The sequence below is a fragment of the Amblyomma maculatum genome, chromosome 1 (assembly GCF_055883805.1).
Source record: "Amblyomma maculatum isolate TAMU_Amacu chromosome 1, ASM5588380v1, whole genome shotgun sequence".
Taxonomy (NCBI): domain Eukaryota; kingdom Metazoa; phylum Arthropoda; class Arachnida; order Ixodida; family Ixodidae; genus Amblyomma; species Amblyomma maculatum.
This window is the reverse complement of record NC_139344.1, coordinates 42,881,264-42,953,352: the sequence shown is the minus strand read 5'-3', so window position 1 is coordinate 42,953,352 and position 72,089 is coordinate 42,881,264. Positions and strand designations below refer to the sequence as shown.

Below are 72,089 nucleotides of genomic sequence, written 5' to 3'. Positions count from 1 at the left end.
ATGAACCAAGAATGGCATTCGCCATATATTACCCGCATGGTAAAAATAATTATCAAGCAATTCAAGAACATATTGAGGAGTTATACTTCATGTTACACTTGAGCAGCAGGTTCTGGTATCGCCAGCTTTACTATCGAATCTGGCAGAGAAAGCGCTGCTCAGAGAGGTTATTCCAGATTACTGACATCACCTCGTTCTAATCACACGATTTAGGTTGCGACCACTTCCTACTTTCCAACGGCAATCACGGCAGGCTTCTGCATTTGTGCCCTTTGTGTTGCCGGCCTCCATAAGTGACATTCACATTTCCACATACCACACTGAGCTAGAGCGCGCAGTCTGAACGCGACTTCGCCTCCTACATCAGATTACACAGTAACTGATCGGCAAAGCGACTAAAGTGCTTGAACATACAACTTATGCCGCAATGAATGTGCGAAGCATAACTGCAGCGCTAAGGGCAGCTGAGAAGCGAGAATACGTGACGGCATTCAGGGAAGCGGGTTAATGAATTATTTCGTTTGAGAGGATCACATAGCATACTGTGCAATCATTGCTCCGCTCACTAGACGTGATAAACTGCACTGACCGGGTGATCATGGGCCGTGCTCAGTCAGGACTGCCCAAAAAGTCCAAGCGAGACAATGGTTGCCTTTCGTAAGTCACTTCGCTCGCTCCTTACGACTACCAGCAAGCTTAAAAAACTTCGTAATTTCCCCGAATTCCCTCCGGTTACGTCAATAAAACATACGATATCCAGGATTATATTCCGTGTACATGCGAGCTATACAGTGGCAGTAGATAGAAAAGGAACGTAAATAGAGCAAGGAGCGGCAGAGCGGAACGTGGACAGATGTAGTTTGCTCGTTTGTAGTTATAGGCAGGCCGATGCTCGAATCAAGGTACCAATCGCACCTCCAAATTATTCATACTGGCTCTGTTGCGGAGGTATTTGACGGAGTGGCTCCCAGATGGCGCCAATGTACAGCTGATGTTGCAGGTCACCAGGCTCATGGACACAGAACGTTTATATCAGGTAAGTATCGTATCGATTTTGAAACAGTTGCGATTGTGTGTCACAATGTACTAGTTCTTGCACTCTACAGGCCTCCCCATGGCATTCTTAAAAACTTTCTTAGCTTTGTTGAGAGAATGTTGGTTTTAGTAAACGCCAAAAAATGGAACGTTGTTGTCATTGGTGATTTCAATGTTGACCTTTTTTCAGCTGAGCAACCAAGATAACTTCTAGAAGTCATGCTTGCAAATGGTTGTGAAAATTTAATCACCGAAGCCACTAAGAAGCCACGTCGAAATCTTATCCCTGTCAGGCTCAAAAAGCAGCTCTATTTCTCACTAATACACTCTCTCTTTAATTACTGTTGTTTAGTATGGGGTACCGGAATTAAGACTGATAATGACAGACTATTTGCACTGCAGCGGAGGGCCATTAGAGCATTATATAAGGAAAGTTTAGACACCGTAACGTTCATGGCAACACATAATAACCTACCTTTCCACGATATATATAAGCAGAAATTATCTGTGTACTTATTTTCTGAAGTGTCGAGCAATTATAATAGATTTTCTAGTCGTTATCTAAATAGGGTTACTGGTCACAATCTGCGGAGGACCTTCATTGTTGTAGATAAACCTCGGACTAATTATGCTAAACAGACAATTGATCATCAAATCATGAAACTATGTAATAATTACCCAGACATACTTTATATCGCAAGAACAAGTAGAAGTCTGCCAACTTTCAAACGGAGAATAAAACCTCTTTTCACTTCAATAGAAAACCAAATACATGACTAAAGTAGATGCGGAATCGAAATGTATTGTGTTATTCCTTTACATTGTTCCAGAGTTTCATAACTGTTGTTACATTTCCTTATGTTTTGTTATTGGCACGTGTCTGAATGCGTATTTTGTACTGCGGTGATAGTTTTTAACTCAGTGTTTTTGTTTCATGTGTAGTTATATACGGGGAAGATTGTTGTATGTAGTTGCATGTGCATTGCCTGTACTTTGTACCCGCTGCTGTTGCGCCCAGTGGGGCCAGGACCTCGTCAGGAGACTAATTACCTCCTTTTGTCCTGCCCCACGGGCAGTACCATGTATTGCCCACACAATCACTGAATAAAATAAATAAATAAAAACAGCAATTACATTGAGAATTAAAACAACATAAAAGCTTTTGCTTTCGAACTATAGTCGGTTTAACTAAGGTAACCCCTACCAATGTTTATATCGCGTATAGCCGTGTCTCGTTGTTACAAAAGGACGTGATGACAGTGTTTTCCTTGTATTTCTGCTGAGGACTGACGACGGAATTTTAAAAAATCTCCAAGCGCTGTTATTCGAGTGAACTGGTCATCATACCTAAAATATGATCACTGTTTATCTCGCCTCTCCTTCGCAGACACAGGAAGCGCTTAGAGCCACTGAGCAGTGCTTCGTGCAGCACATCACAGAGAACATGATAAGGTTTTAGAGAACATGTTAACATGGTTTTAGGGCCAATCTTGTTTTTCTGACAAGCTTACAATAACACTAGCTGTTTTGGCCAGAGTCATTTCACTTGGTTCATTCGTTCAAGCTTCTTATAGTACTCTAGCATCTCCTCCACGAAACTCCAATTACTACTTTATTTCCCTCCTCGCCACTGAATTTCGTATCTTTACCTTCACAACATCATGTTTTAATACCTTACACCATGACAGTCAGCTCATGCAATCACTGCATCGAACACAACAAGCACATCTCGTCCTTGTAGCATGGTCTCCTACGTACCCACACAGCCGAGTTTCACGAGACTTCTTTCGTCCTTAATGCTCAGGACTGTTATGGCCCTCCCGGATGCCTGGAACCCACCCACCCTCCTGCTTGTTCTAATACTGCCTATAAACAAAATGTTTTGTCATTGCCACGGCTGCCGCAATGTAGTCACTAATAATTTCTTTACACACGCACACATCTTATGCGAGTCCAATACGAAGATCCTGAAGATATAACTAAATAATGATAACCTCGTCCCGGTGGCGCGATTCCGTGTTCTCAACGGTAGGGTCTTCTGAGCAGCGTCACCTGGCCACAAATGGCAGAAATACTCTTAAAACGAAGAGCGCAATTAAACCCTGTAATTCTCATCGCTTCTGTGGCGCAGTGGATTAGGGCTGCGTTTTCGAACACGAAACAGAGCTTAAAATCCACTTGATACTTTTTTCTGCACTCGTGTTTACCATTGACAACAATAAAATAAATCACCAACATATTTCAGTGGGGTGTGTTCTCGTTTAGGCTCAGTTATGTGAGGGTTTTACTTGTAAGTTGCTGTGAAAGTAAAAGCAGTCGTCTACGAGATGGGAGGCAACATGGTATGGCACCGCTCACACTACGTAATTCTGTAATTATTTCGGTACTTGTTTCTTACCTTCAGTGGGTGTATTACATTTAGGTGGTGTTTAGACACATTTCTGCACCGCAATCATCGTTTAACTAGCTTACATATACAACCTGAGAGGAGGAAGAAGTTCCGGGACCCTACCATTGAGAGATCGAAATTACGCGTCCCTGTGCGATGCTAACGGTCAGCCGAAAAGCAGTGAACCAGGCTCCCTAGCTGTTGCAATAAAACTAGTGGATGCGCCGTAGAGAGCAATTTGGCATTTCTAGTATGCAGATTGCACAAGAAGTCTCATTAACTAGACGGCTAGTGAACTAAAGTTACTTCTGTAGTTACCCTTCTAACTATTCATGATATGCTCTTAACCTATTTATTGTTTTGTGCCTACCTAAATAATATCCATATCAGTCGTTACAATTTAGAAAATGACGTCCTTGTCATTGCTGCAGCACAAGGAAGTACTGCGGCGGAAGAGAAACTGAGCTGTGCGGAATTCGCATCGCATAACTATGCACTTGTATAGAACTATGCACTTGTATAGCATGCTTGGCTACCCACCGCTCCCAATCGAGCGCTACTAGAGAGGCAATCTAAAGCCAAATAGTTAAAGAAGTACAGCAGTGCGGGCCTTTATTTTATTGTTTACTTCGAGCCTTTGGCTCTTCTTACGCAATTTGATTTGCCTAGTTCTTGGGAGTATTGTGATTACTGTATTGCCGTGGCAAATCCAATCTGGCGACCTGCACGAGGTCCCCCCCGCCGGCTGGATGGGCCGGAGCGGTTAAGGCTGCTAGGCTTTGTCCAGTTGCAGCGGCCAGCGGTCAGTATGGGTGCAGCCGGAACCCATACTGAGGGGTTGCGAATCCCCGAGGAGGTTGTCAGCTTACTCCCTGCGGCATTGTGAGGGTGCCGCGCCCACGTAGCCCGTTGCCTAACACGGTGGCAAGTCTGAAGGGGTTCGGACTTGGCACGTGGAATCCGATTAAAAGCAAACAAAATTCCCAATCTACGGGGTGGTCGGTAGGCCGAGGGAAATCCCTGCCCGCCGCCTAGGGAACGGTGGCGTAGCTGCACAGTACTAAAGGAAATGCAGTTAGCTGACTCCGTATGTTGGATCAAAAGTACCCCTCGGTGCGAGAAAGTGAATCTCCCAGCCGCAGACGCGTTGGTTTTCGCTGCCAGGGAGAGCGGGTCCTCGCGGGGCCGCGGCTGGGGCGAACCAAGTCCATGTTCTGGGGAACTTGAATTTAGGCTCGAAAAGGCGAAAAAGACGGTGTCAAAGTAGCCTACATGATCTCTAGTAAGCCAGAAACTTGGGAAAAGAACAGTGGTCGCACGAAGTGCTAAAGCATTTTGGGTTGGTGCTAAAGCACACCGTGTCCTTCACTGTCAGTATCTTCAACGAAAACGCAGAACTACTCAGGGGAGTCAGACCCCGCAATGATATGAGTCAGTTGGCTGGCCGAGGGAAAGCCCAGCCGGCTGTCAAGGGCAAATGGCTCAGCCGCGCAGTACGCGAGGAACCGCGGCTGGCTGGTTCATATGCTTACACGCAGGGGGAAGTGAAGACCCCTTACGAGGAACCGAGTCGGTACGGCTGGCCGAGGGAAAGCTTAGCCGGCCATCAAGGGAACGATGGCGCTGCTCGCGTAGTACGAGAGGAACCGCGGCTCGCTGACTTGGATTTCCTCCAGGGGCCACCCCTCGCAGAACCGAGGTTGGTTGAGCTGGCCTAGGGAAAGCCCAGTCGGCCACCTAAAGGTGGCTTTGCACGCGCAGTACGCAAGGAACCGCGGCTTGCTAACTAAGGCTCAGGCGAGGGGTTCGAGACCCCTTGTTCTTGGGCGGTAGTGCTGGCCGAGGGAAAGCCCAGCCCGCTGCCATGGGCCCGGTGGCGCTGCTCGCGAAGTACTAAGGGAACCGCGGCTCGCTGACTCAGGGCCAAAAAAGGGGAGTGGAGACCCTTTAGTGTCGTACCTCTGTAGGTGCGCGCACGAGTATCTTTGCGGACATAATCAGACCGGTCAAACCGGATGGGGCCAGGTATCCCAACTTGGCGAAGTAGCCGTCAAACATACTATGTTGGAGAGAAAACGGTGAATGGAAACCACTGAGGGTCTATAACAGGGTGAACTCTGGGCACCGCTTCGGAGTACCTGGAGTAGGGCTGAAAGAATCATAGTACGGCGAAATGCGCCTCTCCAGTAGCCCTGGTACAGTCGGGGCGAGGGAGCCTGACTTGGGGGACGGGGAACCCCAAAGTGACCCAGCAGCCTGTCTCATGTGCCGGAGACCCGGCGAACGTGATGTGGATGTGAATGCGCTTGAAGGCCGAGGGCCGTGCATTGGCTAAAACGAGTGCTCGCCCTCAAGTGAGGCCAAGGAATTGGAGCTCGAATCGAATCAGGATCATTTGAGGAAATCCCGAAGGTGCTCCGATCCCTCCCACAATCCCGTAACCCTTTCCCGATATCCCATTTCCCTTTCCCTTTTCCCATCCCTTCCCTCTACTTCCCAGGGGAGATCACGGGGGATCTCCCCGGGCCCGCTCTCCGGCTGTGGGTCGCTGCGTAGAGATTCCCGCATTTTTTTGGAACCTTCGGGTTCTTTCGCCTACAGGTGCAAACACAGACCAAGCTTGTCCTTCGGGACCAATTATTTTATATTCGATTGGATTGAGCCTGTTATACCTAGTGACACGGGCAGAGGCATATTATTTTATTCTCTTTCATGGCTGCCTCACCATATTATATGTATTGCCGTGGTTAAGCCCGTTATACTTAGTGGCACGGGCAGAGGCACTTTATTTTTCTTTACTTTTTGCCTGCCTCGCCATAGTATATGTATTGCCGTGGTGTTCTTGCACTTTATCACTTCGGCATGCACGTACTGTGAATTGGTCTCGCTGTCTTTATCCGCAGCCCCAACGGGTACGAAGTAAAACTTTCGATAACGACGCAGTTACTGCTCTGCTAATAGTAAGTGTGCACACCTTGCTACTCTTTGCTCCTAAGAGTAGGCAATAATTTCAGATGTAAGAGACACTGTTTCGCACGTCTGATTGCTTTGAAGCTGCCTGCTTTGGTGAGGTAGTACAATATAGCACAATAGCGTTGTTCTAAAAAAAAAAAGGAAAATGTTTGCGTGGTTTTCTATAGCAAACAGTTTATGGTAGAAAACAGTTGAACAATACGCGAGCGTGTGCTTATCATGCAAGGTACATCGACTGAATTGCAGCTTAATATACGGCACCGTAATTGTTCTTAGCGTTGGTGTGCGTATATGGAAAAGAGAATAGCAACATCAGGCACATATAAAGGCTGCGGATGTTATATGCGTACCATGATAGGATTTAGTAGTCACTCACAAAATGATGTTGCGTAAAACAGAGATCACTAATGGCTGCATGTAGTCGACTTCGTCATACGGAAAGAGAAATCAGTCATAATCACCTTCTGCAACAGCCGGTAAACAAAGGTGTCTTGCCTTAGCGTGCCCCAGAATTTAATATGAAATAGAGGAAATTAATAAGTGGGTCAGAAGTAGAGCAAGAAGGAATGTAGATATCTTAGCTTTGTCGTTTTTTTTTTCAAGTATTCAAATGTGCCGCATAGCGATAGTAAGTGATAGTTCACCTGGACGTACCCCTGGAGACGCAAAGATGATGAACGCTGTGTTACACTGGCTGTACGAGGCCTCTTATGCTAAGATGTCCTGAAAGAACGAAGACAGGTATGGCTCGCCAACTGCGCCATGGCGCCAGTGTCCTTTGGCGCAGACACGATAGTGATGACTCGAGGGAATGGAATTACGAATTCTGAGAATAAACATTGAACAGTTATTTCTATACTGTTCCTTACCTTCGTAGCAAACGTAGCCTGTGAGTAACGCACGAGCGACCTGTAGACAAGTGGCGCATAACGGCACAGGTGCCATAATATTGGTGCTTTCAGCTTGCACTGCCTACGACGGAGAATGTCGTGAGAATGTCGGAGAATGTCGCATGTGTTTTGAATAAACTGTACCCTTTGTCTGTGCTCCTCAGAATTCTCCAGTATTCTCAGCGCAGATTACCTACAGGCCATCTGCTCTGACTGCTTCATTGTTTGCACACATTCCATGTGACATTAAGTCATGAGCATGTTGAATTTAACCATCAAGTTTAACCTAGAACATTATTTGATTTTATAATCAGTGTATCCCCGATCCAAAGTGCTATAGAACAGCTCATTGACGTTGAAAGGGCTTTTGAGATAATACGTAAAAAACAGTGAGTGCAAAGTTATCAAGAAAAGGATGGCCATATTAAGCACTTTTTGTTTCATTTTAGGGTCATTATTAAGTAGTTCACATAAGAAATATAGCAAGTGATCTTCAGACCTAAAAGTACGGAGTGCCACTGGTGTCGGTGTTTTGTTTTCAGGGCCGTTATCAAGTAGCTAGGTTAAGCAATATAACCAGCGACTTATACAACCTTTAAGATATGAAGTGACACAGGGGTGTTTCCTAACCGCTGCTCTTCAATTTTGACATGAACGATCTGCGTCAACTGTCCCTAACTACAGCTATAACTAGATGGTATACCAAAACGCAGATAACAGAGCGCAGACACTGGGACATGCAAATTACAACAGAGGCATATATTCAGTTCCAAGGGTATTTGTAGATTGTTAGTATCAATCTAAGGGAGCCCTTCTACAGGGTAAGACCAGAACTCATTTGTTTCGAGGAGCCACTTCAGAAAATCCATAATACAGCAAACTTTATTGGCACTGTGACAAATGTTAAAGATTTTCATCAGTAACTGTCAACCCCAGTTCTCAAGTGATAGCTCAGGACACATTGTGATAAAACGTAGTCGTGAAAGTCCCACTTTAAAAATTCTTGGAAGACGCTTAGACTCCGCTTAACATGCACTTGACGCGATAGCGTTCGTGTTTTTCCGACACGTTTGGCGACGTGGGTTTCTCGTGAGAAATCAATATTTACTAACACCGTTTTCGGGTTCTATCACTTTTAGCTAATTGTGCGATTAAGCCTAAAGGGATCTTTATCTTCGAGAATTGCAGCACGTTCACTGGGACCCAACTCTCCAAATGGGCTTTTTGAAACGATTGGAAGAAAATAATGCGTCAAGAAGCCGTTGCAGAGGAAAACCGTTGACCACCGTATTGCAAATGCAAGAACGGAGTCGTGACTGGTGCGAATGAGCTGTGGGTGTTGTTTCATAAGATGTTGAGCTACTTAGCCCCAATGACACTAATAAAATAATGAACAGCATTGGATGTCCACCATGTGAAACCGCAGTGCAAGTCGCTGATTGAATGTTCTCTCCGTAGTATATCTCTTTGCCAACACCGGCATTACGGTCTTGTGTTGGAAAATTGAGAGGCAAAATGAGAAATATGTCAAAAAAATAAAGAACAACAAAAAACTGGAGCTGCATTCTTGATCTATAAAACACGTAATCTTGTGTTGATATTTTACAATACCATCTTTACTTCTGTACAATACATTACTATCGGTGAGGAGCCATCCGTGCCAAGTGTCGACCTTCCAAAGGGCTCTCCGGCATTTCTCAGAAAAGCAAGCCAATGCTCGTAAGCGTGGCTGTGTTTGCGCACTCTTTGTGTTTAGGCGCTTTTTGCGTTCGCGGTTGCTTGAGTGCACGAGTGGCACGAAACAGTGTGAAGCGTCTACGTGGACTGAGACAGAGAACAAAAATCCGTTTTGCGCGGTTGTATTCGTGAGCGAAAACGAAAGGCGCGCACGACACAAGCACGCGACGCGCTTCACTCGTCAGTCAGAGAGACGGATCAAATATGTCGTCCTGTCAGACATGTCATATCTATGGCTCCACTGACCAGCGTATGAAGAGGAGATTGGCATTTCGAAAAGGAATGTGAGAGAGCTTTGCTTTGTATTTTCTGCTGCTTTTAGGCGCCTGCATATCTGCGGTATTTCGCTGACTATATCTGCGATATATACCTGACCGAAGCATTAGGTCAGTCGCCCTTCAAAGTTCGCTTCCTGCCGTGTGTATCCCGATATTCGTCGCACTGCTATGGCGAAGGAAATATTCTAGAAAGCCTACAAATGGGCATAGATAACAGTTACGATGCCCTCAGGCTTGTCAGAAGATAAAGAGATTAACAGGAATAGTCAAAAAAGTAACTGCATATACATCCGCCGTGCTATCAATCATTTAGTACAACATAATATGCTGATTACCCCAGATAAAAAATTTAATTACCATACTCAAAAACATCCAACGCAAGACCATCAGATTTGTCTACAACAGGTATCGCCGACTTGACTCCCCCTCCGAACTTTATATCAAAGAGACTGGCAGTCTTAGCACTATTAATACCCGAGCGAAGAACACACAACTCAGGTTTATTTGCCTTCTTACTGGAGCCACTAAAATTGATCGCAACTGATACACTTCAATTTCAACCCATAGAAACGAAAGAACGCAGCATTCTAAGAATTTAGACGAGTATCGATCGCTCCGCTATACGTTCCTGTATTTTTTCCCTAGCGGTCCGCGAATGGAATGCTTTAGCTGTTGAAGTGGTTAATTGCTCATTACCAGATAGTTTCATTCCACAGTTGCCAACTGTTCCTTGAATAGTTAGGCTTACCCATGTTAGGCTTACCCATGCACAAATATAGTGAAACATGTCTTCAGCTGGATTGTATTGTCATATTTTTCTTTTGTTTTCCATTTATAATTCCATGTGCCATTTAAAAGTACAGAAATACTAGACAAGTATGGATTGTCAATATTGTTAAATGTGTAGAGAAGGCACAAACGAGATATCATGCGGCGTGATGCGTGGGACGGCAAGTCGAGGTCTCTTTTCATTGAGGTGGCGCTTAAATGTCTTGCATAGGTCGAGGTGTAAATCGTGCAGTGCGGTTTTGAGTGACTTCAAGGTTTGCGGTGAGATATAATTGTGACGGGTGCCAGATAGCTGACGCGATCTCAAGCTTAGGTCTGATGAACGTGAGATATGCTAGCTTTTTATGTCTGGGGACGAGTAGCCGAGATTACGTCTCATGTAGCCCAGGGCGGGTGAGGCTTCAGATCACGTGTTATCCATGATAGCGATGGTGTCCTGTGCAGGCCTAGATATTTGTATGACAATAAGTAGGCATCGCGGGTGGAGTTGAGGTAGTAGGTAGTCTCAATCTAATTGTGAAGGCGGGAAAATGCCATGACATTACATTTGGTTGCGTTTAAAGGCATGCGCCATGCTTCACACCAAAGTGAATAGCGTTTTGGGTCTTGTTGGAGGGTGCACGTGTCGTCTTGATTAGTTATTGAATGAATGAACGTAAAGGGGGAGCCGTAGTGGAGGGCTACGGAGTAATTTCGACCACCTGGGGATCTTTAACGTGCGCTGACATCGCACAGCACACGGACGCCACTTCGTTTCGCCTTCATCTAAACGCAGCCGCCGTGGTCGGGTTCGAACCCGGCCACGGCGGCTGCGTTTCGATGAAGGCGGAACGAAGTGGCGTCCGTGTGCTGTGCGATGTCAGCGCACGTTAAAGATCCCCAGGTGGTCGAAATTACTCCGTAGCCCTCCACTACGGCTCCCCCTTTACATTCATCCATTCTCTCTTTCCACCTTCACTCCCACCTTACTCCCTTCCCTTACGGCGCGGTTCAGGTGTCTACAATGCAAGTGTGACAGATACTGCGCATTTCCCTTCCTGTGAACCAATTATTATTATTATGAATGAATGAATGAATGAATGAATGAATGAATGAATGTTTATTCCGCTTTTGTCGTGACGAAAAAAAAGCAGTTCGTAATGACCGCTTGACGGACTTCGCCACCCGTAAAGTCGACGATAAGCAGCAGCGGCAGTTTGTTCGAAATAAAACGAACAATTCACGCTTTACAAAATGAGACAGTGCTTTGAAACAGAACAAAAAATTTACAATGACAAGAAAAAATAAAAAATATGAATCGTTGACAGACGCATTTCTTATCAATACAACCTAATAATGATATATTATTGTCTTTGTTTTTTCTTTGTTTATCGTCAAAGAACTTAAGAACGACCATTCCTTCAGAGAAGTGGGTACTTTATTCGCAGAATCCGTTAGTTGATTAATATCAGTAGAGGAGCAGAATAAGCTAGTGTCGTCAGCGTAAATAATAAATTTTATCTGATTGCACATAATAACAATATTATTAATGTATACGTTAAAGAGTATAGGAACCAGAAGACTGCTCTGTGGCACGCCATTCGATATTTGTAGCACATCGGAACGACAATTATTGATAACAACATATTGGGGTCGCGAGCACATATATGACTTGAGAAGCATGAGAGCATGGCCACGTATACTACAAAGTTTGAGTTTTGCAAAGAGGGTATTATGATTTAGTGTATCAAGCGCCTTACTGAAATCTATATCTCACATGGCGCGGTATGCGACGCAATCATCGGCGAACAATCTCAATTTAGATTTCATGTTAGAAGGCAGATCATTGATGTAAATTAGGAATAGTAATGGTTTGGTTTGGTTAAACCCCACAAACCAAACCAAACCAAACCAAACAGTAATGACACATATAAGCTTTTCTGGAAGCTAATAACGTAATTGACAACCGGCAACAAGGTTTTCTCAAGGACTTATCTACAGTGACCCAACTTCTGGAGGCGATTCAGTACTTTGCCGCTGCCATTGATAACCAGTGTCAAATAGATGTTATGTTTTTTAGATTTTGAAAGAGCACTTGACCGTATCTCACACACAATGTTGTTGTTCAAACTGAAGAATATCTGTAAATACAATTTACTGTTGGGGGCGGGGGACTACAGGCGTACTTATCGTTTCGATCTCAATCCATAACAATCGACAATGTGTGTTCGAGCCCAGCTTTGGCAAGCTCCGGTATCTCGCAAGAATTAGTGCTTGGGCCACTGTGCTTTTAGTATTTATAAATTACATTGTTAAATAGATTCCTGCTAAAATCAAGCTGTTTGCCGTCGACTGTGTACACATCATGAAATATGAACTCCTTGTGGCCAGCGTTTTTTTTTTTTTTTTTTTAAATATGCCTTAGCTAAAACTCAAGATTGCTGTTCAACGTGGCAGATGAGTATTAATACCGAAGAAACTCTTTAAATGGCTATAACCCGGAAGCATTAAGTTTTTCCTCTTAATGCTTAAGAAGTTCGCCCTCTGTTCGTCGTGAACAGCTACAAGTGCTTGGAATTCACAATAACCTCTGATCTACAGTGGAACAAACAATTCTAATGTTCAAAAAAAGGCTTTGAAAAAAGTTAGCTATTAAGATGGCCTCGCCGCTATTCCCCGCAGGAAATTAAGCAAGCACGCAAAACCTTTATTCGATTTGCATTATAATACGCCTCAGATGTGTGCGATCGCTTTACTAAAGAAAAAAAATCTCGAAAATTTTCAAAGAACGTCAGTACGATTTATTTATAATTTTTACTGTCGGCGGACATCCCCTACCATGTTACTTAATAAGGCAAATTTGAAGTCTTTGTAGCTCAGGAGATACCGGGAGTGAATTACGTACACGTATATGATCGTTCACAATAACTTAGGAATTCACAGGAGAAGTACGTTGAGCTCGTCGCTGGTTGTTCAACATCATCTTACTACTCCTTAACACTGAAGGAGTTCTCATGCCGCACTGAGACATATAAAACTTTTTTTTTTCCCGCGGACCATACGGGAATGAAATATTCTCAACGGAAATTATTTTATAATACACCGATTTCTTGTAAACGTAATAACGGCCGCTATTCTAGCGCAGTCATTGAAATCGTATTGGACGCCCTAGATTTTGAGGAAAAGCTAAAGGGGAAAGTAAGAATTAGATAAACTTATCTAAAGTACTTTTCGGGAAAACGACGAGCTGCCACACAGTTCTATCTTAATAAAGATAGCTTGATTAATGTCTTTAAACTGGATTATGGACAGTCAGGTAATATAGTAAGCGCCAATGCATATGACGATAAAGTCTCATGAGATCACCACCGTGATGGCTACGATCAAAATAGATATACTGATGAACAAAGAAAACAATGAGAAATGAAAAACACAGCAATGAACAGAGCTCTAGGTCTGCAGCAGCTACACGAGGAGCATTGTGTTGGCTGCAATCACGGAGCAGACGAAGGTAGCGACCTTGATCAGGATTCCAATCATGAGCTGTGCAAAAAAACAAAATGAAAATAACAGACAGGAATTAAGAACCAAGCGAATAGCCATAGCTTTTGACGCCAATATACGTGGCGTCGGGCAAGGAGGTTTTGGCGCACAAGAAGAACCGCAGAAATTGAATATGTCATTCACCTGATGGAAACATACGGACACACGGACTCCATCACTTTTTTACTGCGGTGCTCTTAATAATCGACGCATTCTCTTATATCTAGGCTTGCTACGCACTGACCTTCTTCATAAGAGAAGATGAGCCAAAAGCTACCGAGGCTAGCTGTCACATCATGGTTCCAATTGCAGTTATCCAAGAATCTTTGCTGTCAACAGGATATGCGCGGTTCTGTTTTCATTTCCCTGCGACACCTTCGGCTCCCGCTCGTAGTGTGTTATCTTTCCCAACGGCTTCAAGTTCTACCTGCCTCGGATCGTCGAGTATACACATCCCTGCACTCTCTCTAAGGATGATAGAGAAAAATGAGCCTTTATGGCAACTCCAGATGTGTTTTTAATTACAGGTATGTGTAGGGCCACCAGGTGTTGCATTAAACAAACCGAACGATGGATGAAGGATGTTATGAAGACTCATACATATTTTCGAGCTTGTGATGGCCTCTCCGTTCCCTCATTGCCTTCTTTCTTTGGGGCGGAGGGGGGGGGGGGGGTACCGGCTAATATTTCGTGCTCAATCTTTTATTTATCATCGCGCTCTTAAAAGCGGGGCCGGAAAGCAGCGCTAATTTTAATCCAGTTTTAACGCAACAACTTTAAAGGCCCCATTATGCACAAGAGCCGGCATTGTTAGACGTTATGAGCGAATTATTACGGGTCATGACCTTGGCAGGTGGCTGTTGGCTGACGACATGGCCGGGTACCGATTCGTGAAAGCACACTCCACATTGACACAATATTGGCATCATGCCGGCGGTGCACTGGTCCTATGGTCTGGGATCCAGCGGTCAAGTGTGAAACTTACATCTCGCCTTCCCGTCTCAAAGAAGCGGCAGCAGTTAGCAGCTTCCGCCAACTCAGAAAGGTCCCGTGTTCTCGTGACGTACAAATCTCACTGACCAGTCAGTGGCCTGTCATGCCAAACGGCATGTATACCGTCTGTATGCCAGAGCAATGCTCGTGGCGCTTCGCTCACGTCGCCAATGCCAACGGCTAATTTTCCTCAAAAAGATACCTTTCCCGCTATTGCGTTAAAGCCCCACAAGGTGACCCTACGAGTGCTTATCATTAAGAAAAGCGAGAAACGGATGCAAACTCACGAGTTGCGCGCTGCGTACGTTGCCGTGTAGGCGCAGGAAGATGAGCGATGGCCGCGTGTAAGGCATGAGCAGCACGTAGCGGGACTGCATCACGACGGGCAGCGCGAAATACAGAGGGTGGCGTTCGAACTTCTCCGCCTGCGAATACGCGCAAGAAACGTGAGCGCTGACAAAAGGTGAGCCTCACCGCTATAATAATCCCGGTTCCTTTTGCAAAACCTACAGCATTTTCCAAGACTTCTTTTCAGCACCCCGTCGTATAGCTTGTTATGCTCCTGCAGCGTTCTGAACGTAGCTTTTAAAGGGTAACAAGAACTGTTCCTTCCTCGTCAGAATGATAGCATTTCCATAGATGTTACGAAGATCGCTTCTCAGCCTTTCGCCTAAGATCAAAGTGTAGATGTTACAGGAAGTTAACTACAGGGTTCAAACTTTAAACGTTTCTCAAAGGCTGTGTGTGCCACAATTTTCCCGAGTGATGGCACTGTGCTTGTGAGATGCTGGGGCGTTTGCGACCACGAACAAACGCAGTCTTTTTGCGGCAATCGATCTCTTAGGCCTGAGCCGTTGGAGACGCGCTTGGCAAAATTGCGGTTTCATTATTTCAACCGATGTAAGGATACAGACAACGGTGAAAAAGAGGTGATCTAACCGACCTACGAGGAGCCGCCAAACTGTTATGTACCGTGCGGCCGCCAGAGGTAGTACCGGCGTAAGGGTACTGCCTGTTTCTCGTCGGTCGTTCTTCTCGCTCTACTATGAGCACACATATCAAAGACCTTTGATTTAGATGCATATACATGACGTCTGCTTGCTTGAAACGTCTTCTATTTGTTCATGAGGGCGTCTCTATAGCACGACCTACACTGCGAGCAATACTTTAACTCGAGATCACATGTAACTTCAAAACACTACGCATAGAAGACGAGAACAAGATGAATTACCGCGATTTAATTCTTTTCTATGTGATGTTTTGAACCTGCATTACTCGTTACAAAAATGAAACCCAGCTGCAGAGACTTACGTCTCAGGCGTACTGTCTGGATTGTCGATCCATTCAAGACAGCAAAACAAAGCACGAGCTGGCCCACTCACGTGGTCTGCGCTCCGCTTAGAAATAATAAACAAAAGCTCCCCGCTGAAACACATTACGCTATTACATGCACACCGATGGTGATTATTCCCCGTCATCTTTAGTGCATGTAGCTGTTTCAGAGTTGTAAGATATTTCCTCATTTACCATCACACAGTCAGCAAACATTCAACTGCGCCGTGACGGAGATGGGTGAAATTCGCCCGTGGTAAGCGAGATAATGAATCAGCGTCAAAGGTTCACAAACAAGAAATATTATACAGCAGAGACGACACAAAGATATTATGTTTACCTCAAGCTAACACATTCAATGTGTTCTGAAAACCAGTGCAATATATGTAGTGCAATACTTCACAGAGGAATGAGTGGTTTGATGATTACTGCAGATGGTAAATTTACAACACTGCGTTAATATCGCGGGAGCAGAACAAAACAGCACAATTTTTTGCAGGCAGCTCATTTTTGTCCAAAGAATATCACGGCAGCACAATTGCCAAAATAGCCAATTTTTGTGTGTCCTTTCTCACCAGAAAAACCAGGCTCCTGACGAGTTTTGGGTCGATGTCCGTGGTGTCTAGTTCAGCGACCACCGCTGTGGTAGCGAGCAGCGCTATCAGACACCATTCAGGCCGCAATTCGGGCCTGATGCTGTCCGCCAGCGCAGTCTCCAGAAGCCACGAGGAAGCACCGGAATGCTGCGTAATAACATAAGTCAACGTAGGTTCACGTATCACAGTTCACAGTTTTTGCGCGCACACATGCTCGTAATTTAGTGATTAATCATATTGGTACCGTACTTTTTTTTTTCGGTATATGACACACAACATTGTTTTGTGATTCACTAAAATTGATTGGCTGACTTTTACCAGCTAAACAAACGGTTAGCAATGGTTAAAAGGGGTTAACCAAGTTTGACGAGGGATACGTCTCTTTGTTTTGCTGATACTACTTGTTCTGCTGAGACCATGGAGCGCCTATCCCATAATCACTCCCTTTACTGAAAACTTTTCACCTTTCTAAGCCAAACTTCATTAATGATGGTGAAGTAGTTAGTTTTGTGGTCATGCACCAGCTGTCGTCATGCCACAACACATTGGACGAGACTTGTCGCTAGATAGGCTAAGCGCCACTTTGACCTTGGCTCAGCTGAAAGGTCACAACGACGGAACCAAGCGATCCTCAGGTATGTGCCCGGAGGAGTAGAGCTATTGCTCAAAGATAATCCTTACCAAGCCCGAAACAGCCGTCAGGAGAAAACATTTCTTTGTTGCCTTTCTAACGACAAATTACCGTACCCTAGGGAATAAAGGTCTCCATTACGCTGAAAAATTGTTCTGGGAGTGTGTGTAATGCCTGTCTACGATCACATTCCTTGTTTACCTTACGTAATAGCAAGTAATCCCGGATTTAAGCTCTAAAAGTTTTGGCCTGAGACAAGTGCTACCACCACAGGGCTCTCCTTTTCGGTTATACAAGCACATAACTTTTCAGGGAAACATTTGTACCCGCTAAACAAGCAGCTCAGTACGCACAGTCAGCCAATACCACTTAATACCTGTCCACTTCTGTTACATGCGTTCCTCTTAAAATCTACTGTTTCTCCTGGCACACACACGACGCGTAAAATGAGTTTTATTTCTCGGCTGCAAACGGCGAATGCAATTCTTTATCTGGCGCTCCCGTTTTAGCCCATCCTCTGTACCGGACAGGCTGTCTTCATATACACAGAGTATTTGCTGTTGCACCTGCTAATCACATAATCTAAAGTGACGAGCCAAACAAATTCTGCACATCACTTGCGAGGCGCGCTTAACTAGTTAGTGAGCGCCACATTGCTTCTTGTTGTGCCTGGCCAAAGCCGCCCAGAAATTCAGCCGGACGCCAAACTTCTTCGGCGAACGCCTCCTTCACAAGCTCTGGATACTTCTCTGCAAAGCACCAGTGCACTGGAGGCGAGCCGTACCAAAGGGAGAGAGGCGACGTGTTTCAACATGAGCTGAGCATCCAGACAGCACGGCGCCGCGTGGCCCTGACGGTGAACCCCTTCTCGCCCCGCGGCATATTTGAAGCGAGACCGCAGCAAGCTCTCCCATTGGCCCTGCGAAAGTGCTGCCGTCGGATTGGACCATTTTGAGCGTCAACGGTTCTCGGCGACGGAGCCTCAAGTGCTTCCGTTCGAGACTCCGAGTGTGAGTTCGTCACTAGCGTCCATCGGGAGCAGTTCGCCCCCTGACAGTGCGGACGCGGCGGAATCTCCCCGGCCGTCCCTTCGCGAGAACAGTCGCGTATGGCTATGTTAGCTTTCGGCCCCAGAGCCGATCTTGTTGTGTAAATACCTGTAAATAGTGTATAAAGCCTTTTCTTCATCTCACCAACGCCGACTCGGATTCATCGCTACCGCCCAGGGAGCTGACAGCTCTCGTTCACGAAACGGGTGACGAGCGCTGCGTTACCAACTCCTTGGCACAACCCTGTTGACGGTGGGCTACTGTGTGATAACCCCACCGGCACAACATTGGTGGCAGCGGTGGGATCAACTGGCACGACATTCTGTAGGCCAGGTTCCAGCCTCTACTAGCAAAACAGATTTTTATATTTTATTTGACTCGAAGTATATGGATTCGAGTGATAGCCATGTTTACCATGTCTCTACTATCTTTTTTACACTGTCTCTTCTCGTGTATCTCCGCCCTCTCCGCTTCTTTGTTTTTGTTCGCTTCACTCGCTCCCCTGAGATGCCTGGCTGTCGGTCGTCGATTTAGCTGAAAAACACAGCTCCCATCGCTGAACTGAGTGCCCGTTATATTCAGAGCTCGGTGTGCCTTCTTCAATGAAGTATTGCCATCTTTCAATTTTAGTTGGATTTTCTTTCAGGTTGAATCATTGGCCTTGACAGAGGTGCGTGCAATAGTTATGGACATATCTGCACATTGAAGTGAGGACACCCATATGAATGAAGCATGGAGCTTTATGTCCTGTAGCTGTGCTTGCCTGCCCTATTAATCGTGTAGTAATGTGCGCACCTTGGCTACCAGCTGCAGGGCGCTTCCTCCTAGCCGCACCAGTACCAGGTCCCAGGGCAAGCAGCGCAGAACCAGCCGCCAGCTGATGGCGCTGTCGGTCAGCATGGGATTGTCCAACGCCCGCGGGAAGCCAACCGCCACCATAGCTCACAACGAGGACATCGTGGTCGAGTCGACGCTGTGAGACCGCATGCTGTTATGTTAGTTGCTTTGCTATGCTTTTCAAGAGTGAGCATAGAAAACACCACACACAAGAATGCGGTGTATGTTTTCAAATTTTGCGTTTCTCTAAACACAAAGCATGCTCTTCATCGGTCTCTTCGGCACGCCGACTTTTCAAGGCCTCATTCCGACGTGCCTTCGCGTTCCGGCGCGCTACTGTTGCGGAGTTCCCTCTGAGCACCCAAGTACGCACTAAATTAATTTGAATTTCCAATGACGCGGAGCGCGCTACTGTTGCGGAGTTCCCTCCGAGCACCCAAGTACGCACTAAATTAATTTGAATTTCGGATGACGAGGACTAGATTTTTCAGATTCTTATCAGTAGCACGTCCCCCGGATACGAAAAGAAAATCATCCACAAATATACAATAGTGTGATACGCACTTGCGTTGCTATGCAGTATTGGTTGTGCATTTCGTTTTTACTTTGATTGTCTTCCGCTTGCACCTTTGAATACATTTCTTCTCGGGCAAAGGAAAAATGGCTGAGATGTAACCGTGCTGAACTTAGCCTGGCAAAGGGAAAGGATCGTTTTACCTGGTTTTGATTTGGTTAGGCTTAGGTTTAGACAAGGCCAGAGTTGGTTTTAAAGCGATTAAATTGCCGAGACTTTGGAGTCAAGTACGCTTTGAACTACAAGGTGGAACACGCGAGGCTGTATTCCCCATCAAAGCTCAAGGTCAAAGGTACAAGATCAAGATCAAAGGCCAAGCGGTGGTACTCCAAAGGTGGCATACATGGTTAAGCTATACAGCCACACCGTCACCTCTGGATCGTTTAAGTTCAAACAGCTTGGTGATACATACTGTAGTGAATCTTTCACTGCACTGCATTACTCTATCACACACGGATACTAAACACCCACAAAGGTCAGGCAACACGGGAAGTGGTTAAGGCTTTCGATAGAATTGTATCATACAAGCGAATTGTATCAGCAAACCAACTGTTTTACTGCGCGATAAGGAGATGCATTTTCTCAAGAATGCTCGAGGGATGTGCGCATGTCTGTGTGGCTTTTAGTTATGTGTTATGGTACATTTGCTTTCGTTCCCTTGCTTGTTCTATTGTATATAAAAGTTTCAGCGAATGAAACCCTTAGCAGTGAGTTAGCGCTTGTCCGTTGTTTTCCTTTCTCTTGTCGATCGGCTTTGACGCGTTTATATTATGAATCGCTACCAATTGGCCCAAATTAACGTTCTACTAAGTGTCCAGTGAGGTTGGGGCGCTTTCCATAGATCCAAACACCATATCACCAGCCTGACAACACCCAGTTCAGTTCAGTCGTTCAGTCGTGTCCGACTCTTCGTGACCCTATGGACCATTTCACGCCACGCAATTAATGGTATTGTGACTGGCCATAGGGTTTTCTTGGCAGGAAATACTGGAGTGGGTTGCCATTACCTTCTCCAGTGAATCACATTTTGTCAGAACTCTCTGCCGTGACCTGTCTATCTTGGGTGGCCCTACACAGCAGAGCTCACGACTTCATCGAGTTTCGCAAGCCCCTCCGCCACGACAAGGCAGTGATCCATGAAGGGGTGACAACACCCACAGCAGGGCAAATGTCTCTCCCACGGCCCTCCAATTAACCCGGCCCAGTGCCAGCTGCATCTATTTAATCGCCGATAATTTCCTTCACAAAATAATTTTCAGCCGCCCTCGCTACGCATGCATCTTCTTATAATCCAATCATCCATAGCGCACAAAGCATATCTTACCTTCCCATTACATAACCTGCCCATTTCTTCTTCGCGATTTCGACTACAACTTGCATTTTTTTATTGACACACTTTTCTCGCTTTCTGTATGTTACCTTAATCATGCACACTATTTATTCTCTCCCAGGCACAATAACATCCAATACTCAGTAGTGACCCGTATTTAGGTAGCCTTTTATTATTCACATCATCAGTTTTAGTCAACCCTGAATCGTCAGGCCAACGCACAAGGACTGGTGGCGTGCAGTAGGAAAACAACAAAAAGAAAGAAAGCAGGGATGTGGTGCCGCACTTCAGTTTCGAAGGCCTTTTTTTTTTTTTTTCATTGCCGGAACACTGCAAGCCTAAGCATAAGTTTTACTATAAACAACATTTGCTAGGTCTTTGAAGGAAGGTTAGTTGCTTCGACGACTGTTTTGAGCATCGAAACGAAAAATTTCTCCAAGAATTGAGCAGGGTGAAGGAAGTGATCTGTTTACTCGTGCTAACCTCTCGTCCCAGCTGATAGAGTATAAGCCTTTAACTCTGGCTTCGAAACTGGACTGGTAACCTACGCTATCGCGTATATATCGCGGCCATCTTTTAGCTCTAAAACGAATGTGCCGAGAGCAGATCCAGGGTTACTTCTGAGCAACCGAAAAAATATACATATTGTTTACTTTTCAGCGAGAGTACTTAGTGACGGAAATATAAAGGGATAATGTATATATAGGAATATATGATTAGTCCAAGGCAATGGGTATTTTCTAGAGGCAAACGTACCCCAAGCAACGGCCTGTATCAATTGCAAGCGAAAGGCCGATTCCAAACAGCATCAGGAGGCCCACGATCTCCTTTGCACTGCAGGAGAGATTAAAGTGCATCACGTAAGTGAGATAAAACCATACATTGGGTTAACCATTGTAATCTTTCATGGCAACACTTTAAGTCATTCCCGACTGAGATTCGCCTATTTCTCCGAGGTTGCGCTCGTATTTTTTTCTGCCCATTGACTCCTATGTTGTTAAATTGAAACTGCTGAACATGTTTTAGAGGCATACCACTTAGAAAGCTCCTAGATGCAATGCCTTAGGAGTTTGCAATTGATTGTTACTTGAAAGGTTGTATTAGGCACAGATCGACAAAGGTCACTGTCAGAGGGCCAATGATAGCATGAAATTACCTCGGATAAAGCCAAAACTTTGGCATAGATGTTTTGTTTTGTTTCGTTTTTATTATGGTGTTTAATACCCTCATATGACTGAAACTTTGAGGGTTGCCGTAGTAGAGGGCGCTGGGTAATTTGAGCTTCATAGTTGTGTGTGATGGAATGATAAAGCAACATAACATTGAAGCAACAGAATTTATCATTGAATATATTTCCAGTTGCACCACAACGCACTAGAAAAAAAAATGCCGGAAAAGAAAAGTCCAAGGAAAGGTCCGAAGGCTTCCTGATCAAAACGGCAGACCGTCATTTTATGTGCAAGGCCGCAATGCTTTAAATCCTCTACAATTATATTCTCCTCCTGGATAGCTTGATGTATTTCCTTCACTAAGAGTCTCGGAATGTGTTTATATGACTCGTGAAGCTGATCCGTTTTCTTTCGCTTCAATCTTTGGTCACTGCCAAATATTTACCACTCTCTTCACGTGGTCCCTACTCTACGGAAGCTAGACTCTTCAAAGCGCTGCTTTTTAGTATGGTAATGTCGAAGTATTCTGAGCGCTTTAGTGGGTGCATAATAAACTCAGAACTGTCGTAAACGCATGTAAACATGTGTTGATTGAGGTTTGATGAGTGATGACAACATTCGCTAACAGAAGTGCTGAAACCGGCTGCGAACGCTGCTCCTTAGAAACACATACGTGATTGGACGTTGCCGTTCCCATTTTTCCTTGATGACCTCATGCATGGCAAAGGCGTAATCTTCAGTATGACTGACGTCCCTGAAATATAAGATATATGCCATTCATGAATACACTATTGTGATTTTCAACAAGGTCTCCCGTATTGTTCACTGTCATGCTTGTTCGCTTAGTAAATTTGGTATTTCATTGCCTGAATTACATTCGTAATTCAGGAAGGGAAGACGTACAAATACTCTGAAACATGAAAAAACCGCTATTATTTCTATTATTGTTAGCTTTTGGTCGAAACTACTGCTGAGCGCTCGACGTGACAAACCCCAGTGAATATATTATAAAGAACAGGGATTTTTGCTTCGCAGATTCCCTCGTTGAGAAGATCAATTGCCTTTAGTGTAATTGAGTATCATACCAGATAAGTCATAATGCGTATCAAGTATAAATGCTCATAATGCGTTCTCCCCATACAAGAGGGGGGGGGGAATACTTTAATTGACAGTATGAATACAGTGGCGTCCAATATATCGATTGTCAGCAAGGCCACGGATCACTACAGGTCCTCGCTGGGGTTTGGCAACCACGTAGGCCCGGTAAGGCAAGTAAGGTGTAGGTAGTGATGACGACGAAGTGAAATATAATGTAGTGTTCGTTCTGTAGTGTTCGGCTAATCTGACGGAATTCCTCTGGGCCCAAACCTCGAACCAAGCCTTGCATTCGACTGAGGGCAGGCAGAGCAGTGTTCGTCGGGCTACTGAGTGGTTGGAGATGCGGTGTTGCCGGGGGACATTTCCAATATTTTAAGCAAGGGTCCCAAATTCTGTCAGGAACCAAGTGTACCGGGTCATGAATTGCTCGCGCTGAATCGGCAAATAGCTAGGAAGGCTGCAGGAGAAGACCAACAAAGATGCCTACTTGATGGTGTGGACGCGCTGATGAAAACTGTCAGGACCTATGCAGGCCGTTCCAAGGATGGGTGGGGGAAGGTTGTATCCTTCTTCCAGCACAATAAGTTACGACTGCTTCAGTCGGACAAGGAAGGAGGCTTCGTGGTGTTGACTGAAGAGGAATACCACAGGGGAGCGCAAGATGCGATCGCCAAGAATTTCGAGGAAGTAAAGTCCAGCGCCACTAGAGTGAAGGGTAAAGCGGCTGCCTTGTGCAAAGACTTGGTTCTCGACAGGTTAGCAAATGATATTGTTAGTACTAGGTGCAATGCTCTCTCAGTTTTCTTTACGGCTAAAACACATAAGCTGAATATGCCTTTTAGGTCAGTTGTTAGTGAAAATGGTACTTGGCAGCATGTATTAAGCAAGTGCCTTCAAAAGCATTTAAATGCACTGCAGATTCAAGACCCCTTTTTAACGAAGAATTCGAATGAAGTAGTGAGCTTTCTCGAGGATAATGCGTCGATTGGCTATGTATTCTCTGTAGACGTGGAAGATTTATTTTATTCCGTGCCTCATGCTGCCCTGTTTGTTGCTGTTAGAGATGCTATTGAAGAAAGTGGGGTTGTGCGATTTCAGAACTCTAGTGGTCTAACAGTGGATAATTTTATACGTGTGCTTGAGTTTTATATTGGTGTTACGTTTATCTCTTTTGAGAACAGATTTTATCGCCAGAAACAAGGGATATGCATTGGTTCTTGTGTTGCCCCGGTTCTTTGTAATGTGTTTTTAGCTTTTGTTGACCGCGCCCTTGAGCAGAGCTTTAATGGGAAAGGTGTGCTAAAGGTATTTCGGTACGTGGATGATTTTCTGATTATTATTAACAAGCTTCCAAACTCGACGTACACTGGCGCGGTGGGTGGGATTTTGGACGACTTTCGGCAGAATGGGAGAGGTCTGGTTTTCACTCATGAACTTCCTTCGCAGGGTTCATTGCAGGTTTTAGATATTAACGTTTCTTTAGGGAATGGTCATGTTTTTTGGTTGTACGCTCCGCGGGCACAGAAACAACTTTTGCCCTACTCTTCGGCACATTCTAAAACTGTTAAAAGAGCTATCGCTAGCCAATGCTTAGGGTCTGCCCTCACGAAGTCGTGCCCGCATGCTGTGCAGTCGAGTTTTAATAGGCAAATACAGCGGTTGCTGCCTGCTGGTTACCCCTGCGCGGTCATTATGTCAGTGACGGAAGCCCTGCTCCAGAAAACCAAGCGAGCCATGTTTGGGAAAAAAACTGCTCCGGTGAGAAATACGGCTAAACCTGTTGTGGTACCGTATATGCATAAGGTTGCGCACCACGTGAAGAAAGTGGCGAACAGACATGGCGTGCCGGCGGTGTTCTCCGCTCCGAAGAAGACGGCGGAGCTGTGCTCACGCATTTCGCGTGTTGGAAAACCGAGCGGTTGTGAGAAAAAACATGCTAAGCGGTTTGCCGACTGCTGCATGGGGGTCGTATATGAGATCCCGCTGACCTGTGGGAAGGCCTACATTGGCCAGACCGGGCGCTGTATCAATGATCGAGCAGGGGTGGAGGGTCAAATTTGGCAGCGCATTGCGCGAACTGCACTGCGTGCGGGCCGCGACTGGATAACATTAAGATTCTGCGCAGAGGCCGTGATAAGACAGCGCGAGAGCTTTTGGAGGCATTCCATATCGGGAAAAGGGGAGATAGGTGTGTCAGCGATACGTCGGTGCGGCTCTGGAAGGCAGAGATCAGTTTTCTTGATCGTGTTTTGTGATATTCCTTGATCATATTTTGTAATATTCCTTATTTTGACTCTGTCTTTATGTTATTGATATGTACTGCGCATGACCCCTTTTCAGCATATATTTGCTGTTATTGCTGCAAATAAACCAGGTGAGAGTTAGCGCGTGTCCTGTGTCTTCTTCTCTTGTGTGCGTCTTCCTGTGCGCTTTATCTTCAGTCGAGTTGCAATGCACCATCTAGCCCAACTTCAAGTTTTGTTAAATGCAGTGTTCATTGTCGGCGTCGGAGGGGCAGCAGTCAGGGCTGCGGAGCTGCTCTACACGTTTTCAGTGATACAGAAGTCTCCTCACAGAAGATGCAATGACGTAGGATGAATTATTAGCAACTATAAAATTTCAGTGCTTAAAAACGGTTACATTAAATTGCTTTTATATGTTATAAAATCGATAAGGCTATGCTTTGAGAAAGAAATGTCGTGTATAAGCAATGGGAAAATAGGCGCCGTGCCCGTAGCATAACATTGAGGGAGCAAAATGTCCTCATTTTAGTAAGGCAGTTGATTTACGTGTATTGGATCACGCATTCATAAGTAAGATCTTTAAGATCAACGTTTTTGCACTTCCAAATGCATTATTATTTTGCAGTTCCCCTTCTTTAATTCCCAGAGCTCGCTTAAGTTTAAGAGCTCGCTTAGGCGTTATCGAAGCTAACTCGCACTAAATGAATCAAGTGGGACAATAAACCAAATCTACGTATGTTTTTCTTTGATCTATGTTGGCTATCAACTGGGCGACCAAATCTGGGTGTGGACACCAGTCCGCCTCCAAGGCTTGTTTGAGAAACTTCTTCCCCGTTACTTTGAGCCCTACAAAGTGTTACGCAGTGTCCGTGACATCAAGCTATGAAGTGATTACAGATGGCTCCGGAGTCGACACAACCAAAACGTCAAAAGCCCAGCTTCGACATGGCGCACATTGTGCAGCTTAAGCCGTACTATTTTGTTAACGCACGGCCACCGATGTCAGCATGTCTTGTTTTTTGCCTGTCTTGATTTCCGTACTGTTCATTCTCGCGTTCTTCATTTTTCTTCATTCTTTTTTTTTTCGGAAGCGGGAGGAAAAGGGGGGGGGGGGGGGGGGTAATGCCACCTAGCATGACTGAAGAACAAAGGACGACAAGTGTCACTCGCGCTTCCGCGTCTGTGTAATTCGAGCCGTTTCCTTTGGGCTAGCCCCCTGTCATTTTTAAAAGCTCCTTGCCTTCTTATTGCCACCTCCGAGCCACCGAATATGTGACAATGTTTTCTATAAAAGCCTCGACTAGTGAGAGAAGAAAGTTGCAACAAAATTGGTGACTTTATAGAGATTCTAGCTCTCCCCTTCAATGCTAAATTTATATAAAATTTTATCACGTGCTGTAATTTTATAGCATTTCTACCACATATTTTAGGGTGTATGTGGAATCGCTTAAGATTCGTAGTAGATCCTCGAACTATGCATGAGGGAAGGAGTGGTGTGCCTTCATTTGAGACAAATTCTGCGAGCACAGGGCCCATATTCAGGGTTTGCGTCATTATCGAAGTGTTGCTATCTCACGTGACCTCGAGTCATCTGATTGGTCGAAACGCCGGAACCGGGTGTTGCCACTGCGGAACAGGAAGAGGTGGCAACATCATGTTCCGGCGTTTCCGCCAATCAGATGACTCGAGGTCACGTGAGATAGCGACACTTTCGATAACGACGCAAGCTCCGAATACGGTCTCAGGAGAGTTGGTACCTTGTTGCAGGCCAAGGAAGCATGTCCTGTTCATGGTGTAATTCAAGTGACAGTGGAGCTAGGCCCCTTAACAGAAGGGTTACAAAATATTCTACTCTCTAAAGCGGTGTTCCTAACGCACTTGTCGGTGAGGTAGAAACGGTAGATGAAGACCCAAAACACCACGATCGAAATCAGAGGCACGGCGAAAAGGATGACCAGGTACGAGGACATGTTGAGCGGGCTCGGTTTCTTCTGGCTGCATGTGCGACAGTGGAAAGAGAAAACACACAGACACAAAAAGAGAGTTCTTGCCTTTTCAAAATAAAGTAAAAATCTAAAATACGTAATTGGCATATAACGTTGTAAGGCCCATCTACGCAGGTGAAGTGTCCACTGAATTAAAGATGGAGGAATAAACGAGAGAAGGTATAATATTTCGTATTTTGGTCCAGAAAATAATGGTCGTAATTATTATTCTCTAAGCTGGGTTGTAGCGTATACCGTAGTCTCATTCTGCCAGGAGCTAGAACTATGATCCGAAGTAAAATATATTCTCAACCACCATTATCAAATAGCTAACATTTATAATTTCCTTTCATGGCCAAACAAATTCGTTCTCAGTTTATTCCTAATTTATTGCTCATACAATATCCGTCGTTACTCGTACACAGTTGCTCTCTTCTTCAAATGTGTGCTGTTATGGCGCCGAACGGCAGAAAATGCTTTCATAAGTGAAGGTTTACTGTCAGAAGCAGGTTTTCAAGGAGTTTGGGATGGACAATACTGCACTTCCTTTTATATCGGACTGGTAGATGGTAAATGCACAGGAGGATAACACCCTGATAGTGACTGCAAGGCTTATCAGCAATGCATGGCTGTATTTCCAGTGTTATTGAGCCTGTAGGGAAGGAGCAAGCTTCTTTGACGAATCTTTAATAAAGGCCGCAGAGGGTGCATGCTCATTTGGTTCACATGCATGGGTTGTGAAATATTGAATGCGGTGTCTTACGCGGCGTAGACGTCGTCGATGATGAGCCTGGCTGTACTTCTGAAGCTGCACTCGGTAGCCACGAGACAAGTGTAGGCCACGCCTACCACCAGCACAGTCTGTATTCGCCTGTACACCCTGGACACAGATATGGGGTAGAGGGTATTAAAACATCTATAATCTATTTATAAACTCTAAACCTGAATGCGATCGGGTGATTCTAACTTAAGGTTCCGTATTCTGAACACAGTAATTGCCATCAGTCACAAATCGTAAAATCTGTAGTTTACTATGCACTATGTGTAAACTGTCAGCTCACTAAGCTGATTTCATGAGAGCTCGATAAAAGGGCAAGTCATTTCTGAACCTGGTCTACAATCACGCTCAAAAACATAATGACGCGAAACAAAAAATACCTGCTTGCCCGAGAGACGGTTTGTAGGATAAGTTTGAGCCAAACAAAATATGAAGTCCTCAGAGTCATCCATCCCAGGAGCGCGAATAATCCCAGGAGCGCGAATAATATCTTATTATATTTCCAAACTTAGATATGAATAGAGTAGCTCTGCCACGAACCGAATGCGCATAGTGTAGCTTCGCTGTATACCGAATCTAATAATAACAGAACTTTAACTTTCGCTACTCTTCAGAACAGTTGTGCCAAACGAGTAATACTGCAAAACAGTGCATCCGGGATTGTAAAATGCGCCGATAAATCTACACCAAAAATCACTATTAAAGTGCTGTAACCTTGGTATGTAAACTATGAGCCTCAAGTTAACCCAAAGAAAAAAAATTACTAGGGTTTCAAATAAGGTTACACCGAGTGAGACGCGGGAAAACACGGTTTAATAAATTTAAGCTGTTGGTCGCTATTTACTTTTTTTTTCTTTAAATTTCGATTTGGTTACGCTTATCCTAGTGTGGTCTGACGCACCGTAGATTGCGCAGTGCGCCTATGCAGGCAACCATGAGGCGCAGCAAGATGCTATATTATTTATTTATTTATTTTTGTTATTTTTAGTTTTTCTTTTATTCTTTTATCCCACTAATTATCATAAAATATTATTTTATTACCATGTTGGTAATTACCATCATCACGATTTATCATTTTTACATACCCTACTAATGCTTTCATTAGAAATTGGTTTACAAGGAAAGAAAGGCGCTGTGTCTGTGGCGCTCATCCTGAAGGCCCGGGTAGACCTCGTGAAATAGTACATTTGCACTAAAATAATTTTTCCCATCAATGATGACCGAGTGTATACAAGATCCCCATCTCAGGAGATGAGATGGCAAACATTTGCTTACGAGAAAGAGGAGGTGCAAGAAAAAAAAAGCTATAAAATAAGAGATTAGACCTCTCTGAGCTAGCCATGTTGTCCATGCAGCCCCAATATAAGCCATGCAAGAGCATTATGAACACAGGCACATGAACGAATCACTTAACTGAGCTAATTGTCACCCCCCAGCGGTTAACAAAAGCGGCGCATCACCTTCTTTCTCAGCGACGAACGTCACGATTACCGTATGGGCAATGATGGGTATGCAAATGGGTTTGTGCGCACGCGAATGAGTAACATAGTGAGGTGACACCATGTGACTTCAGTCAGATGTGGGCTCGTTGGTTCATCTGCCCATCACGGCGAATCCTGTTGTCATGACGTTCGCTGCATGGAAAGAAGGCGATGCACCGGCCTTGTGATGCTCTCGGTGGTGAAGAGCTGATCTGTTCTTACCGTCCGCACCAATCATTGCAGAATTATACGTGCTGTTTGCGTTGGTCTTGTTCTTGGAACATTCATCAACGAATATTATTATGATGTGCTTCAAGCATTCTTATGTTGAAAAAGAATTCATAATCCTTAGTACATAGTCGACTCATTTCGAATAATTTTGAATATACAGTAACTGATTCGCTCGAGCATTAGATATTTGCATCACCATTGGAAGTTTTCGGATATTCGCACCCATACTCAGAGCCCTCTGGCAGATGTCATACGGTACTTTTCTACCTAGGCACTATGAAGAAAAACGATTCTTTGCAAACTGCAGACCCCTTGGAAACATACGTTTCTCCGAGCTCATGTCTTGACGTGTCACCAATGTGACCTGAAAAGTATAAAAAAAGTGTACTCATGTAAAAATATACAGTTGGTACGTAACATGCACTGAGCCCTGGCAGAACTGTTTACAGGCTAAGTTTGAACGCATAAAATAGATTATCCCTTTTTCTTTTTGGTTTGTGGGATTTAATGTCCCAAAGCGACTCAGGCTATGAGAGACGCCGTAGTGGAGGGTTCCGGAAATTTCGACCATCTGGGGTTCTTTAACGTGCACTGACATCGCACAACAAACGGAAGCCTTGCATATGGCATTCATTCCTGCATCCTTGGGCTCAGAAGTCGAGAGCCCTAACCGTTGCACTACCTCGGCGTGGCCCTCGGAGTGAATTTATGCCCAGAAAAGGCGCACATGTCGGGCTTGCGAGTGGTCTTATTCGCGAACTCGGCTCAAAAGCATAACCTTCACATGAGTCTTGTTACGCTGGCTAAGTGGCTTTGGTGTTCAACTGATGGGCTCAACGATTCTATTTATTTATTTATTTACTATGCACCCTGCAGTCCCAAGGCGTTACAGCAGGGGAATAAATTTCACAGACAGCATCAAGGTATGCAAAAAAAGTGCAAACAGATCTTGTGAACAGATACAGAAACAAACAACTACAGTGCGTGGGACTAGATCTCGTTCAGTGAGGAAACAAACGTGTTGCTACTAGCGCCCGCCACATGCGCCGGAAGCTTATTCCGTTCAGTGATTGTTTTTAGGAAAAAAAAAAAGAGAGGAATTTCATGTAATTTGTGTTGCACTTAATTTTGCGAATCTTATTTTCGTGGTCCCTTCCAGCTGACAGGGCTTGAATATATTTTGCCTCTCCCTTTTTGTCATTGTATAATATATGGAGTGCATCAGATTTATCCTACTTTTTTGCCTTTCCGCCAATAGTTTTAGTCCGACTGTGGTTTTCATTTCAGTGATGTTTGCGCGTCTCTTGAATATGGCTTTAATATGAACTTGGCTTCCCGGTTTTGTAAACGTTTTTAATAACAGCTACCGATCTTGTAGATGAAATTGCGTTGATTGGGATTCCATACGACGAGCGTGCTCCAAGTGCGGCCTTACCAGAGCCTTATAAGTTGGAAGTTTTAATTTATGGGCAGCATTACGAGGTGTATGGTTTACTAAGTTAAGGATTTCTCTTATTTACGTGTTGATGGCATGTGAGATCTCAGAAAGTAACACTTAGGTATTTTAGTTCGGCCTTTAGTTTCAGCATACTATTTTCAATTTCGAACGAAAGCTATTACCCTTTTTTATCGAAAATGTTAGATGATTACATTTCTCAGTATTTAACTGTAGCTCCCAAGACTAGGTTGTTGTTGTTTAAATCTTGCTGCAGAATTTCCGTATCACGGCAATTCAATTTTGCAAGCTATACAATCGTCGACAAATAATCTAATCTAAGAAGGATGCGGAATCTAAAAATTCGTGAAATCACTTGTGTTATCTACTACGGTACTGCGCTATATTGATCATGTGCTGGAGTTACCAAAGAATGCGAATTCTTGAACTAGCCTTGTTTAGCGAGTGCACGCAATACTAAAACACAAAGCGTACTGGTGTTTTCGGATATTTCGAAGTTTTGGGATGATAGCACCATTGCTCAGACTCCTTCGATAAACAACCATTCTTTGTAAACTGCGGACCCATTGGAAGCATACGTTTCTCCGAGGCGTCGACGCTGGCGTTGTCAGCAAAAAATCACAAGAATAGCGCTGGCAGCTCACATGGCTATGCGCACTGACTGGACGATGTGTTTGCCTGATGTTATATTTGGCAGGAACTGTTAACAAGGTCCTATTTTTTCACATGGGAGGGTGATATCAGAATCAGCCTGCCTTAACATCTTATTCGCGTTACCCCTAGACCACGTAGGCACGCTACGGTTTGATTAAAGCGGGGCTTTATACGTGGGGTGGTAGGCTGCGCTATCGCGTCATACTCTTAAAGGCGGATGTCAAGTGTGAACTATAATTGTGTGCCTCTGAATATGATTTTCAAATTTCGAAGGTATTATTCAGAATTCTCACAACTGGATTAGGGGCTCACATTGCTTATCAGTGCCATCAGATTATGTCATGCCGTGTGGTACAGTCACTGCCATAGTTACGTGCGCCACGGACGCAACTGAACCAAGAAGATGGTTCAGAGGCTTTCTAAAATATTTCTGATCTAGAGAAACAAGCGACACACTGGAGCATGTCCCAACGGCAGTTCAGTGTGACAGACGGGAGGGCATGAAAGTAAGTGGGCATTTCATTGTCACCTGACTACAGCTGCCATACCTTCTCTTTCCCTTGCCGGGAACTGCTTGACCTGAAAGACAGTCCGCTCGCGGACTGTCTCTTCCTTCGTGGCACTGACGTCGGGCGAGTTCCCCTTACTCGAAGAAGCGGATATCCAGCGAAGACTGGACACATCGCTTCCGCTGGATTGTGACCTGAACGGCAACCGCACTACAGTATATCACATACTGCAGGGATAAAGTTTTCGCGTGTAACATGTAAATAAAGGCCTTAAACGAATCACTGCATATAGTATACCACATAATTCATTTCATTTCATTTATTTTAACCTCAAGGCCCGAGGCATTTAAGAGGGGAGTGGTAGAATACAATAGATATATATAGAGTGCAGTAGATATGCAGTTATGTACAGGGTGTTACAATTCTAATCATACAATATTAGCTGACGCTGAACAAAAACGCTGATGATCAATGATGGATGCAGCATATTCCAACTTACTGCGAACTAGAGATTTGTAGAGCAGAAGTTTAAGTGTGATGGGAGCAGAAAAAAAGTTACGACGAAGGTAGCCGAGAGCGCGGTTGGCATTGTTAATTACGGAAGTGATGTGAAAAGACCAAGTTAGATGCCTTGTTATGTGAACGCGTCTGCAAATAAATGAATGTTAGAAGAAACGCAAAAATAGAGGACAATGAGGATAAATGGTTCACGTGTAATAAGTAAACAGATGTCGTCTACTGTAATTACAACCTTTTAGCGCTTTTAGACAATGGCATGCACGAAGAGCACAATTATCATCATCATCATCATCAGCAGCAGCAGAAACAGCCGGACTATACCAATTGCAGGGCATGGGCCTCCCCATATTCCTCCAATTAACCCGGTTCTGGGTTACCTGCATCCACTTGACCCCCACAACCTTCATAATCTTATTCGCCCATCTGGCTTTCATCCAACCCCCGGCTACACCTGCCTTCCCTTGAAATCTAATATTACCCTCAGCGACCATCTGGTATCCTCCCTCCGCTCAACATGCCCTGTCCGTGGTCATTTCTTCTTCTTGATTTCTTCAAAAAGCGATTAACTCGAGTTTTTTCTCTGGCCCACACTGCACCCTCCTTGTCCCTAATAATGGTAACTACCAATTGTTGTTCCGAACGAAGAGCGCTTTGTTGTAAAATCCTTTCTTGAAGGCAGTCCATCTCCGGAATGCCTCAGTGGTGGCGCCTTCGTACTCATTCGTCCGTGGCCGCAGCATTCATCAGTGGCCACACCAGATTTATTTACTATCGCCTCGATTCCTATCTCATGACAAATAAATAACGTTCTTCCGGAGACATTAGGTTCTTATTGTACGCTGATGAAGTCACTGTGTGGTGCAGTGATCTGCTGATCCAGCGTCTGCACTACATTCCCCAAAGAATATTACATCTATTACCGCCACTTATGCTTCATTCATCAACCCTCAGCTTTTCGTGATAAACAGCATGTTCGTGTTAGGGGCACCATAAACTCCCTGCAACACTAATATTTCCCTATATGTCCAGAATCAATCTACAAGAACATGCGAGAGTAAAACTCCTGCGTCTGAAGAGCCACCAGACGGGAAAAAGCAATGCTTCATTTTTCTTTTAAAGACAAAAGAAACAACAACAGAAAATTCAAATGTCCTGCTCAAATATACTGTTTTTTTAATTATAAACTGGTTTATCTAAACTGTAATGCCTAAAAGTCTAAACTGAAGATTCTAGTTAAAAGCATCGTTTGATGCGCTATTTGATTAGTCAATCTTTCATAGCGTTCACAGGAAAACTAACAACTAAAAAATGTCCAGAAAAAAGCGGAGGTTTCGTCTTGCGCCCCCGTAGTTCTATTCGTTATTTTCGCTTTGCTAGTCCTGCAAGCACCAGGCGGATAAATGTTGAGGCATAAGAAGGAATGAAAATTATGCGCTACAGCACGAGCAGGGCAAAGTCATTGCTAATATAAATAAGGTAGTTAACGTAGCCGAGGTGTTATACACTGATCTATGCAGTAACCGAAGTAACCGGGACTCTAATAACGAGACAGCGGAGTAGATGAACTGGGCTGTGCGCCGGTAACGAAAGCGAATGTAAACTAAACCTTGGAAGCAATGCGAAGGAAAAAAGCAGCGGACAAGGATTAGATGTCTGCAGCACTGTTCATGGACAGCCGGGAAGATGGGGAGATTTTTTTAGAGAAGCTCGCCGCCCTGTGTGTACAAAGCCTCAATACCTTGATCTTCTGTGATGCTTGGAAGAACGACAATATTATCTTAAAGGAGCCTAAAACGTTAAGATTACTCTACTGCAAGAAACTCACAGAGATTGCATTTGTGATAAAGGCTCTGCATGGAGCTTATGCACCAGCGTCAGCCCATGACTTCAGTGGATATGCGGTGGCGCTGGCGTCAGGAGTGACTTTCGTGGCGTATGCAAAAACCTTTGTCACGTCTGCATTGGTTTTCGCGGCGCTTGCTGTGCTTCCGAGTACAATTACCAATATTCCGGCAACATGGGGTGCCGCTGATTGCGCCCCCAGACACAATAACGAAGACGAAGGCTGTTTTCAGATGTTTCTCGCGGTCAGATAGACACTGAAGCGAAGGGCAGCGTAGTAGAGCACTACCCTTCGAGGACAGATCGCCTTCATCGCGCGTTGCATTTCTGCATTGAAACTTGATTACTCGTTTCAGGCTCTTTGTAGTTGTGGTTGCTCTTCGTTGACGCGACGAACAGTGTAAGAACTAACGCCCGAAGTTCTTGCACGTTTTGTTGTAATTTCAAGGTCAGAAGTTTAGACAAGATATTTCATGTGCATGGGATCTTAAACGCAGGGTGGCCAAGCTTACAAAACCTATTCACCTGTACTATACTGCCGGAATTCTGTTCTTACAGGAAATGACAGAAAAGCTGCGGCCAGCTCATGGCGAGCCACTAAGCGCGCTGTTGCCGATATATCTGCTTTGCTCCATTTTCACTTTTACGAGTTTGAAGAAGTTACCCTTCCGTCATCGCAGCCCTAGAAAGGGAGTAAACGTTGCTAGGATCTCTACGCAGTCACTCAGTGTTCTTTCTCAGATTATCTCAATTCTTTTATTAAAGTTAAGTCATTGAGAACCTGACTAAGACGAAAAACGTCCACGTATAATTATGGCATATATGATATATGTAGTGCAATGTCCAAAAGGAAAATCGGTTATGAGGAATACAATATAAACGTAATAAGGTGACGTATGTTTCAATAAACAATTTCATGGTTTATTACAAAAACTCGGAAAAGTGAGCTTAATTTTCGCTGCAAGTTCATGGAAGATGTTTATATATAATGTTTGCATTTGCGCTTTCGCCTGTCTCCTATAAATCCAAGCATGGAACATGAGAACGTTCTTGAGGACCTCCATATGTAGTCATTATCTGTGAATGACCTGGACTTATAAACATTTTATTTTTTTCATCAACAGATTAGAATAGTTTAAATTGGCAGCGCAATCTGCGAAGATACAAAGAATAAACGAGGTCGAGTGCCTCTCATCGGAAGAAACTTTACGGCTGAAGATGCCGAATAATTTTCTACGTTCTCTAGAGTGAGCGGTTTTCGCAGTAGCAGAAGACCCACCAAAGGTTCTAATATGAAAAAGAGGCTTCCAGTAGTTCATGGTGACATCCACGTCCTTGAATTCGCTAACGATCGGCCCGCTAGTTGAGGAGTGTGGGCAATTACTATTTCTCATACCATGCGCTTTCCAGTTTTCATTTAACTTAATCACAGTAGAGCCGCCCACCGTAGCCGCACTGGTGCTGCCAAGGAGAAGGAAGCTGATAAGAACACTGCCCGGTAAAAACAGTTAGGGAATAGGCTGGAAACTTACAGAACTTCTCTCCAGGCATAAACAGAAACGTTTCTTAGCACAAGAGGCGCAGATGCTTCGAAATAATTTTTTTTTTGTTTCGAAAGCAGCGTCGCTTGGCGCAGGGTAGGCACGCACGTATAGATATTGGCGAGGGACATTGATCACGTTATCTCTAATTGTAATGACACAATAGTTCAGCTAGAACAATGATCCTCATATAATTCTATGAGGGTTAACGAGAATAAAACAAAAGCGGTTATCTTTCGGGCAAAGAATAAGCCAATCCTGCCTCATGCCGATATTATTTTAACTCTCGTTCTGTTGACATAGTTAAACATTTCAAATGCCTTGGTGTTGCATTTACTGCGCACATGTCCTGGGAACCTCATGTGAACTTACTAGTGACAAATCTAGCTCGAATAACTTGAATAATCGGTCGTCTCAGATACATTCTTTTTTCAAAACTTAAACTATTGGTCTATAATTCCCTTTTATACTCACACGTTAACTATTGCCAACTTGTCTGGGGTACAACCACATCCTCCAACCTACAAAAAGTTTACGTTATGCAGAAACGATACCTGCGCCACGTGTACAACACTGGTTACAACGCAACAACCGCAGGTTTTTTTTTTTTTTTCATAGAGCGCATGTTATTACGGCTTACCATCTATACCTCTATCGTTTGAGTACTAGGTTCAAATATGAAGTCAGGTATAATATACATAACCTTGATACTCTGAGCATTTAGAAAAGAATGAGCAATATTACGCTACCAGACACAGAGAATATTGGAAAGTCGTTGCACCCCGTTTAAGCTCTGGCATGGAACGCTTGTTATTCTTTACCACCACTGTTAAACCATTATCTGTCTACTAACTTTGACTTATTTATCTGCTCCACTGCGAAGCTTCGATCTATGTTTACAGAAGATGAAAAATGATTTTGCTTATCCTGGGATTTTGTTTCTCGGACTCCCTTGTTTTACTTTTTGTTCTGCACTGATCAAGTGTTTTTTATTTGCTTGAATGTATTTCATTGTTGTTGCCCAAACACCACTCATTGACTAGGCCTACAGACTCGTCAAGCCACCTCTTCGCAGCTTTTTTTCCGTCGTCCTCCATCTGTGGAATGTGCATGGTGGAAATAAAAATTTGATTTGATTCGATTTAATTCAATAGGTGAGAAACGGGTCTTCAGTCAGAAAAGGCGCGCGCTGAACTTTGCCAGTCTCATCTTCAGCCCTAATCTCATAGATTGGTGGAGCAAAATTTCGCAAGTTAGATGCAACATATTTTGATAAATGTGCAATTGGGCTTGGTCAAAGCAGTGGCAAGCTTTAATCGGCTTGCTAACCGCAGAAAGAGTCTAATTACCCTGAATTGTCTGGCTTTTCCGCCTTTGAGAAAAGGCTTCGAGACCTCGTCCGTTTCGGTGCTGTTGAAGTCGACGAGACGCTCGGTAAGGGCAGGCCCGCCCTTCCCCTGGACGGCTGCCCAGTGCTGATCTTGCTTTGTGGCGTGTACCAACCGGTTCGAAGATTCAGAGTGGGAGTAATGAAGCGCGGGAACGTGGGACCAGCGCTCTGCATGCTTCTACCGGAACTGGAAGTCAGCGGTGGCGCAGATAGGCGACGTTGCCTCTTGGTGTATGACCCTGCTGAGGACCTCTTCACTCGATGGAACTTCACTGCTGACGTCTCGGTGCCAGACCGCTAGGAATGAAAAAAATCGAGGGGCAGCAATCAATGTAGAGAAACCAACAACCTCCAGAGCCAATCAGCTGACATATAGAAGTTCTCGTATCGAGACAGGAGCAGTCCCTGCTCGCTGCAGTTCATTCACTTTCATTTATACAATTTTTGACTGCCAATAAATGTCACTGACACCTATGGCTTGCTCATTTTATATTGCAGCTTGTGTGTTTGTATGTACGTGTATGTATGTGTTCATGTATGAACATATATACGCAACTACTTGCCCTGTTTCGTATATCGCCACGCGTATTACATCGCCTATGGAGCTACAATACGTACAAATAAAAGATTGTAGAAGACATCGTCCTTGATTTCGGTTCTACGTGAGGTTCTTGTCCCCAGTGGAGAGAAACGATACAGCGAGCAAAATCTTTCGGATTAGCTTTGCGAGATATGTCTAATGCTGCTTCTTTTCGAAAGGTAACATGGCAAGGGAGTTTGTTACGCTTCTTAGGTGGAAGATAAGAACCGTTTTCCTCACCTGTGAGACCTTATGGTTTTCGGTGGTGTAGTAAGGGCTCGGTTGCAAACAGCCTTACCTCAAATGTCTTAAATAATTTATGTCCGTTAAGCACCCTGTGTATCTCATTGCACAGCCACCATATCTAATGGTATAGTGACACTTGACAAGTTAAACGCAAAAGCTTTGGGTTAACGTTGCTGCAAATGGGGCGTGGTCAAACCAGTGGCCTGCCTGGTTACAATTGACAAGAATGGTAGACGGTACTCGTAGCGCTACATACCAGTAGCCAACCCCCAATTGTGTTGCGTATGTTAGTATAGTAACCACATTAAAAATGAGCCTAATTGTTTGCTCATTCTAGATCACCTGAGGGCTCCCTTCGGCATGCAGCTCATCATGCGCTAAAATATATAGACGTTGCGCAGTGACCTCATAGTCAGCACCGTTTTGGCCGAGTAGGAAATAGATTTTTCTGAAGTATAATGTTCTGTTCGTGTTCTCCTTCTTTGATTGCAGGATCATATTATAAGCTGTAAATATTTACATAAACCAAATTACAGTGTTAATACAGGTCTCGCGAAGTTAAAAGAAATAGTTCGCCACTCATCAGTTTAACTTTTTCTCATTAGGAGGTCTCACCAGCTCGAAGACAAATGAAATTTGAAAGTTTTGTGTTCATAGATGACAGTATTTAACTCCAAATTGCAAATACCACCCTGGAACGAAAGTATGAGCTCTTCCACTTGTGCGAACAAGGAATGACAATGCGAGCGAAATTTTGTCCCATTTAGTTTTGTGTGAGAGGGTTTCTGCAGAATTCGACCTCATCAGAAGCCATGTTTTTAAGAGTACAATAAAGGATCCTAGCCACAGCTAGCTACACGCTTTCGTCGTCAGCGTTCTGTGCGTGTACACTAGCGGCTTGTAAATGAGGGAAATGCCCTGAGACGATGCTTCGTATAATCTGCCATACGGTTAATGCAGTTATAATAGTTGATGGATTCGCTGCACACTGTGCCCACAAACGAAGCGCATCTTTCTCACTTCGTTCCTTCCCTTAGAAAGTTTTAGCAACGCGTAAATCTTTTCACTTTGCCTCAGGTAATCAGCTGAAGGATGAATCGCAGACACCCTGCGATCATCTGTGTAACGCAGAAACAAAAAAATATTGATCAAAAAACGATTGGAAAGCTTAATGAGAGGATAAAAAAGGGGCTCAAAACAATAATGTGTAAATAAATTGCAGCAGAGTAGTTCCTCCATCTTTCGTTCCTTATTTGCCGTTGCATCAGTGCTTTCCTAACGTGAACAAAAGTAAAAGTTCACTCTAAACACACAATTTATTATTTTAGGTGAAAATATCACGATAAAAACAAAACGAAAAAAATGAGGCAGCCGCTTTTCGATGGAGGCGGAAAGCAAGGCACCTACGTGCTGTGCGATGTCAGCGCACGTTAAAGAACACCAGGTGGTCGAAATTCCCTAAGCTCTAGGTGTCTCTTATAACCTGAGCCGCTTTGGGCCGTAAACCCCATAAACCAAAGCAAACCTATACGGGCGGCATTCGCGCTGGTGAGACCTCTTAAGCTTATTCTGTGGCAGTTTTCGTTTACTAAAAAAATTATTTGCCTTTTGTGTGGATGTCATGCTCCTTGTATCCGACCCGGTACTGTACAGCTCGCTCCTGATCTGGCTGTCCACAGCGTCCGCAGAACGGGACAGCCCCTTGGTACGCAGAGCTCGCAATATGGGAGACTCGGTGCAGGCTGATCGGAAAGCTCTGGTGAGCTGCCTCGAAATTTCATTGATCCGCATAAGCGAAACAGGGAACCGATGTTCCGGCAGCACATTCTCCTGGCTGGCCCTCGAGTCAGCGCGGTTGCTGCCACTCGAGAGATACCTGGGCCCGAGAGGTGTTGGCAACTGCGACGGATTGCAGGAGTCGATATCATGCCTTCTTGCGCCCGTCATCTTCGGCGTAACGGCTGCGCGCAGATTCAGACGTGCCTGAACCACCACCATGTCGTCCTGCGGGGATATTGAGAGCCGCATGCAATATCTGCGGCCGCGTTCAAGATCGCAGCCTCTTCATACCATGTCTGGACCCTCGAGGCGAAAAGTACAAGTTTATTAACATGACAAATTGCACGAGCAAAGCTTTTCAGCTGCATACGTTTTAATGGAGGGTATCCTATTTAAAATGTAGCTGTTCGTATCATTTACAGATATAGGTACAGCTCAAGGATTCATGATCACGCAGCGGCTGAGTAGAGTGATCTTGCCGCGGAACTGCCTTCGGCACCAAAGCCACCTGCGCTACTGGCGAAGAAGCGGATAAGGATGAGCCCGAGCGCGAATGCTGGGATAGAAGAGAACACCTGAGCTATCGACCAGAGCAGCAGCATCAGATGTGTGTCTCACCAGCAAAAAAACTTTAGCAAAAATTAGATTTACATCCGTATGCTACAGACTCAGGCATGACCTCACTATTCGTGCCCCGCAAATATACCCGGATTCCATGGAATCCAAATGCAGATTTTCTGGGCAGAAGGCAGACCTGTGCCACATTGTAAGGGCCTGCTGAAAACAAAAACAAGTTGTTGATATCATAACTCAGCCAACGCGGCAGGGGTGGGAGGATATCATCAGGCAGACTGTACCCACTGCAGAACGAAGGCCGCTACCATTTTCCTAAAATTAAACCGGTCCTGTGCTATCTGCATTCACTTGACCCCTGCGAATTTCTTAATCGCATCGACCCACCTAATTTCCTGCCCCCCTCTGCTACGCTTACTTTCCCTTGGAATTGAATTGGTTACTCTTAGCAAGCTCTCTAAGCACTCTCTAAGCAAGCTGTAAATAGCATAAAATAGGTGGGAACCGCACAAAAATAGGTGGGAGGTAACGTGCACTATCTAGCTCCAACGAAGGATGTCAGCTCCAGCTTATGGAAGAACCGAGGGCAGCAGCTTACGAAAATGGAGTTCCGGACTAGTGCATCACCCTCCCCTTCACAACATTCTCACTTCATTTAAATAAATATTTTCACCGCGGTCCGCTCACCTGGCTGATCAGCTGCACCTAGTGAGCCCCGCTCATTAAACGGAGACGGCCTGCAATCACCGGGCCGCCCTCATCATAAAAAAAGCCTGAGTGGGCCAGAATTTCAATTGGAAAATCGTCTAAGCAAACCTGCTTGGACTTGCTTGTACAGTTGAGCTTTCGACTGAGCTCTAAGGGCACGTGGTAACTGAAGAAAAATGAGCATAATTCAAAACTTATGTCTGTGTTCTAAAAAATGAACTCCTCCTCATACAAAGTTACCGATGCCTGACTAACCTCCCTGTCTTTCGTTTCGGTTATTTGAAATATTCAGGCAATTTTACCTGAAATCGCGATATAACCACCCTTTCTTGCAGACTTCAGCCAAACGAAAGTGAGGTAATAGTGCTTACGCAGGAGCACCTTCAGGTGAGAGCAGTTCTGTAGGCGTAAACATTCCAGCCAAAGTATTCAGAGTACAATGCTGATGCAATATAGTAAAATTACGCTGACTTGTGGCCAAGTTTATGTTGACCAAACTGGCCTTCGCTTTATCAGATACCAGCGTGAACATTACCTATCAATGAAAGCAGCGCGCTACCCACATTTTGCGGCTAGTTCTAGCACCCCGCGGGACCCTGAAAGACGACTGGCTTACAGGCAACGATCAGATAACTTGCGCGTTTATACAGCGATACTCAGGGCAGATTGAAAGATGGGTAAATTAGTTACCAATATGCCGTAATATGTTAGCAATATATCTCGACTCACATGTTGCTCAATGATGATCATGCCTGTTTTATCTCAACTATATTTTTATCCCATGTGCAGCTTTGAGACGGTGACCTCCACATACATCACCGTGAGATACCGTACCACAAAGCATCATGTCGAAAACATACGCTTGTCTAAAATTAGTACTTGGCTGTGTTACTTCTTTCGCGTCAGGTCTATGTTAAGCTGTTCCCGTTACTGATTTTCCTAGAAGATCAAATTGAAGCCTGTAAGAATGCCCTATAAGAGAAGAAAGTATTTCATCAAGATTTAAACTCCAGGGCTCGTCATCATCATAATAAGCCGGCCTATACCCACTGAAATCAACGCGGTCCTGTGCTGTCTGCACCCACTAGACCCCTGAGAATTTCTTAACCTCATCTGTCCTGCCGCCCCCTGCAACGCTTTTCTTCCCGTGATAATAATAATTGGTTCACAGGAAAGGAAAGGGGCAGTATCTGTCACACTTGTTCTGTGGACACCCGACCGCGCCATAAGGGAAGGAAGGAAGGTGGGAGTAAAAGTAAAAAAAGAGAAAGAGGAGCCATAGTGGAGGCTACGGAGTAATTTTGATCACCTGGAAATCTTTAACGTGCGCTGACATCGCACAGCACATGGACGCCGCTCCTTTTCGCCTCCATCGAAACGCAGTCGCCGGCTATCGGGATCGAACCCGGGAACCCCGGCACAGTATTCGGGCATCTCACCTCTGTAAGGCCGCGGCGGGGTGTTTTCCTTCCCTTTGTAATCCAATTTGTTACCGTTATCGACCATCGGTTATTCTCTATTCGCACGGCATGCCCTGCCCATTCCCATTTCTTCTTGTCGATTACCTCTAGAATGTCATGTAACTCGTGTTGCTTCTTTGACTCAGTCTGCACACTTCCTATATCTTAACGTTACTCCTACCATTTTCCGTTCAATTGCTCTCTGCGTTGTCCTTAACGTCATTTGCTCTGATCGGAAACGAAAGTTAGCAATGGTTGGCAGCGGACCCTCGATCATACAGTCAGTCGGCCTATATAGTTACTGAAGCACAATTGCTCTCAAGCTGTTTAGCACGCTCTTGTGTTTACCGGGAGTTCTAGCTTGTGTCTCGTGAGTCTTCGCGATGCTTTGCGTGCCTCGATGAGTTCCTAACTCGTCCGTCAGCAGTTTCACTGGCAGAACCCTTTTCGTTATCCTCTGCTTTTCATCCTCTTTGGTGAGTATAGGTAAGATAAAACTATTATATATTTTTCTGTTGCGAGACACCGGTAAGCTGCTAGTCATAATCTGCGAGTACTTGAATAATACACTCTATCCTAATTTTATTATCCCGGTTGTTTCCCTTCTATGGTCCGGATCTGTGGTTATTACCTCCTTCCCTAAATAGACAAATTCACCTACTATTTGCAGTACTTCGCTACCGATTGTAAACTGCTGTTCCTTCCAGACACTGTTGAACATTACCTTAGCCTTCTGCATATTATATTGGCCTACATTTCTGCTTTTCCTCTCTAGGTCATGAGTCATTCTTTGCAGTTCATCCTCTAAGTTACTTAGCAAGGCAATGTCATGAACGAATCGCAGATTACTGAGGTATTATTCATGAAAATTTATCCTTAACTGCTCCCATTCCAAGTCTCTCGATACCTCCTCTAAGCAAATTGTGAATAGACTGAGGAGATCGTGTCTCCTTCCCTAACACCTTTCTTTACAGGACTTTTATTACTTTCTTTATACAGAAATACGATTGCTGTGCAGCCACTATAAATATCTTTCTGTACTTCCACATGCGGCTCATCTACAGCCTGATTTCGCAATGCCAACATGCTTGCTGTGTTTAGACTGAGTCAAATGTTATTTCGTAACGAATGGTTGCTATGTATAGGGGCTGGTTATATTCCGTGCATTTTTGTATCACTTGGTTTATAGTATGGATATGATGGACACTAAGTACCAGTTCTGAAAATATGCTTAATCATCTGATATTGATTGAAGACTAGGCTTGTCCTGATTATACTAGCAATTATACCAGTAAATTGCTTGCGGATAACTGATATGAAGTTGATTGATCTGAAATTTTTCAAGTCTTTAGAGTCCCATTTCTTATGAATTAGGCTATTAGCGTTCTTTCATGATTCCGGTACCGTCGATATCATAAGGAATTGCGTATACAGGGTGGCCTGTTTTTCTAGCACGATCCCTCCCCCCCCCCCCCCCGCCGATTTGTAAATCAAGAAATATACAGCTACTTCATCCTTCCCAGCTGCTTTCCCCTTTCTTCTAAACCGTCTTCGCTCCTTCCCTCATTGCTGCTGGAACGTCTAATTTCCCTTTAATACTGCCAATCATAATACTGTCCTCACTACTTAGGCTATAGAACCCCTAGGCTACTTTAATTATCTTGTGTACATTAGAAATGACATTCCTCGCCTTATCCTTTAACGCATATACCTGACTTTTGCCTATGCCTAATTTCCTCTTCTTCGTTTTAAGGCTACCACTATTTTTTATACCATGCTCGATTTTCTCCATGTTATACTTACTAATGTCGGACACTTTGCACATATTGATCACATTGATAGCTCTGCCAGTCCTATCCTGTCCAACAACTTTTATATCCACTCACCTCTTTCCGCCAGTGCAGGGTAGCAAACCGGTTAACCTCCCTGCCTTTCCTCCTCCTCTTCCTCCTCCTCCTACCCTGTCTGTTTGTTTGGAGGCTTTTGTACTTTGGCGTTTTTTATTTAAATTCCAGGACTCACTGTATTCAACTGAACCGTATTTACTGTAATGCTGAACCTTCAATCTGGTCCCCCGAGAAGGGCAAAGTAAGGGCAATTAGGGTGCAGGCCAGCCCCTGATATTTTTCTGTTTGCATCACCTGTTTTTATAAGCTGCGATGGACTACGACTCAATGCCTTAGCGCTTTTAGTACAGTAGACTACGGAACAATGACTAATATCGAATAATTTACTTTGTAAAATTATAGATTACTGATAATTACTCAATCAGTTCTGGCTACGGTATTAAGGACCAGTCAGCTGCCACACTTTCCATCAGTTACCTAGCTGTTATCGATCAAGAATAGATCCATCTTTCCCGCTTCCTTCCGTACACATCCGACAATTTCCGACAACACTCGAGCCGAAACTGGAGTACGGAAACAGCATTTCGATCAGACTCTTTGCGTAACCTCCCGAACTAGCGTTAATGTAGTACATTCTCATTAGTCTCAGTGTTGGCAACAAGAAGTGAGGTGGAAGTGCATACTCGCATATGGTCCACGAGACGCCAGATGAAGGCAGCCAGTAGGAAGGTGACGAAGGTGGGCGGAAGCACCAGCGATGCCGCGAAGGCAAACGCCATGAGTGACACAAACAGTGACCTTACGCGGGTGATGTGCAACTCGAGCAGAAGCAACAGCGAAAGCCGCCTCCAGAGCCGCGTGGAGTCCACCACCACGTACACGGTCAGGAACGAGGCCAGCCATGCCAGCTCCTGGGCGTGCAGAAACCATACTAGAGTGTAGATATGCTGGATTGCCCTCAAAAAAGTGCAATATACGATTCAAGCAAGGCAGGAACTGGAAATCACTACTTATAAGCAGATTTGTGCCGTGATATTTTATTTTTGTGTTTGTTCTTAACACGAGATAAATGAATGCGCGGTATTTTTTTTAGTCATCTGAGTTTGTGGATGCGAATATAAAAGTATTGATTTGACTAAAAAACAATGGAATTAGTCGGATCGACGTGCTGTGGGCTGAAAGATGTTTAGACGAAACGCGTTTTCGGTCACCAATCGCTCGCCAGCATACAAAAAGGCTTTGGGAATGTCGCTGTAAAAAACTACACAGCGATCAGTGCAGTGGGGGTGCAAAATGCCACGTAGGAGCTTAACGAGGCCCACCTCTCAACTCAGTATTTTCGAGAACAAAAGCTGCGTGAAAGTTACTGGAAGACTTAAAAATTACCTGCTTTGAAACGCGGAAGCAAAACAAGACATCCCTGTATAATAGAGAGGCAAGTTTTGGACTGTGTCTCATCCTAAAAAATATGCACCCGGAATATCATCCAGCAAAGAAGAGTGTCAGGGCCAAGATAATGAATAGGGGCAGATCTAAATTGGAGGGAGCCTTTTTCCCGGGACTGCGGGTCCTGTAGGTGGGGTCTCGACAATGTCGGTGGCGCATCAGGGGCAGACGATCAATGTACTTTTTGACCAGCTCGGGGAAATTGAAGAGCGGCAAGAGGAGGCCATCGCCATGGTAGTTTTGCACCATCCCAGATTTATCACTAAAGATTCGCAGACTGCGTACATACATTATATGCTGGGAAAATTGCGCCGCTAGACTGCAAGATTTTGAAACAATCTGAGGTACTCGTTTCGCGCAGACTACTTGGGTACCGGGCGGCCATAATGGCGTACAAGAAATTGAGCGTACACACGCTGCCACCTGAACATTTCTCCCTCTCCCCCCCCCCCTCTCCTCCTTCCCTTCCTCCCCGAAGTTGGAGTTGGAGTTAAAGTTTATTTCTTTCTTTTACAAGAAAGGGAAAGCCAAGGCAAAAGGCGACAAGCCTGACTGGGCCTTGGCTTCCAAAACAGATAACAACAGACAACAGCACACACCTCTAGTGTAAAATAAAATAAAACAAAACATTATGCAACACTTACATACGATATGTAAAAGATATGAATACATGCAGTATTCATTGGATATACAAATCAACAGATCACGCTGTCAATAACATAAATATTTACACTAAAAGCAAAAAATATTTACACAAAAAAGATTACATATGAGAAAAATACAGTTACTACCACCATTGCAATTATAGGGGATATTCATTTAAATATTGTTTTACGTTCCTTTTAAATACCTTAGGTGCCAATGAAAATTCCACATTTGGTGTGTTGTTGATTAGGGATGGCACCTGAAAAGTTAATTTCTGTTTTCCATAGTTGGTTCGGGTAATAGGTACAAGTTTTTTTCGTGTTCACAGGTCATACGTTACTGTAGATCTATCAGGTAGAGTAGTATACAGCCTATTATGGTGAATGTACTGCAGAAGACGAAAGTAGTAAATCTGATTAGCGGCTAATATGGCATATTTTTTAAATAAGGGTTCTGTAGGCAAGTCGCGCGATATACCGTAATAACCTTCAATAGCTCTAAGAGCTTTTTTTTTTTGAAGAACAAGCAACTTATTAATATTTGTAGAAGTTGTGGTTCCCCATATGAGAATACAGTATGTTAGTTTGGAATAAAAAAGAGCATAATAAATTGAAATTTTTAACCAAACGGGTACCAAATTAGAAATTTTGTAAAGACATCCTACAATTCTACTCAAGTATTTTACTAAATTTAAAATGTGCGTATTCCATGAAAGGTTTTCATTGAACCAAACGCCTAGAAACTTGTGTTCACCACAGAAAGTGTTCCCACGCGGACGTCTACAGCACTAGAGCTTACCAAGACGAAAGTTTTAGTGCTCAACCAAGAATTGGACAAAGCAGAACATTGGAATTTACGATGGCTACAAACTCTGTTTGTATAATCCAGTAAGAATTCACTCGACTGCGTCAGAAGTTTTCTCAGTGGAATGTAAATTTTGTGAGCAGAAATTGGATTTCCAGAGCCTTCCACCATTGCGTAGCCCATTTCGCTTTGGGACGTTAACACCATGTAGTGTATGAAAGCTAAATTGTTATGCTAGCCACAGCATCCGCTTTTCATACACACAGCTCAACGACGAACAATGGCAATGGAAGGACACAGCACACAGCTCCATGGAATGTTTTCCCATTGTCGTTGTCTTTTGTTTCGCTGTGTTTGAGAAAGACAAGTGTACCAACTTACCCAGAAACATGTTTTATCATCTGTTTGCTGTTGTTAGTTTAGCATGGTCGAAAACATATGCGCAGGATTTAAAAAGATGTATCATATGGTGACATGCAGACGGAACAATTAGGTAGGTACTGCATTTGCTAAGCATAAAAGAAGCAACCCTCACGCAGCAGTGTTATAATATGGCGCAAAAGAAAAGTTGATACTGTCAGCTCTGAAAATGAGATAAGAGCAACGCGTTAAGTTGCTGCAATAAGCGATTACTTCTTGATGTGACAGCCCACTTCTCCGCAAGTAACAACACAGACTAATTTGTGAGGTTCGTTGTGGCTCACAAGCCTGAGTGGAATTGGAATTACATAATTATGTTTTGTTCAAAAACGTTTCTCGGCTACAGGGTATTAAATAAAATGGCACGACTGCGTTCTGAACGCCAACACTGTTGACGTGAATATCAAATCAAAGTTCATAACCAACACATCGCTTCCCGGTCTTCTTTCCACTATCGTGATACCTTTATGTTGGTTCTGTAACCGCGATCCAGTGCAGTCCGTCTCGAAAGTTCTGACTTCCTCTTAAACTACGCATATTGCAGTTCTTCGACTGAACCCAATTTATGTAAAGTTGGTCATGTCCAAGGGCAAAGATCAGAGACACGCCATCTATGTGTGTCATTTGCAACGAGTGTGAGTGAGTGAGTGAAAAACTTTATTAAGCTCTAGATTGGCTTGTCTTCTGTGGTTTTCAGATGGCTTCGTCCATCTTCTAAGACAAAGGTCGGTTGCCCTTAATCCAGGGCTCCGCTGGATGCTGCTGCCAGTTGTGCTCGCCGAATCAGACCTTCTTGGTTGACTCGGCGATCGCTGTAGAACACTCCCTCCCATTGCTCCGCACTCGGGTTTGTTATAACGGGTACTACGCTTATCCTCTGGCATTCCCACGTTATATGGTACAGCGTGGGTGGTGCCAGAGTTAAGCGGCATTAGTACGAGTCCTTCATTTAGCTACATTTTGTAAGTGCGCTCGTTGGCGCTATGAGAGGGAACACAATTTGGGCATTCATGAATTGAGAACTTCCCAGTTATTTTTGAAAAAACATAGTTTTTTGTTGTATAGGTAGTTTTCATTTTGACCTAAATATTTCAAATTTTATTCTCAGATTCAATGGCTAAACAAGGAGAGAATCCAAACTTTTCTCAGAAACGTTCCTTACCCCTCCTATTGCTCACGACTGTACGTATAGGTTAAAATTTTAATATTTACTCACAGCTGCGCTCTTTTTGACGAGGTGTCCGTAGTCACAACTCGAAGCACTGATAAAAGCTGCGGCCACCCGGGGAACCAGCGACACAACAGCCAGTGGGACTGACTCAAGAACCGTGAACAGCGCGACCAGGAACACGGCGTACGACGACGACTGCATGACACGGATGCTGTTTTCGCGTTGTTGACCCTGCTTCTTCTCTGTACGAAAGGAAAACTGACGGACGTGAGAGGCCAGTCTATAGAATCTACCGATGAGTTCGTTTCTGCCTAATTGCACATGCTGGCATAAAGTGGCTACAAGGAAAGTGAATCAAGTAAAATACGAGCAGAGAAGCTTTGATTGATTAACTGATCAATATCACCGATCGATCGATCGATCTATTAATGTGGTCTTAGTTGCGTACTAATGAGTGCAGATAGCAAACCTGTTTATTTCAGGGACATAAACAAAGCCACCTCTTTTGCGCCGAGAACTGGGGTAGGCTTTACCGAATGGAACGCGAAATTGCATTTCCTAAAGCAGAGTTTGTAAGCCCATACATGCAATGTCACCAGAACGCAAGAAAAAATAACGAGTATAAAAAACCGGCGTTTGAGTGAACATTGGGTGGGTGCGCTTTGCCCACTTGAAGATAGACTCCCCCCCCCCCCCCCCCCCTAACCGATGTGTTGCTTCTTTTTCGTTTTGTACTAGTAAGGGTAAAATATATATATAGGTTATTTGGCCCCGCGCTCTCAAAATCGTTCAAAATTTTCGTCGTCTTATTGTGGGGCCCTGCGGCCTCTTTTATTGTTGCAAACCGCGCGCGCTTTTTCTTGTTTGTATTGGTGTTCGGCCGGGCAGCACGAGTGCGCATGAGCGAGCTGGAAATCGTGGGGGCGGACTTTTATCTGCGGAGAAACGAAGGTAAACAAACGCATAGAAAGCGAAGTTCGTGGCTTTTGCCCGCAAGGAGGCCAGTGAGGAGCGGCCAGAAAGCGTCATAGGCCAGCGGGATGTGCACGGATGACGGAACCAAGACTTGCGAGATGAAGACGGAAGCATTGCCTGCGACGATGGATTCGGCGTATTTGAGTGAGTTGTCTCCACGCGAGGAGCAATGTTTCTTGTGCCGCCGTTAGCGTTTTGGCCCTATTGCTCGCCCTATTCGCGCCGCAGTGTGTTTTGTCTTACCGCGGTAAAGCCCTGACCGTCGTTTTGTTTATCCGGTGTTGTTTAATTTAGAGCGAAGCGGTTTGGCGCCCGTCCCTACGTTTCGCGTCGCCGTTGTCCCTCATAACCAGCTCCGCAGCCGGGGTACCGCGCGCTCCTCCCGCCCCCCGCCCCTCTTCCTCCGTGACCCCTTACAAAAATGAGTTTTGAAACTCTATTGTTGGGCTATTTACCGCCTTTTGAATTTATTGAATTTCGATAGACATTCAACCCCAGCTGAGTGCAATCTTTACAGGGCCAACAGAATTTTCATTGTGTTCTACCCAATAGACTTTTTGTGCTATTTTTTCTATGTGCTTTTTGTTGTCAGTTTTCAACGTTCACGAACAATTAGCGTGTACTGTTCATGCTGACCCATGTTTTTAAGTAGTTTTAGGCACAAATGATATGAACATGATGTGACAATTTCGTTATGAATTTTTGGTCTCACTTGTAACCAACTATTGGCCACATTCTGCAAAGGGAAATATAAGAGCAGCATGCAGTTGCGTGCTCGTTCATGTTATATAAAAGTACATATTAACGGTGCACACTTAGCTCAAGCTTCGCAACACAGTGAAAATATGCCCTAAAAACTTCATGATGGCAAAGCCTCCACTAATAATGCAAATACATCGTTGAATGTCAATCAGAATCCGTAATGAATCAGCTTCTGTATGTCGCAGAAGGTAACTTTAGTGGTAGGACATATTTTATATTTATCATAAAACAAGTTCAGTGAGTCATCATACTAACAAACAGGATCCTAGATTGAACCTACCATGTAGGGCAGGACAGAGCTTTTTTAAACCAGTTGCAAAGTTCACTATATATATGCTACAGGGTCTGACATTCTGCCCAAGCCTAGGTATTTTTGCCCGTAGCTTTTGCCGCAAAATGAGGTGCAGTCTGCATTGGAATCCTCCACCGCTGTATGTCTTTGGAGAATTTAACTGTTATTTTTTTCTTTTCCCCCCTTTCTTAAAGTGGACACCATGCTAAAATGAAGTCACTTTAAACATTGAGGGGTTCTAATAATGACGGATTGATCCCACGCATACTATAGAGTTAACACGCATAGCAAAAACATTCGCGTATGAAATAAAAAGAAAAAAAAATAGGATTACACGCGTCTTCTATCGGCGACTCGTCTTTTCAAAGAAGCATTCGGCCGCTGCCTTGCTGCTGTCCACACCCATCTTTCCCCCGTGCCGCGAACGGCGCCAGCATGTCCGGAGGGTCGAGGGTTACTTCCTGTCGGCTGGGGGGAAAAAGGGGGAGGGGGGGGGAGAGGTTGCTCCCTCTGGGTCTCTGCTCTCTGCCTTCTCCGTGGTTTGTCTTCACGGAGATGACCTTGGCTGCAGCATAGCTGGAGTCGCGCAGCGGGGGCGGCGGCTCCCCCTTTTCACCGAAGCTGTTCTTCTGCGCCCCGTTTTCTTTGCACGCAGACGCGGGTACGCTGAGTGCGGCGATGTGCCAGTTCAGTTGGCGTTTTCCCGCCACCGTGGTCGCATCTTGCACTGTGAGCGAAGCACCGTATGTAGGTTTTTCGCTGGTGATTATCACGAAGATCGTTTTGTTCAAATTGGAGCGCGAACGTACGCATTTAAGTCTTCGGAGGAATCCGCTCTTGGGTGGCAGCTTCTGCGCAAGGAGGACGTGTTTAAGAAGTTCAACAGTCGCAGGCGTTTTGGATTCTGGGCGAAAAGCCGGCGCGGGCGGAGGGAGCGTCTGCACTTTGGTGAGTGTTTTACTTTTTCCTATTCGTGTTTGTGCCAGTCTTGTACAGTGTGTGCTACGAGGTAAAGCACGCATGTAAATATTTCTAGCAGGCAAACCAGCCTCATCGGAAAAAAAAGGAGGGGGAGGGAGAGAGAGAACGAGGCTTGTCTCTACGCGGACGCTGGGGCCGATGGAACGCCAGCTGGAATGGCGACATTTCCTTTCTTTTTTTTAGCCGGTGACCGTTTTGACGGATTGTTCGGCACAGTGCTGTACTCTTTCGATACGCTACTCGCGCTGAGACGGACACATTATCGAGATCATAATATGCCTCTGTCACACATTGTGGATTATTGAATCTGTGCAGCTCCACCATTTTTGCAGTGTTTGTTTTTGTTTCCACTCATTTTAGTGCCTATAGTTGGTAATTTTGCTTCAAGTTTTCTGGGTAGTAATGCTTGTGACTTGCACTTTGCTATTTATATTCACAATAGGATTTTTGACGGCAGCATATATTGTTTATCAGGGAGAAATGAACGATGTGGTAGTGCTGCCGAGCTGTGGAGGCGGCGGTCGATGCCGTCTAAGCAGTGAAAGACAGTGACAACTCATTTTAGACAAGACATTTCTTGAGCTATGACGTGGAGCAGCGCACAAATGCCTTTGCTCTATTTTTAGGTTAGTATATGCCGCAACTTAATTATGATTTATATTGTTTATTTCAGCATCACATGCAAGGAGTTCCCGGACGTATCAGCGTTTTACGCAAAGAACAGCCTGGCGTCATACCTTGCACATGAATTGAAATAAAGCAAATAAACAGCCCAGCTCATGTTATGGGTTCACCAAAGATGCATATTTTTTCTTTCTCATTAACGCGCATTTTTTATTCTGTGTTCCCTTTCCGCTGCGGATTAACAGAAAATGCTGCGTGATCAACGGTTAGCCAGGAGCAGGCACGAGGTGGTTTACATTAATGCAAAAGTAGCACAGCACATAACCTTGCTGCGGTCAGTCAACACATTCTATGTTCTGCTCGACCAATCAACAATTTAGTCAGTTTAGTGTAGGTTAATGAGTGAGTAAGTATAATGGGGCTTAAAAGATCTGTTTTGTTCTTTTATGCCTCACTATGCTTATCATTAACCAGCACTGATCAGACAGGATTGTTGATTGGTCGGGCAGAACATAGAATGTGGTGACTTATCGCAGCTAGGAGATGTACTGTACTACTTTTGCATTAATGAAAATCACCCCGTGTCTGCTCCTGGCAAACCGATGGTCGTGTACTATTTTCTGTTGTTCAGGAGTGGAAAGGTAGCAGAAAATCAAAAAGCGTCACTTGCAGAGTTTCTGAAGCATTTGAGCCTGAAATCAACAGAATTTCAGTTGCGCGAATTCCAAAAGCGCTCTTAAGAAACACATGGGCCACTATTTCATAAGCGCTCAACAAGAGGTCAACACTGCGTAATCCAAGATGTTGCCGATTATCAACAGACTTTCAACAGCGTGTATTGACACAACGCTTTCGAATTTCTATAGAAACCCTACATGCATTTTTGTAAGGGACGGCTATCGCGAGTGTTTTGCTGAGCGCACCTGCCACCATTGTTCACCGCTGCGTGCGAACAACAAATTCCTATAAGAAAAGGAGCGGATTTTTATTCAAGTTCATTATTCGTCTGCTGACAGGAGGTTCACTCCCTGTCAGGTTTAAAGGGGAGTCTAATATGCATTTTCACCAAAACCAGTATTCCCGCTGCAGCCACTCCATTTCGTAATGTGAATATGCGAAACAAAAAGCAAAACTCTTGCTGATACGCAAAACGTCACGTGTTATATCGACTTCATCTTCTTGCTCATGCGCGAAGAGACAAAATTTCATTTTCAGCCTTTAGTCGTGGAGGCTCTGGCCCCCGTCCTCAAGGCTTGCGTTCCATCGGTGGGGAGTAGGGAGCCTCCATTTCCGGGCGAAAAAAGTTGTTATTCATCCGTCCATCCATCCATTTGCTACATATTCTCATATTTCTATTTTTCCAGGCCTGTCCGGGAAATATGATGCAATATCTTCCTGGGTACGCAACCGTATGTGCTGTGCGTGCTCTGTGGTGTCGTGCATAGGAGGTGAGCGTTAAAAAGAGCTGCAATTATGGTCTACAGGCGAAGTCTGCCGTGCGGGCTGAGCATACCGAAATCTCGCAGGGGCTTTCACTAATTGTCACTGGGATCCCAGTCCGTCTTCTGGGCAGCGCCTCATCTACGACGCTATCCCTTACAAAAATGCATGTAGGGTTTCTATAGAAATTCGAAAGCGTTGTGTCAATACACGCTGTTGAAAGTCTGTCGATAATCAACAACATTTTGGATGATGCAGTGTTGACCTCTTGTTGAGCGCTTATGAAATAGTGGCCCATGTGTTTCTTAAGAGCGCTTTTGGAATTCGCGCAACTGAAATTCTGTTGATTTCAGGCTCAAATGCTTCAGAAACTCTGCAAGTGACGCTTTTTGATTTTCTGCTACCTTTCCACTCCTGAACAACAGAAAATAGTACACGACCATCGGTTTGCCAGGAGCAGACATGGGGTGATTTTCATTAATGCAAAAGTAGTACAGTACATCTCCTAGCTGCGATAAGTCACCACATTCTATGTTCTGCCCGACCAATCAACAATCCTGTCTGATCAGTGCTGGTTAATGATAAGCATAGTGAGGCATAAAAGAACAAAACAGATCTTGATCTTTTAAGCCCCATTATACTTACTCACTCATTAACCTACACTAAACTGACTAAATTGTTGATTGGTCGAGCAGAACATAGAATGTGTTGACTGACCGCAGCAAGGATGTGTGCTGTGCTACTTTTGCATTAATGTAAACCACCTCGTGCCTGCTCCTGGCTAACCGTTGATCACGCAGCATTTTCTGTTAATCCGCAGCGGAAAGGGAACACAGAATAAAAAATGCGCGTTAATGAGAAAGAAAAAATATGCATCTTTGGTGAACCCACAACATGAGCTGGGTTGTTTATTTGCTTTATTTCAATTCATGTGCAAGGTATGACGCCAGGCTGTTCTTTGCGTAAAACGCTGATACGTCCGGGAACTCCTCGCATGTGATGCTGAAATAAACAATATAAATCATAATTAAGTTGCGGTATATACTAACCTAAAAATAGAGCAAAGGCATTTGTGCGCTGCTCCACGTCATAGCTCAAGAAATGTCTTGTCTAAAATGAGTTGTCACTGTCTTTCACTGCTTAGACGGCATCGACCGCCGCCTCCACAGCTCGGCAGCACTACCACATCGTTCATTTCTCCCTGATAAACAATATATGCTGCCGTCAAAGATCCCATTGTGAATATAAATAGCAAAGCGCAGGTCACAAGCATTACTACCCAGAAAACTTGAAGCAAAATTACCAACTATAGGCACTAAAATGAGTGGAAACAAAAACAAACACTGCAAAAATGGCGGAGCTGCACAGATTCAATAATCCACAATGTGTGACAGAGGCATATTATGATCTCGATAATGTGTCCGTCTCAGCGCGAGTAGCGTATCGAAAGAGTACAGCACTGTGCCGAACAATCCGTCAAAAACGGTCACCGGTTAAAAAAAAGAAAGAAAATGTCACCATTCCAGCTGGCGTTCCATCGGCCCCAGCGTGCGCGTAGAGACAAGCCTCGTTCTCTCTCTCTCTCTCCCCCTCCTTTTTTTTCCGACGAGGCTGGTTTGTCTGCTAGAAATATTTACATGCGGGCTTCACCTTGTAGCACACACAGTACAAGACTGGCACAAACACGAATAGGAAAAAGTAAAACACTCACCAAAGTGCAGACGCTCCCTCCGCCCGCGCCGGCTTTTCGCCTAGAATCCAAAACGCCTGGGACTGTTGAACTTCTTAAACACGTCCTCCTTGCGCAGAAGCTGCCGCCCAAGAGCGTAGTCCTCCGAAGACTTAAATTCGTACGTTCGCGCTCCACTTTGAACAAAACGATCTTCGTGATAATCACCAGCGAAAAACCTACATACGGTGCTTCGTTCACAGTGCAAGATGCGACCACGGTGGCGGGAAAACGCCAACTGAACTGGCACATCGCCGCACTCAGCGTACCCGCGTCTGCGTGCAAAGAAAACGGGGCGCAGAAGAACAGCTTCGGTGAAAAGCCGCCACCCCCGCTGCGCGACTGCTGAAGCCAAGGTCATCTCCGTGAAAACAAACCACGGTGAAGGCAGAGAGCGGAGACCAAGCGGGAGCAACCCCTCCTCCCTCCCCCTTTTTTCCCCCCAGCCGACAGGAAGCGACCCTCGACCTCTCCGGACATGCTGGCGCCTTTCGCGGGGCACGGGGGAAGTGGGATGCGGACAGGGGCAAGGCGGCGGCCGAATGCTTCTTTGAAAAGAAGAGTCGCCGTTAGAAGACGCATGCAATCTTGTTTTTTTTTCTTTTTTTTTTCATACGCGAATGTTTTTGCTATGCGTGTTAACTCTATAGTATGCGTGGGATCAATCCGTGATTATTAGAACCCCTCAATGTTTAAAGTGACTTCATTTTAGCATGGTGTCCACTAAGAAAGGAAGGAAAAGAAAAAAATAACAGTAAAATTCTCCAAAGACATACAGCGGTGGAGGATTCCAATACAGACTGCACCTCATTTTGCGGCAAAAAGCTACGGGCAAAAATACCTATGCTTGGGCAGAATGTCAGACCCTGAAGCATATATATAGTGAACTTTGGAACTGGTTTAAAAAAGCTCTGTCCTGCCCTACATGGTAGGTTCAATCTAGGATCCTGTTTGTTAGTATGATGACTCACTGAACTTGTTTTATGATAAATATAAAATATGTCCTACCACTAAAGTTACCTTCTGCGACATACAGAAGCTGATCCATTACGGATTCTGATTGACATTCAACGATGTATTTGCATTATTAGTGGAGGCTTTGCCATCATGAAGTTTTTAGGGCATATTTTCACTGTGTTGCGAAGCTTGAGCTAAGTGTGCACCGTTAATATGTACTTTTATATAACATGAACGAGCGCGCAACTGCATGCTGCTCTTATATTTCCCTTTGCAGAATGTGGCCAATAGTTGATTACAAGTGAGACCAAAAATTCATAACGAAATTGTTACATCATGCTCTTATCATTTGTGCCTAAAACTACTTAAAAACATGGGTCAGCATGAACAGTACACGCTAATTGTTCGTGAACGTTGCAAACTGACAACAAAAAGCACATAGAAAAAATTGCACAAAAAGTCTATTGGGTAGAACACAATGAAAATTCTGTTGGCCCTGTAAAGATTGCATTCAGCTGGGGTTGAATGTCTATCGAAATTCAATAAATTCAAAAGGCGGTCAATAGTCCAACAATAGAGTTTCAAAACTCATTTTTGTAAGGGATAACGACGTTTCTTGAACCGCAAAGCTGCATATATGTTAAGAAATCATTCATGCGGCATCGAGTCGAACTGTAACTCAGAACGTGGGCAGAAATATAAAGGAACATACCTCCAACCCAAAAAAATTGTTTCAAACAGGCGAACGCCCCTATGTGTCAAAATCAAGTGCCCATCCTAGGTGCGCCCATAGAAACGCCAGCGAAACGAGTGACGAGACAGGCCCCCTAGGGTGCCTCGATGCAGCACGCCGCCTTCGACGGCGCCATGTTGGGGCAAGCTCAGATACGGCGGGCTATGGAGCCGCAGCCCGATTTCATTTTCAGCACGCGCGTGCGCTAGCAGGCTCAGCTGCGTACCGTTTTTACACACATACTCTCAATCCTGAGCTCTTTTTTGCTCGAAGAAAAAAATGTGGAAGCAACTACTGCTTGCTAGCATACGTAGTTTAAGAGAAAATGATCAAATTGCAGATGGTAAGCATTTACTCTTTCGCCGTCTCGGATGTTCAAATGCGGTTATTTTGACGACTGGCTGTTTTATAAAGCAATGCATTTTGCACTGCCGGACATGAATGAGTTTATGAGGTGCATAACATTCAGTTGCGTCTATTGCTATAGATCAACAACCATGTGTACTTTTCAGGGAGCCGTATATCGAAAATAATTTGTATCGCAATGGCCCATCGTAAACCGTACAAAAGACACAGCAAAAAAACGATGCGTAAATCAACCTTTACACGTGTCGCATGCTGATGGACACGGCATTTTATTCCAAAACAATCTTCATTAAGACTTTGAAGCTGATTTTGGATGCATGCCTAGGAGACATCTTTTAATAGTTGGTGCCAGGTACAGTTTTGCTGCCGTACCCATCATTCGATTTTTCTGGCTGACTTAGCCAACTGAAGTAAATGCGCAAGCGCATCGTCCCAAACCGCTCTAACAGTCTGTTCATAAGCTTTGGGTATTCCGCGCAATCAACCACTGGAATCGGAATGGTTTGTTAGATAAGGTATTTATAGGATTTTACTCGACTCTTCAAATGGAAGATGTCGTTTTGTTCCGATAAATTTTTACACGCAATAAAACAATGTCGGGACAGCCGTTGACTTGAGGAGCCACTGTCCATAGACTGTGTTTGCCCTCGAACTGGCGCTGAAATGAGATAGTCGACGAAACAGTCATTTTGCGTATTTTGCAGTGTGCACGCAAATGAATGAAATAATAAACACATTATGGAAACAATGCTATATTTAGGTGTAAGATCGCAAAATTTTTCCATTGATGCCAAACAAGCGACGGCACTAATTCGGGTGTCAGGCGGAAAAATTTAGCTTCACCTAAATTTGGCTTAACCTCAGACGAGTACTTGCGGGTACAACCGGGTGTGAACATCGCCTCGCGATGCGTAATTAATTATACAGGGAAGGAAAAGCTGCATTTTGGATGAACTTTTGTACTGCGCAAGAACCTTGCTTCCTCACGACCGCTTTCACAAGATGATGCCGCTACACCTTCCAGCTCACGAGAGCAGTTTCTTTGAGACTTGTCGAGCTGCCAATCATATGCTTAAAACGACCTAATTTTCATGAGAACCCAACTTTTTATATTATTGCGAATCTCAAAAACCTGATTTTCGGCGAATGGGGCTTTTAAAGCTGTCGCTGTAAAAGTAAACACTACGAGCTCGCCCAAAATTACCGCCGCACAAGATTACCTCTACACCATGCATTTGCATTTTTTTTTTAACTTACTACAATCATTATCAACCTGCATTTGATTTTCCTTTTCTTATCGGCATCGCACGCGCAGGCGAGCAGCTGACGGAGACTTGGGCCGCAATGCCGAGCCAAGTCAAGATAAAAAGAAAGCACGCGCCTCTAAAGAGCGCTTTTTCGGGCATTTTTTCGGCGATTTGTGGATGGAACGCTGCAAGTAAAATTTGACGCCGGCGAGCCCATTTGTGCCGAAAGGCCAAAACACGCCGAAGCAGTAATAGAAGGCAACGCTGCGCAATTTGAAAGCTATTGAAGGCATTTGGTTATCGCGAAGTAAATAGGTTTGGGAACACCTGTTTTTTATCTCTGATACCGGCTTATTGTTGCTGACATGACAGCAAACAGAAAAAAGAAAGGCTGCAGGACTCAGTGAAATAACCGCTTTTTGGTTCTATTCCAAGCTTTATTGACTGCATCCGGGGTGGCATAGTCAATAAGGAAAAAAAAAAAAAAGGCCGGTGTGGCGCAGTTGTAACGGCACCCGACTACTGTGCTCAAGGATGCGGGATCGAATCTCGGTCTCGGCGGCCACTTTCCGATGGAGGCGGAAAGCAAGGCACCCGTGTACTGTGCGATGTCAGTGCACGTTAAAGAACCCCAGGTGGTCGAAATTTGCGGAGTTCTCCACGACGGCGTCTTTAATAGCCTGAGTCGCTTCGGGACGTTAAACCCAACCAACCAAACCAAGCTTCATTAAAGTTTGGTTAATTATTACTTTACTTTCTTCCGTTGATGACTAACTGTCTTGAATTGGAAACTGTTTTTGGTTCCCACTTTTCAGCGCTCGCGGTAAAACCACTTCCCAAGATTGCTGTAAAGTTGAGGTCAAAAATACCGAAACTTAATCTACTGATACGACGCGAATACCTTGTACAACTTGCAGCATCCACATTGTAATTGTAAAAACAATACCTGCACTGTGAATAACCTTTGTTCTCGTTTTGAACGTTTCAGAAACATTTATTCTGCTCTACCTAGTACCATCTACAAGCCAAAGTGATACGTATATGACATGCTGATGTCGCCTTCCAGCACTAATTTCCCTCGGAGGCTGACAGAGAAGGGTTTTAAGGTTATGTGTTTCCAAATATTAGAGCACTTTTCTTAGAACCCTGATTTTGGCTTTAAGAGCATCGTCATCTATGTAACCGGTGGGCATCTGAAGGATTGTAGAGCCCATCACAGTTAGCACTGGCCGACTTGGGCCGCAACGTGCCTTGGTCATCCGGAACGAAGACGTCTCAACAGTTTGGTTAGTTGCAGCTTTGGGATACTGAGGGAAATGAAGTTTTCACCACCACAACCTGACGGACCTCCTAACTCTGTCGCATCTTATACATATGTGCGAAGCTTAAAAGTGCCCTGGGTTGCCACCCAATTTCAAAAGGAAGGCCAACCTAGGGCACATGATTCTGCTCAACCTCGAGCAACCTTCCATAGTCGTATACGCAACACTGATGTTTCTGATGGCTCGGTGAACAGCGTAATGATCTCGTGGACGAACCTGCTCCGCTTAGTGACCGCGATAACTTCAAGCTGTCCCCCGATTATGACGATTAAAACATTCTTTAATGAAACAAAATTTGGCGGACGGCCGCTCTATTCAAGGAGTTCGTTGGATTTTGCAGCCGCTCTTGCCCTTAAATTCAGCTGGTGCTGAACGTTCGGGCCCGAGCTAGACAGAATTTCTACCCACCGCTCATTCGTCGGGTCTTTTATCCTTTCTGCTGCTGTGCTGTACTGACAGGCCATACCATGTTGTATAAGGTCTGCCTCCCTGTCACAGAGGGCGCATTGTAGTTCATAGTCATGTGGGTAGATTACATCACGTCTTTGTGTATTTGAGTACGTGTTTGTTTGAATTCTTATCGGTGTTATTTATTGTTATTTATCTAGGTTTTTATCAGGTGGCGCGTATTCCCTTCTGCCTAGACTATAGTGCTGTAAGATTTCCGCGGGTGGTCAACATGCTTGAGTAGTTGCGCTTGTCCGTGTGTTGAGGTAATTATAAACTACCAGCACTGCTGTGGCGCTTGCAGTATCCGCCAGAGTGGCAGAAGTGGGGTTTTAACAAGAGTTAAATACGTTTTGCCTCCTCATTCGCGGCTGATAATCCAAAACACCGACCCTACCCAGTGATCGCATGCACTATCGAACGCACACCGACCACTGAGGGCCATGCTGTTGGGAACAACAACAACAAAAAAAAAAAAACGTGCTGACAAACAACAGGCATTTATTGCTTCCCTAACAACAACGCTAGCTAGCAATAAAACACGCTAATGAATCTATAGGCCGTCGAGCTTTCCAACAAGGTTACGGGCGAATGTTTTCTCACGTTAGGGCAGGGGATATAAGCTCCGAGACTGGACAGGGCGAGCAAGTGGGAAAAGTCCCGCGAGGCTCCGCCTCGCTGGCGACTGCGGAGTTCCGCGAGAATTCGTCCGGTCGCGTTGAGTTTTCGATGCCGAATACATCTGACCTTCCCCGCGTGGGCAGGGACGAGGCCTCTGGTGGCTCTGGTGCTGCCAGACTTTCAGGCTGCCGGGATGCTGGCGCCATCTCTTGATAATTAATGTTAACCACCGACACTGGCACCATCTTGTGATAGCTAGAGTTAGTACTGCAGGGGAAAGTCGACCTTAAAGGGAACGATGGGCGATCGTTCCCTTCACCCTCGAGTAGTTTGGTACTTTACTAGTGAACTGTGTGCTGCAAATTTGCATCGTATTGCTGCTAGTGGCTGTCTGCTTCTCTCCTACCGCTTTCACCATAGACTACGTACATTTACTTCGTCATGAATTAACCGCTCATAGATCGACACCAGTGCTATAGTACTGCGGAACTTTAATCTAGATACAAACACAAACGAGAACTTCATACAAGTTAGGCCATAGCCTCCAGGCTATGGTTAGGCGCGACAAAATCTCATTCCCCTCGTTTGTAACCCGTCCCACTGCTTGGCGACCTCACGAAACAGTTGGATATATCTGCTTTTTTTTAACCAGCCATTGGGATAGCAAGTGGAACATATTTCTATCAATTTCTCCGACCACAAGGCTTTTTTCGTTATAACGAAGGACTGAGAATTAAGAGCGAGTAACTTGAAGGACGAGTATGCGCGGAAAATAAGGTGTGTTTTGTACCGTTGCATATCTACATAAGTCTCTAAAATTGTTTGCCCAAATTTAGCTAAAACCCAAAATACATAAAGAGCTGCGTTTTGATTTCGCCTTACTGAGCATCGTCGCGGCAGATTTTTTTCATATATAAAATACGAAAACTTCCATCGATCTGATATTCTTGGGACGATATATCTAGGTATATGCGGGTGCTACCTTTCAGCTTCGACAAAAATGTGGCAGTGGCTTAGTACTGCAACTATGTCAGGATATACGTAGCGAGAGGTACGTTTCCTTGGCTGAGCTTGTTGGGGTCATGTATGTTTTGCAAAGAGAGACGTTGGGTATACACATATCTTTTATTCATTGTGCTTGACAGAGGCGATGACTGCCCGATGAACTATGAAGTAGTATGCAGCGGTCTCAATTTTGTCTGTATAGTATTTCGATTTGGCAGAGTCCAAACGCAAAGTCTCATACATTGAATTACTCACCACCGTCAAGTCCATTTGGTGCAACAGTCTCTCGCGAACACTACACGTGTGTCCAAACGGATTGTTCAGAAAGTCTGCTTCAAATCTCTGGGTTGCAGATGCACTTTCGGAGACTCGGATAGAGTGATCAGTCACACGACGCCCCTTCAGATCCTCTTTTGTTGGAAGAGCTACCGCATCCGCTTACCAGCTTTCGGGAGATTACCCGCATGTACCGAGAGGAAAGGTGCAGAATGCCAGAATCGCGCCCCAATAAAACCAGGCAACAACAGACAATCCTGCGTCGAGCGCAGGCGGGATCGCTTGTGCATCGCATACTGATGAACCGCATATACCATGTGGAACACGATATGCTCTGCCTCTTTTGCAAAAGAGAAAGACTCCCTGCCATGCGTTTTGGTAGCGTGCACAAAACTCAAGACCGCCATCCCGCCGGGGTGGCGCAGTGGTTACGACGCTCGACTACTGTTCCCAAGGACGCGGGATCGAATCCCGGCCTCGGCGGCAGCTTTTCGGTGGAGGCGAAAAGCAAGGCGTCCGTGTGCTGTCAGTGCACGTTAAAGAACCCCAGGTGGTCGAAATTTCCGGAGTCCTCCACTACGGCGTCTCTCATAGCCTGAGTTGCTTCGGGACGTTAAACCCCACAAACCAACCAACCATCAAGACCGCCCACCCCTTCCCGCCAATAGCCCAATCCCCAACACCTTGAGCGATGGGATACCTTGTTATCCAGCCTCGCTCAATCGATTCCGCTCGCACTGACGAACAGGGGCCAGGAGCTGCTAGGAGCATATGCAGGCATCCCGTCTGGTGTGTGCGTGCACCACCGATTTATTTCGGGCCCAATAAATGTTGATTCATCATCATAAGCGGCCGCCGCTGCCGGGATTCGATCTCTCATGGCATAGTCATTGAGCGCCTTAACCATTGCGCCACTGCGGTTGGTCTTACCAGCTATAGAAGGAATGCACAGAGCAAAGTGTAATGCAAAGCTTTCACCTGTCAGAGCAGTTGTATGTAGGGCATTGAGCCTTGTCAGTACAGTCCAGGAGCATATACCTGAAACGAGTATAAGCAAGCGAGACATATGCCTGTCCAACAGTGTTAAAAACCCTAAATGTCTAGCACTTTTGACTCTGCGAACAAGCGTCTATGCATTTAGTATTTCGATGAACGGTAGTCCCCAATCGAAGACGAAATGCGCACTGACAAAGATACTTAATGACAGAAGTATTCCTCGTCAGATGATCGGTGACTAGCATTGCAAGATTGGCTTGCTTTAACTATGACGATTTCAAATAGTCCAATATTCTTTTTTTCGTACCGTGGGAAATATTCACACCGTGTCGGACCTTTAGGAAAGAGGAGAACAATTATAAATGTATATGTCTTAAACGCTTTACGTACAGCTGCCGTTAGTAGGAAACAAGCTGAATACCATCGTAAGCTAAAATTTTTCTTTCTGTTCTGGTCATCAGTCTTTACCATGTCATGTTTACCACACTTGTTAGGCCGGTACTTGCATAGTTTATCAGTGCTTAGCCTGTGGAAGACGATCCGTAAAAAGGGACATATAGTAAAAGAAGTGTCTAAAGGTACGTCCGACGTATCCATTCGATTCTCGTAAAGATACGGCGGACGTCGATATACAGGCTCATGGCTATATGCACGTCGAACGCGGCCACATTCCGCTTGCTACGCGTGAATGAATCTATTATCCTCTATGATATAAGCTAGCCGCGACTTTCGATGAGGTGCTACGAAGAGTGCATCCGTTCTAACATAAATCACGGTCTTCGCTTAGGGTTGTGTACGGCAAGATGCTACGTACTGCACCAGCTCCACCAGCTGGCATCGAGATACGCACATTCACGAGCAGCTTTCGCTTCGCACTTAACTATCACCTCGATCTGCCCGTGATGCGAGCGAGCTATTCCTAGCATTTACGCTGTCTTAGGTCCTGCATCGACCTCCGAAGATCTAGCGCCGGCACAACACACACACACCTCACCGTGCAGAACATTCGGCAGTCCAAAGTATGTATGTGAAATGGCATTATGCTCGTTCCTCACATGCAGACCGAGAAACAGGATGTTTCTGGCTAACTTCTTCGTTTAAATTCTACCCCAGAGCCGTGGCAAAAGACATGCCGAATCTACTAGAGGCCTGCGCTGCTACTGCGGCGAGCTGCACATCGACTCGTCGAGGCGAAGACCTACTGCACCGCACCGCAAGAGTGCACAACCGAAAAGCCGGAAGCGCGAATGATCCGAATTCCCTGTGAACAGCAATGTTCTTTGGTATTTAGGGGAAGACTAGACTGAAATGCTTAGCCTGCATCTTCTTCTTGTCGTTGAATTTTGCGTACATGTAGTTTAAACCCCCGCATGCTCGAGGTTAGCGTGACCCGACTGAACGGCCGCGCAGCTTCGAAACGATCGGGATCGATATGCATGCATCGCCGGACTTAGGTACGCGGTAGAAAATCTGCGCTGCACATTTCGTTGAAGAAGCTGACTCTTGGAATTTTGCAGAGTGTGCCATGCAAGTGATCGTTGCTACAACCACACATCCATGTTCAGACGGCTGGCCTACCCTGAGGCGCATAAATGTTCAACCGTGGACGTATCAATGATCGAATAGAGGACAGATTTTCACAATATTGGGCGCGAAATCGATAGCTACCAGTTCTCAGTGTTAGAGACATTCTGCTTTGATCATGCGCAATTCAGTGTTTCAGGTGTGGTCAGTAGCTATAAGTTTGAACAGTTCACCTGTCAAGTCAGCGGCGCCAGCGATGGACCGGCGGAGCGATTTTCCACGCTACACCGCTGTCTTGCTAGAAAGCCTACCTAGGCGGCGCTTGACATTCAGCTGGTTTTTGTGGGCCCCGTAATTGAAAGCAACGCCTTCAGAAACGCGTTAAATGTTCAAAAATGTATTCTCTTCAACAGTTTCACTCCAGGCTGTCAAAGCAGGCGGAACGTTGATAAAACATTTGAGCACTCCAGTCTTTAGAAATCTGTAGAATCGCCTTCAATTTGTAAAATTATTGGAATAGGTCACTTTCCCATCGCTGAAACATAGATCCCCTCATGACAGCGCTGTCACGTGAATAAGGACCACACCAGACCGAAAGCTTGTCTCATATAACATAGCTAACCAAGGTATACCTTACAGCATTGTGTTGATTTTTATGGGCATAAGCGACTAATGCTGCCATGCACCAAGAACAAGGTTTAATGTATTTATTTTGTGTGTAATGACTAAAATGGTCTTTAGGATGTAGCTTGTTTAGGAACATTTTAGGAAACCAAAAATGCAGGAAATTTGCACGTCTCTCCTAGGATCATGCTGGGATGGAAAGGGATCTGTTGCAAAATTGTACAAAATGTTTCCTCTTATTTTCTCGACTCTGGCGCACATGTAAGATATGGTTTATTGTTAGTTCATCTCCACACTCCTTGCATATTGGTTTGTCCTCTCTCATAAGTATGAAGCTGTGTGTGAGGTGTGGGTATGTGTTTTGTGAAGATGACCTATAATGGCCTCCATGTTGCTTTTTTGATTACTGCATGATTTCCATTCCTTAATGACAGGTTTGACAAGTATAGTTTGTAGTTTATTTCAATGTTTCAAAAATCCTGCCATTTCACTCTCACTTTTCTTTGTACAAGCTTCTTGGTATCTTCATGCAGCATATTCACCCTCTGTAATTTAGCATTGTGTCAAGGTAACCTGGTTATTTCTTTTAAGGCGGGGGTCCCACTCCGGCAGCGCGAATGTGCCATTTTAGGCAATGTTTGCGTGAGCATTCTGCGCGTTGTTCTTTTTCGAACATCACAATGTAGGCATCATTCGAAAGCTTAATATACTCTCTGTCAAATGATGTGCGCTGCTTTAGTGTGTCAACGTCATCAACTGCATGAGAGGTGGTTTTGCAGATGACAAATTCGCTAGCGTCGTTGATATACCCTACTTCGGATTAGTTCGCTGAAGAAACTGCTGCACTTAGAACAGTTTCCTTTGGCCTACACATAGAATGGGTACTTATATTATGAAACCTGAAGCGTAATTAGTTTTAATTTAATCAGTCTTTGATCGGCAGCCTTTTAAACATGGTAAAGTTTGGCTATTTTGGGCACGAATATCTGCGCTTTATCAACGTGCACAGCAGTAAAATTTTTACCACTTCGGGCGCACATTATAATAGTTGAGTGTACGAAGTTTCATCGAAATTTATTCGCTAGTTCGTTTTTAATTACCTTTCCAATTTGAAGATTTCCGTAATACTGCCTCACATCGCATAGCTTGACCAGAAAAACCGCTCATTCTACAGCCTAGGAATCATGCATGGCGAAACTAGAATAGTCGTTATTTGTGAACCCTGATCGCAAATTGCGCTTTATACAATTAGCACGATTATACTGAGCCTTCAAATATAATCAATTTTTCGTACATGACATTCAATGGAGAAGGCCGTCATACTCAACAACGTGAGCCTTGTTTGAGTTGGCTTTTTTTAATATTGTATTACTGTAAAATAAAGTTAAAATAAGAAGCACAAACCATGGTGATAATTAATATTTGCACCTGTATTCGGTCATTAAAGGTTTTTCACTGCTAGCGTCATCTAGGTAAAAGCAGCAAAAGTGTGAGTTCATTCAATTGCCAGGAGAGGCGCGCGTGACTACACTCCTTCAAAGTACTGAAGCTAGTCAAGAAACCTAGAAGTCAGCTTCTCTGCAGTGCAAAAACCCCTTCACCATGGCGGCCAAACCTGTTTTGGGGGCACAAAACAGGTGCAGTGCAGGAGACATCTATTGTGGTAATAATGGCCACGTACATTTCCTGCACCCCTCTTCTTGTCGCAATTATGGGATTAAGAACCCCTCCGTTTGTGAGTGCCATTCATAACACCTCCCCTGCCCCTACCTCCTCCAGGCTCTCAATAGTGAAGGAATTCTGCTCAACACGTTCGCGCATGACATCAGGCTGGGCATAGAAGTATTCTGCGCTGCACCCAACTTCTGCCCTCAAAACAGGTTTGGCTGCCATGGTGAAGGGGTTTTGCTCTGCTGACTTCTAGGTTTCAGCAACCCACCTATACTACTTTTGTGCTGTGAAGTGTCTTGCTTGTTGCTATTTGCATTGCTGTTTGTGAGGCGAGTGTCACACTTTTCAAAAATTCATTGCCTGTCGAAACAACTTCTTTCTGCAGCAGATCCGGTTTCAAACATCCCATAGAGGAAGAATTTTGACAACTCTCTCACCTGATGCAGAGGCTACAATTCATGATATAGAGGAAAGCAGGGAGTGTCAGTGGAGTGAAAGGAATGAATGATACCTGGAGGCACCACTCGATTGAGAACGTGGTGCGAGACACCGCTGGTTCCTAGCACAAGGAGACGCATCTACTCAAAGTGGAAACACAAACAGTTCATTAGGGAAGGACCACGGAGTGAAAGCTTTTTTTAGGTGACAAGACATGACACGCACACTACGTGCGTGCACATGTTTCGCGCGCATACACTGTGGTTTATGCGGGGGCTATTCGCTCGCACGAAGAGCCTGCACATGGTCACCGCATCACCCTTTGCACCCCTGCATTGTGTGCGAACAGTGGACGCTCGCCTGCAGTGCTAAGCCGCTAACCTTCACGCCCAATCGCTGAGGGGCTTTGCGCTATTTTGTGCTTTTCTGAATATGCTTCTGGCCCTGTACTTTTCCCTCACGCATTCGTATTTCGCCAGGCGCTTCAGGCTCGGATAGCAAGTGACACGGCTAGCAAAATCCAAACAGAATGCGCAGAATCTTCCGGTAAATTTACATGTATCGGGCTTGCTTTTCGGCTGGCGACAAAAGTGCAAATTTATCAAAATTAAGACATGCCTTGACAGATTGCAGGTTGCTTGGACGAGGTTCTTCATCCGTGCGCGCAGTTGGTCCAGTGGTATTTCTCGCAAAATGTAGACATTATGTGTTTGACAGCGAGTGCTACGGATATCGCCACGTTATGCTGCATGGTGTGCTGGCAAAATGCTCGCACATGACATCACGATACGCCAGCTGGCATACCACGCGTATGATCCATCGTTTAGATGCTATGTGCGTCATGCGACTCTCAAATATTGGTCGAAAAAGGAATAGGACAGTAGACCAAAATAAATAGTTTCGGCCGGCGGTATCGACTGGTTGTCTCCTTCACATCTCCGTTGGTGCGTGCTCTGTTCCCTAGAGCTTTCTGTGGCACACGTGTGCTTAGGTGCAGCTGTCCTCTCGGAAAGCACCGTTTTGAATGTAGCTTCGCAGCCGCTACAAGAAATACAACTGCAAAAGGACGACGTCGCATGCGGAGTACAGATGAAAAAAAAAAAAAGAAACGAAGGAATTCGACGCTGCTGAACCGAATGTCGAGCGTTAGCTGAAATGAGAATGTACACTGTTTTGGTTCAGTGCTTTTCATGCTTATAAACATTACAAATATGTGCTCATAGATAATCAAAAACCAGACGTCATCACCGATAATCACCGTAATGAAACGTAACAGCCGTTGTACGTCTGTCTAATTGTATTTGGTCACTTACGAAGCGTGTATGGACATCTTCGCAAAGGTGGGACAGTTCACCACACTACGCTGCGTGGAAAGAGAGAAGTTTCGACTGCAGACAGCGTAACATAAACAAAGTGACGCCGAGAGGGCAGCTGGGCGCATTTCACTGTGACAAGAGAAAAGTGCTTGCCTACATGTAAACCGAATTACCGGATTCCTTCGGCGCACACGCAGTGGCATTAGTGGGGCCAAGTAGGGCTAATGCGCGTGCACAGCCGGCACTCTCTACTTCTCTGTGCGTCTACGCTATGCTCAAAATAGTAAGCCTCGAAGCCGTGGATTCATGTTTCAAGGCCAGGGGTCTGTTTTATTATTATTATTATTATTATTATTATTATTATTATTATTATTATTATTATTATTATTATTATTATTATTATTATTATTATTATTATTATTATTATTATTATTATTATGCAATGCACCGTAAACGCTTTCGCGGACATTTAGTGCATGTGGTGGGTTGACGGGATGAAGCGCGTGTCTGTATCGGGCGGTCGTGCAGAACAGAGTACTGATATCCATCGCGGCACACGCACATCGCCACTGTTTTTAGACTGCCGCAATGAAAAAAATCGAACGTATTTATTAGCACAATGACAGCCTCCCTTTACAAGCGCACATGGTCATCCCCGATTAGTCATCGCAGTGAAATTCCAAGCTTTTTGGGTGTTTCTTGCACCTCATTCCGGTTTTGTACCGGAAAAAAAAAAGTAAATAAACGTCGCGTTTGGTTTTGACATAGGACATCGTTTTCTTCACACCTTCGAACACGTCAGTTAGTTTTAGTAAAGTAAGTAAAGGAGGCTCAGAATTTTTGCCTCCGAATGGCTGAATATCGATTGACACCACCGAAATGAAATATGCGACGATGTGTGGAGCGGAAATCACATGACAGTCTGATTCGGCGCGCAGTTTTGACGTCGAGGTCACCAGCGGCATTTTTCTTTTTTTACTGAAAGCATTTCTGATAACAAACATGCAAAGCAGTAAAAGAAAATAAAACGAAAGACTAACGCTAGTTGTAATCCTTACTGCTTAGCATCAAGGAGCCACGTGGTCTTACTCAAAAATATTCAGAAATATAAGCATATATTAGCACAGCTAGCAGTGCGAAAGCAATTTCAAGCAAACACGCAGAAGACACGCGGCAATATCTACCAAGGCAGCAGTTGTTGCTTCCCTCAGGAGATAGGAGCCTGAGTCTTGCACGAAGGTGCATTCACGAACTGGGCTGAACCTGTTCAATCCGTTTCGAAATGATTTTTGATAACAATACCACGTCAATTCGATGTAGACAGCTGTATGTCGAGACCTTACGGTGAAACCCACAGTTGACCGCGCCGAGTTATCGCTATAGCTTCGTTCCCATGTGTAGCGAACATCACCCATTTTTGCTGTGCACAGATAACAAATGGCGACCACGCCTTGCAGACAACTTTTTTTTAGTGATAGGAAAACAAATTTCCACTCCTTTGCAATGATAAAATCGGAAATAAATGAGAGGGAATGGAAACATAATGTCCAAAAAACAAAATGACTTGAAACAGCATCGCCGCAGAAGAAACTGCATAAATATTCGCAGCATCTGCCATTTTCTTGGTTTAGAGAAATTGCTTCAAGGGTCTATCAACTTGCATCTTGAGCGTTCGCGAGCATACTTCATTCAGCCGACTGATTGGAAAGTCATTCTAAGAAGTTCTTGTGTGGACAAAAAAAGGAGGGTAAGGGTTAGGTGCAACAAGGGGCCCTGAACCAGCTCTGCCATTGTTCAACTCTAATCCTGCTGAAACGCTGCATGGCATAGTGAAACAACAAAACATTGGGGTGAGGTCAACGAATTGCCACCATGATTTATCTCATGATAGAGGAAGAGAGAAGGACAGGGACTGGTCATTTTGGGCAAGGGCTAAAAATATACAGGCACGAGGGACAGGCAAAGCGCTTTGTCCCATGTCTCTCGACCATCCCTGCATCTTTTTTGCGCTTTGTCAAAATGAGCAAACTCCACCAACTAGCCCAAGAAACAGCATTGCAGAGAGACAGTGTGCCTAAAGCTCATAGCCGCTTTTTGTAAGCCTACAAAAGCTAGTAAATTCAGACTAGATGGACCAAAATTGACCAAAATAATCTGGGCATGCACTGGGAAAATGTTTTGTATAACATGAAAATGAATACATTCCGATGCCT

At 44.6% G+C, this 72,089-nt stretch overlaps 2 protein-coding genes and 1 long non-coding RNA gene across 3 annotated transcripts; 1 reads left to right on the top strand and 2 right to left on the bottom strand.

The window, feature by feature from the left end:
- Nucleotides 1-13,500: 13,500 nt before the first annotated feature.
- LOC146202224 (solute carrier family 13 member 2-like) lies at nucleotides 13,501-19,115 on the bottom strand. Its single transcript, XM_084584270.1, has 4 exons — nucleotides 19,010-19,115; nucleotides 16,514-16,681; nucleotides 14,894-15,031; nucleotides 13,501-13,613 (listed from the first exon to the last, which is right to left on the bottom strand). Exons 1-4 carry the CDS (start codon nucleotides 19,112-19,114, stop codon nucleotides 13,536-13,538), a joined length of 489 nt encoding a protein of 162 aa, XP_084440396.1. The 5' UTR covers nucleotide 19,115; the 3' UTR covers nucleotides 13,501-13,535.
- Nucleotides 19,116-19,145: 30 nt separating this feature from the next.
- LOC146202223 (uncharacterized) lies at nucleotides 19,146-22,881 on the bottom strand. Its single transcript, XR_014702060.1, has 3 exons — nucleotides 22,798-22,881; nucleotides 21,712-21,789; nucleotides 19,146-19,187 (listed from the first exon to the last, which is right to left on the bottom strand). It is a non-coding gene; the product is annotated as an uncharacterized LOC146202223 (long non-coding RNA).
- A 416-nt stretch (nucleotides 22,882-23,297) lies between these two features.
- On the top strand, nucleotides 23,298-38,152 carry LOC146202222 (uncharacterized). The gene is made up of 3 exons (XM_084600469.1): nucleotides 23,298-23,370; nucleotides 23,554-24,527; nucleotides 37,796-38,152. The coding sequence occupies exons 1-3, from the start codon at nucleotides 23,298-23,300 to the stop codon at nucleotides 38,150-38,152; spliced, it is 1,404 nt and encodes a 467-aa protein (XP_084456595.1).
- Nucleotides 38,153-72,089: the final 33,937 nt, after the last annotated feature.

Coding starts and splice junctions, on each gene's coding strand:
- LOC146202224 (XM_084584270.1), bottom strand. CDS start 19,114: ATGCTGACCGACAGCGCCATCAGCTGGCGGCTGGTTCTGCGCTGCTTG. Junction 16,682..19,009: donor CCCTGCAGCTGGTAGCCAAG/GTGCGCACATTA, acceptor GTTATTACGCAG/CATTCCGGTGCTTCCTCGTG. Junction 13,614..14,893: donor ACGTACGCAGCGCGCAACTC/GTGAGTTTGCAT, acceptor TTTTTTGCACAG/CTCATGATTGGAATCCTGAT.
- LOC146202222 (XM_084600469.1), top strand. CDS start 23,298: ATGAATACAGTGGCGTCCAATATATCGATTGTCAGCAAGGCCACGGAT. Junction 23,371..23,553: donor CAGGTCCTCGCTGGGGTTTG/GCAACCACGTAG, acceptor CGGGCTACTGAG/TGGTTGGAGATGCGGTGTTG. Junction 24,528..37,795: donor ATGGGAAAGGTGTGCTAAAG/GTATTTCGGTAC, acceptor TGCTAACCGCAG/AAAGAGTCTAATTACCCTGA.